Source organism: Mus caroli, chromosome 19 (assembly GCF_900094665.2).
Source record: "Mus caroli chromosome 19, CAROLI_EIJ_v1.1, whole genome shotgun sequence".
NCBI lineage: Eukaryota > Metazoa > Chordata > Mammalia > Rodentia > Muridae > Mus > Mus caroli.
In genome coordinates, this window is record NC_034588.1 from 17,859,707 (window position 1) to 17,931,795 (window position 72,089).

General features: G+C 38.3%; 1 protein-coding gene and 1 pseudogene across 1 annotated transcript; one reads left to right on the top strand and one right to left on the bottom strand.

Annotated features, from left to right (window-relative positions):
- Positions 1-338: 338 nt before the first annotated feature.
- On the bottom strand, positions 339-1,014 carry LOC110285201 (annotated as a pseudogene).
- An 11,378-nt stretch (positions 1,015-12,392) lies between these two features.
- On the top strand, positions 12,393-53,512 carry LOC110286084 (retinal dehydrogenase 1). Its single transcript, XM_021152543.2, has 13 exons — positions 12,393-12,523; positions 21,315-21,419; positions 27,921-28,061; positions 30,004-30,133; positions 31,636-31,697; positions 33,283-33,411; positions 34,622-34,735; positions 38,895-38,997; positions 40,487-40,671; positions 44,336-44,500; positions 46,643-46,800; positions 50,132-50,206; positions 52,943-53,512. The coding sequence occupies exons 1-13, from the start codon at positions 12,458-12,460 to the stop codon at positions 53,013-53,015; spliced, it is 1,506 nt and encodes a 501-aa protein (XP_021008202.1). The 5' UTR covers positions 12,393-12,457; the 3' UTR covers positions 53,016-53,512.
- Positions 53,513-72,089: the final 18,577 nt, after the last annotated feature.

The following is a 72,089-nucleotide window of genomic DNA, read 5'->3' on the forward strand; positions in this document are numbered from 1 at the left end:
AAGAAAGAAAGAAAGAAAGAAAGAAAGAAAGAAAGAAAGAAAGAAAGAAAGAAAGAAAGAAATTTAAAGAGCCAAAGAGTCAATTGAGTCAAAGCTGCCACAGATACCCCGTGGTCTAAGTGTGTCGCAGGCTTCCCTGAAACTTCAGTATACTCTATGTATAGTATTCTTTTTTTCTAGTGGCATCAGGTTCATTTTATGGGAACACAGAACTTAAGGCTTTCCAAAAGGCACTTGTTAGGCACAGAAGTAAAAGTAGCCACAGCTAAAGGTGATCTTGCTCCAGCTCCCAGGGCCACATCAGACGGAGAAATCAAAGATTACTTTCTAAGGCAGTCTTAAAGTCTGGCATTCAGGGTTGGGGGCACAGGACCCATCCATTTCTCTCCCAGGAGGTAAGCTAGCAACTCTATATGGTCAGATCCACATGAGGACGTGTAGGTTTTACCATCCACATGGGCAACCATGTGGGCAGCCCAAAGGCTCCATATTTGCAGGCTGTCTCAGCGGTCTCCCTGAGTTTGTTCTTTACCTGCTCTGCGGAGATCTTCTCCAGAAAGTGTTGGGCTTGCGCTGTGGATATCCCGGCCTTCTCTACTGCAGCCAGAATGTTCTGGGACTCCGTGATTCTCGAGACCAAACATGCATCCATAGCCCTCTGGACACCTTCCCCAGCATCTCTGGTTGCTCCACGCTCACAGCGGCGAGGAAACACGTGACATTTACACTTCCCTTCTTAACATTCTCACCAAAGAAATTCTTGAGTATGCTGATGAGAACCTGAAAGAGCTGCTTCAGGAGAGGAATCTCTTTGAATATGCACTGGCCTATTCGGGGAACCAGAGCTGGTGGTTGGTTTCCACTGTCTTTCACGATCCCAATGATTACAGCAGGCCGCAACTGCAGCTTGTATTCCAGAGGTGTTGGTATCTGCATAGGACCTCAAAGCCCAGCCAGGAGTATAGGGACAGCACCATCATACAACAGTTCCAGGATGCTCGGCACCCGCCCCATTCTACAGTGGAGAGAGACAGCGAACGTGAAGTCGTGGGCTGCTGAAGAGCTTCAGGATCAGGAGCAAGCCCAGTATACTATATAGTAACATGTTCAATACCAATACCAGTATATTAATTCAATTAATTTAATTCAGCTAATTTTTTTTTTGGTAGGAAGAAGTTTTACTGTTTTGGTACCCTGGGAATTTGAACTTAAAGTAGAGGTAACCCTCTTTCCCTCAAATAGACTTCCTTTGGGGTAAAGTAAGATATGTCTTCATCAATTTAAACCAGTATTTTTATCAAAATTATGCTAAATAATGAGAAAATTGTCCTGTGAGCATATTGACATTTGAATTGTCTTAAACATGAAGACTTTACCAGGTAAAGTAAAAGACCTAGTAAGTAAGCAGTTAGTATAAAAACATGGTTAGTTAGAGGATATCATGCAATCTTTGTTTGAGTTTCACTGTAATCAAGACCATCATTATATGGGAAATGTCCCAATGAAATTCCCAGTATCTCAAACAGTTTTTACATTTCCAAATCTGACAGGATTTTAAACCCATAAAGGAGAGATAATAAGTAGACATTTTAGCAGAGGGCTTTGAGTTTTGTTACTTGGGGTCCTTAGCTGTAACTGAAGATGAGGATGGCCCAGATTTTCCAAAGTCTACTTGGTCATATCCTCAGACATCAGCATGAGTTCAGAGTGATAAATACAGATGGAAGGTTCTACCTACTGAAGAGTCACAGCACAGAAGTTTCTTACAAGCACGTACTAGTGTTCTTTGCATGGGGTTCAAGAGGAAGCTTTGGCCTAATTTTCTTTTCTAATTGCAAAATCACCTGGTTTTAGTATTTATTCGTTTAGCTTTGTTGTTTATTGGGGGTGTTGTTTTATTGTCTGTTTGGTTTTTTTTTTGGTTGAGGTGTTGTTTGTCCATCTTCCCAGGAGCCCACTACAGAAATATCCTAGAACAATTCTGAATTTTTAATTATCACTTTTTCAATAATAAAAATAAGTGTTATCCTTATTTAAGTAATATTTTCTTTTAACAGAGAGTTTTCAACAGTACCTTGCTCAATTTTCCTAGCATACTCTGTAATTATACGAACATAAATAATTTTTTTTCTAAAAGGGGTGGATCTTAGATTTAGAAAAAACCAATCCAACTGTGTTTGGCTTAGGAAACAAACATTTATTTATTGGTGACTTTAAAAAGTATGCAATATTTGATTATTTAACCACCAATTCATAGAATTACAAGGTAGATTTTTAAATCAGAGCTCAATATTTGTCTGTTCATTTTGCTATAGCCATAAATCAGGATTTACTCATTCCTCTAGAGCAGCTTTGTCTAGAAGTAGATTAGACTTATATAGAGACTCACTATTGGACAACTTCCAGACAGTGAGAACATTTTGGAGCATTCAGTCCTAAATGAAATGTCTTCATTAAACCCCTTCCCTCGGGAGTTAAAGAATTCTATAGAAGAGAAGGCAGATAGACTGTTTAAGCCAGAAATGATTGCTGCCAAGGAAACCGTCTTCCAGACACAACAGGACTGGTGTACATATGCACTCACAGAGACTGTGGCAACATGTGCAGGGGGCCTATAGAGGTTCAAGCAAGATGGGGGTCCCAGTGCTTAGAGGGGCAGTGGACCTGAGCTCTCATCTCTATCAAGAAGCCATCACCAATTCACAACTGCCTGCAAAAGAAAAATTAATTTTCTACAATGGAGTCTCAAGGTATATACAAACCAGACTTCAGGACAGGCCCCACGTCTAGATGGCCACAGGACCCCCAGTGGAGGAGCTAGAGAAAATACCCAAGGAGCTAAAAGGGATCTGCAACCCTATAGATGGAACAACAATATGAATTAACCAGTACCCCCCAGAGCTCGTGTCTCTAGCTGCATATGTAGCAGAAGATGGTCTAGTCGGCCATCAGTGGAAAGAGAGGCCCATTGGTCATGCAAACTTTATATGCCTCAGTACAGGGGAACACCAGGGCCAAGAAGTGGGAGTGGGTGGGTGGGGGAGTGGGGGGGGGGGTATGGGAGACTTTTGGGATAGCACTGGAAATGTAAATGAAGAAAATACCTAATTAAAAAAGTATTATTTTAAAAAATTACCTTGATAGTACATTTGGAGATAATTTTCTCTCATATCATTTTTGGGGGCTTTCCCCCCCTACTACTATTCTGGTTTCTGATTTTGTATTTTTATGGGTTTTCCGCGTATGTGTGTGACTGTGTGTCTGTGTGTGTTTGTGTGTCTGTGTGTTTCTTGTGTTCTTATATCTTTTTTATTTTTTTATTTGCCTGTTTGTTTTCTAAAAGAAAGGGAAAGAAAATGCATGGAATTGCGGGGTGGAGGGGTGGGAGGGTATGAAGGTTTAGGAGGAAATGGAAGGAGAAAGTTGTGATCAGGATGTAATATACTAAAAATTTGTCAGTAAAAATATAATAAATATTTATTTACTAAAATAAGTTTAATGATTACTATTTAACCTTAAGAAATGCCCAAGTAGAAATATTTTTTTTTTCTAATAGAAAGCTCCTTACTGGTAAGGAGCTGGCAGCTTTAGCCAGTGGGAAATCATACAGCCCTTGCACCTGGATAAAAGCCAATCGCTGTGGCTTAAATGTCCATTTGGTGAAGAGATGAAACACTAAATCCTAGTTCTTCAAGGAACTTTTCTTTCTGCAAACATTGCTAAGATAGGATCAGTGCTTTAAGAGCCTTGTTGTAAACAGAGTTGGGCTTCAGTTCTACATCAGTGTGTTGAATTTTGGCCTTAGGAATTTTGAATAACCTTTCATTACATCCAACTCAGTCAATCCAGACCATCTTTCTTTCGGGTTTAACTTTTACAAATCTTCATATGACATATGTTAACCTTCTAGTTTTGTCCTTATCTGCTGTTTCCACTTTGAAACAATCATTTACTTTTAGGACAAAACTAAATTGCAACCTAAAGTCCTTTCTCATCCAGAAAACTTTTTCTCTTTTGTTCCCCTTCAAGCTTCTTTGCCAAATAAAATATATATCTATAGACATCTGTATTTCTTTTAATAATTTTGTGATTCATTTCTGTGTCATTTATTTTTACAAAATTTATAGAAACTTCTTTAATAAAATTGAGTATATTAGTATGCACATGCTGGAACATGGAAATACAAACAATACATGTTCATAGTCCTGAAGATAATTCTGCTTTCTCTTATCAAAAACGCTCCATTAACTACTCAATAACGACTTAAGTCTTACTATAATAGGCACTGAGGAAATACCTTTTTTTAAAGAAAAGCACTGATTTCTCATTTGAGTTCCACAAGGCGAGTGAAAGCTTGATGAAATCGGGAGTATCTGTCCATAGCTGCTACTGCTCCTAATTCTTTGGGTCATCTGTTTACTTCTGTAGTACACACAATAACCAATAACTGCTCAAATTGTCTCACCTTCAAAACTGATAGCATACCTATAAGCAATTGCCTCAAATATACTGAAAGGCACCGAGGAATCTAATTTATACTCTCAATGAAATGATACCGGCTAAGGTCAGTCGTTCACCTGCTGCTTTCTGTAACCCTCCATGCAGGCAACAATAATTTAGTTTGAAAATGACTTTTTACCTTCCTGTTCATTTGTCTTCAGTCACAAATTCTAGAATGAACATTTAAATGTCTATATTTCAGGCTTAACTAATATAAGGATCTTCAAAAACAGATTCTTTAAAAACAAACACAAACAAACACAAAACAGGTACAGGGACTACCAGTAGACAGACATTGATCTCTATATATTAATGCCATAATTATAAATTAAAAATCACTCTAAAATATGTATATTCACATTAATACACACATGTTAAATCAGGCAAAATGATAAAAATAATATTAATATAATAACAGTGAGGATAATGATAATAATCTTAGTAAAAATGAGTTAAAACAGAATATTAAAAATAAACTTACCGCAGGTTTGCAAGTCAATTACTTTGAGAAAATTCTGGATTTAAGATTAATGTTTTTCCCTATACTGCTTCAGTCACAAAATGACACTTTAAAACGGGTGATATACGGGCGTGGTGGCGTACGCCTTTAATCCCAGCACTTGGGAGGCAGAGGCAGGCGGATTTCTGAGTTCGAGGCCAGCCTGGTCTACAAAGTGAGTGCTAGGACAGCCAGGGCTACACAGAAAAACCCTGTCTCAAAAAACCAAAAAAAAAAAAAAAAAAAAAACGGGTGATATAAATTCAGCTATCTCTGATGAACATATCCAACACAATTACACTAAATCAGAATGTACCTGGTGGGAATATGATAAAACATTGCAGTCTTGGGCAGAGCATCATTTTAAAATGATACTAAATACCCTGAGTGGTTATTGTCAAACCAAGATATTTTATATTTTATGACTATTATGAAGGTGTATTTCCCTAATTTCTTTCTCAGTCCCTTTATCTTTTACGTAGAGGAAGGCTGCTGATTTGTTTGAGTTTTTTTATCCAGCCACTTTGCTGAGTTGTTTATCAGCTGTAGGAGTTCTCTGGTGGACTTTTTGGGGTTGCTTGTGTATACTATCATATCATCCACAAATAGTGATACCTTGACTTCTTCCTTTCCAATTCGTATCCCTTTGACCTCCTTCTGTTGTCTAATGGTTCTAAGCTAGAACTTCAAGTACTATATTGAATAAATAGGGAGAGAGTGGGCAGGCTTGTCTTGTGGATGGTTTTTAGTGGGGTTGCTTCAAGTTTCCCTCCATTTAATTCGATTCTGGCTACTAATTTGCTGTAAATTGCTTCAATTGTTTGGGTATGTGCCTTGAATTCCTGATCTTTCCAAGACTTTTAACATGAAGGAGTGTTATATTTTGTCAAAGGCTTTTTCAACATCTAATGAGATGATCACGTGGTTTTTTTCTTTGAGTTTGTTTAGATAGTGGATTATATTGATGGATTTCTGTATATTGAACCATCCCTGCACCTCTGGGATGAAGCCTACTTTATTATGGTGAATGATCATTTTGATGTGTTCTTGGATTTGGTTTGCAAGAATTTTATTGAGTATTTTTGCATCAATATTTATAAGGGAAACTGGTCTGAAATTTTCTTTCTTTGTTAGGTCTTTATGTGGTTTAGGTATCAGCCTAACTGTGTCTTCATTGAATGAACTAGATAGTGTTCCTTCTGTTTCTATTTTGTGGAATAGTTTGAGAAGTATTGGTATTAGGTCTTCTTTGAAGATCTAATATAATTCTGCACTAAAACCATCTGGTCCTGGGGATGTTTTGGTTGGGAGACTTTTAATGACTGCTTCTATTTCCTTAGGGGTTATGGGAATGTTTAGATTGTTTATCTGATCCTGATTTAACTTTGGTGCACGATATCTGTCTAGAAAATTATCCATTTCATCTAGATTTTCCAGTTTTGTTGAGTATAGGCTTTTGTAGTAGGATCTGCTGATTTTTTGAATTTCCTCAGTTTCTGTTGTTATGTCTCCTTTTTCATTCCTGTTTTTGTAAACTTGGATACTGTCGGTGTTAGTTAGTCTGGTTAACGGTTTGTCTATCTTGCTGATCGTCTCAAAGAACCAGCTTCTAGTTTTGTTGATTCTTTATATAGTTCTTTTTGTTTCTACTTGGTGGATTTCAGCCCCGAGTTTGATAGATGCCAGGGAAGTGAGAGGTTCTCAGGACTCAACAGGGATTATGTTAGCTGAAATACACAACAAAGGGCAGATACAACCTATAGAGACCACCTCCAGTAGATAGACACTGCCCCCAGTTGAGGAAAGAGGCTACCTACCCATTTCAAAATTTTTTAACCCAGAACTGTTCGTGTCTAAAGAAAATGCAGAGACAAAAAAATGGAGCAGAGACTCAAAGAAAATCCATCCAAAGACTGCCCCACCTAGGGATCCATCTGGTCTGCAGACAGCGAATTCCCACCCTTGCTGATGTTAAGAAGCACTTGCTGACATGACCCTTGTATAGCTGTCCCCTGAGAGGCTCTGCTAGCACCTGACTAATAGAGATACAGACAGTCACAGCCAAACATCTGACTGAGCCCAGGGACCCCAATGGAAGAGTTAGGGGAAGGACTGAAGGAGCCGAAGCAGATAGCAACCCCATAGGAAGAACAACAATATCAACTCTCCACACACACTCCTCCCCCCTCCCGCCCCCCCAGAGCTCCCAGGGACTAAACCATCAACCAAAGAATATACATGGATGGGTTCTGGCATCAATGGCACAAGAGGCCCTTGGTCCTGTGGAGGCCTGGTGCCCCAATGTAGGGAGATGATAGGGCAGTGAGGTGCAGGGGGGTGGCTGGCTGGAGGAGCACCCTCTTAGAGGCAAAGGGGAGGGGAAATTGGATGGCCGGGTTATGGAGTGAAGACTGGGAAGGAAGTCATTTAAGATGTAAATAAATAAAATAACCAATAAAAAAAGAAGAGATATGATAAGTAGAAAAAATCCTGAATGGTCATTTAGCCTGCACCTTTTTGTAAGAGTTCCTCTATTAGGAAGTGTGAAGCCGGAAGAACTTGAACCTGGGATTCTCTTTTCAAGCAGTAGAACATGAGAATAATCATACAACAAACAAACAAACAAACAAACGAGAATTGTGATAGATGTTCCTAACATACATGTATTTGATTGTTTTCATATAGTAACATTTTAAAGTGAGAGTATGTGGACCTAGAATCTGAGCAGATTGGCATTTTGTTTCTCCAGTCATATTGTTGTCTCCTGGCAAATACCACAGAACAAAAGTCAGTGCTCTGACTTTGTGAGTTCTCAGTGCTCGGCCTGGGAAACGTTACTTGACAGAAACACAAACTGTGTGCGCTATGCTTCCATTTTTTTTTTTTTTTTTTTTTTTGCAGAATAACTTATTGTCCATTTGTGAGTTTGAGGACAGAGTTCTCTATGAAAACAAACAAAAAATAAAACAATGTTCCTGTAATAAAATTAACCAACAAAGTAACCTATACCCTGTAATTCCCTGAAGCAAATATTTGGATATTTATTTCATTGATGACAAGTTCAAATAATCAGGGATTAAATAATTGGATGAATTTGAGGTTAGAGTACAGGTAAGTTGAAAGAATAGAAAATGGTTTGTGATCCCGAGTGAGGACCTAGCACATTGTGATGCTCTGACATGTTTCCAGGTGCAAGTGGTGGCTATCTTCTTTTTCCCTCTTATAGCTCCTTGTTGAGCTGTATTCTCGTGGATTTTAAACGTTCTGTAAATGGCACATTTAACTGCTAAGGGTTTGGCAAATCATAAAGGAGGGAAAGACCCCCATTCCTAATCATTTCTTGAAACTTCAATTCTGATTCAATGCTCTGTTTCCTGGACTTCTGTGCCTTGCCCAGTGAAAGACTCACTATTCCACTCCAATGGCTGAGCCAATGGTACTTAAGTTATGAGTGCAAAAGTGGAGAAGGAGAATTATTTCTAGTAAAATGATGACCATGTTTTAGGGTCTTTTACGCATTACCTAAATGTAGGAATCATGGGGCAGCTACAAATAAAGTATCCCCGAGCAGGTGACCTGCTCAGTGCGTCTAGTGTTTTTATTTTATTTTTCTCTCTACTATTATGAAACAAAGTGGAAAGTACAGATAAGTCACCGAGTATCGTGAGGGCAAAGTCATTTTTAAGCCCATGCCAGCCAAGTTCCAGGACAGGAGATGGCCTTAGGCCACAGATTTACCAAGAACTTCTTAAGCTTAAATAATTATGTTATAAAGTCTTTAATCCACAGTTAATTTTAGAGACCTTACTATCCTGTAAGTGCCCAGGTTGTATCAGATACTAGACTTATGTGCCATAAAATAACTTAGTCACAAGAAACAAAAAGGAAAGCGGTGATAAAATATGTGAGGAGCCAGAGAAATCACAGGCAGTGAAATATGGTAAAATAGAGAATAGTTGAGTGACCAGAAATTATCCCACAAATTCGTAAAGTTTGTTTAATATGTGCTTTTTACCATCAGCTTCTTCATGAAGCACAAGCAAGGGCTATTTTTTTTACAATTTATTTAAGCCTAAACCCTCCATATGACCAAGAGTTATATTATATTGGACAAAATTATAGTCTTGCAATGTAGAGGTAGATACACCACAGGGTTAACTTAACCGTGCTGAAGCCAGCAGGGGCTCAAGAGGTGGCACGTGGGACCCATGAACCATCCAGAGCGAAACTCTGAGTTCCAGTTAGCCATCCAGGATCTTAAAATCAGACATCCTGAAAAAGAAAAAAAAAGTCATCCTAGTCTTTCTGGGCTACTGCAACAAAATTCTAAAACCTATAAACAAGAAAAAACTCTTTCTCAAAGATATGGAGGCCAGAAGTCCTCCATTAGAGTTCAGCATTGTCAGGTGGTAGCAGACTCCAGACTTCAACTTGGATCTTCACATAAAAGAAACTGGCAGAAGAGGCTGGAACTGTGTGTCACTGGTAGAGTGCTTGTCTGGTGTGCAGGATGTTATGGGGTCACTCTCTAGTACCACAAATGGGCTTCCCCTTCACCACCCTCTTCATCCCAAAGACCCCATGTCCTCACTCCTTGCCACTGCCCGTGAAAGTTCAGCATGTGTGCTTTAGGGGATGCAACTATTTTGCCTGTTGCAGAAAATTTCATTTTGACTAGAAGTTAATTTTTGTTACTTAATCTTATTTTAATTTGAATTATTTATATGAGTAAGATGCTCGGCTACTCCTGTAAGGAAGAGATTTTATCTTGTCAGGCACTAATGGAGCCATGGGCAGAAGTGCAGTTTGATGAGAGTGGTTTTAGCAACAGCAGATGTTGTAGTCTCTGACTGTACTGGTGTAAGAACATACTTCACAGGCTAAAGAGATGGCTCATTGGCTAATAGTGCACACTCCTCTGGCAAAAGGGTACGATCTCTATGTGTAGCTTCCATGTCAGATGACCTACAACCACCAAGAGCTCTGACACTCTCTGCCTATATTCATGAGCATATACCTTCCTCTCACACTTGCACATATTGTTTTTAACCGAAAAATAAATCTAAAAGCAAGACAGCCATGGGAAAAGTTGGTGGCAATCATGTAACTATCATCTTAATATCTTTTTTTATCTTCTGTGTGTGTATGTGTGCATGTGTGTATATATATATATATAATTTAGCTTGTCACAGGAAAGAAAATGATGAAAGATTCTTTACTGAGGTCCCCATGTTAAATGACTAGCTCTGGCATATGATGGAAATACCCAACTCCGACTTCAGTCTGAAAGTAGGCATACTTGGTACCCATCATCTTACCAAAAGCTAGTTTTTCATCTGTAAGGGAAAGAGGAAAGAAACAGTTTTTTACTTGTGTAACCATTCCCGGAAACAAACTTTTCTAAAAAACTAAGCCTCAGAAATACATCTGTCAGGCTTGTGGTTTCAGGTAAGAAAAGATCAGCTCAGCCAACAAAGAAAATTTGAAGAAGGACTGGTGAACTGGTTGGGAAATTAAATGGGCAGGCATAGTAACTGTCTCGAAAGTTTCCTTTAGCTACATGCATAATGCTTTGTTTGAAGAGCACATTATTACATAATTATCCAAGAAAATCCAATGAATGATGTGCCCATTCAGAGAATAAGGTGGTATGTCAAGTATGTTGTGCAGCCTCTGTTTTTTTCCTTCTAGACATCAAATGAACCAGTTTTGAATCCACAAACAACTGTGACTCTGCAAAACACAGCTGTTTGGGAATTGGCCTGAGCACCACTCTGTGTTATGTAACAGCTGTTGAGAAATTACACATTTAACTCAAAAAATATCTATGAAAGAGAAAACAATTCTTTTTTTTTTTTTTCAAAAAACAAGGGGGGTGGGAGAGAGAGAGAGAGAAGCAGGCTATTCCAGGATAGCTGAATCAAGAAAAAACAGTCAATGTCATGGATCTGGCTTGCCTCCCATTTTTTACATATACAATTCCATTAAAATGAGAATTCATATACCTGTTGTCTATTGTTTATTTTAATTAATATAGAACACTTTCAAACAGGACTGATATGTCCCAGGAAGATGAAGATATTTCCCATCTGTTTCATAAGAAAAAGTTTTCTATTCTTCCCTGTTAAGATGCATAAAAGGTTAACCATAATTTCCATGTGTGTAACTACTTACTGGAATATCCCAAACTGAGTTGGACCCTATATGGGGATCATATTATCCATATCAATGAAGGTCTGGAAAAGAGGAATAACATCTTGGGGTACATTGCCTGAGGCGAATTTCCAGCCTTATCTTTCAAGGCCTGTGACCAAAGCTGTATTCCTCTCTGTATTTACAAATTGAGAAGCTCAGTCAAGGCAAAAAGAGAAACACACTTCCCAGGTCCCTGTTCCTCCCCTAGCTAAGTCCAAATGCAGGGGAGGTGGCAATTTCACTACAAAGAAGTTATCACTAATTCTTATAACCAGAGCATCCTAAGAATGTTATCTTGTTCCTTCCATATCTTGTGCTGGAGCTTCAACACAGAGACGCATTGTATTCAAAATGAAAATGCTACAGTTCAAATTTGTCCTTTCCAAGTTCCCAGATGAAAACATTCAGAATTTAAACTCTTAGGAGGTGATATTTACATTCTTTCCTTCGACACTGCTTAGAGTAATGATTCACAAGTGCACGCACTTCCCCAATCAGACATTACTTTCGCTTTAAATGAGTTTTCACAGATAACTTCGGTGTAATACTCTATGAGGGTCTGAGAGTGACAAGGAACTCTGACTGAAAAGTCCCACATCGTTTTCTGTTCCCACCAAAAAGTACAAAGACAATTTGAAGATTCTGATATAACATGAGTTTGGTGGAATTTTTTTTTTCTTTTAAGCTTGGGAGACCGAGTGTAGAAAAAGGGCATCTCTCCCTAACAGCACCCTGATCTGCTGGAATACGGATGGATTTGCTGGTATCCATGTTAGGCAGATTTGTGGTTCTCTGTTCCATATCTCTTCGTGAGAACAGAGGTCTCTTTAGACTCCTCTTCATTTCAATGCCTTTGTTCCGGAGTCTGTTAGAGAAGAAAAAGTTACACAGTAGCATAACAAAGCAGGAAAAGGGAATGGAAAAAAAATAATAACTGGCTTCCAGTGTCTGGAGCAGCTGCACACACACCCTTAGCACAGGTTTGGCTTGGTAAATTAATTCATCTGTAAATAGTGAGCAGTCTCCAGATAGAACTTCAGGGCTGGGGTGCAGGTTCCTTAAGGATTTACATTTAAAGGCAAAGGCTTTCAGCCCTAGGTGTTACAAGTGAGTGGTGCCCTTCATGCCCTGCCCTGAGTCTGCCCATCCAATCACATCCCGCTATGCAAATAACCCTTAGTGCATGCAGATAAAAAGGAGCAAGGGCTCTTTCAGAACCAATTTGCTGAGCCTGTCACCTGTGTTCCAGGAGCCAAACCAGCAATGTCTTCGCCTGCACAACCTGCAGTCCCTGCCCCACTGGCCGACTTGAAGATTCAACATACCAAGGTGAGTCACTAGTGAACAGGGCTTTCTCTGGGGGGCCTGGTTAAAACCCAGGTCAACTGAAACCTCTGGAACAGCTGTTTGCACACTTGAAGACAAAAGGCTTGCATAGTTAGTGGCCTGATTCAGGGGTGAGTTCTAAACCATATCGGACAATATCATACAAGCTTATCCCTTGACATATGTCCAGGAAAGGGTTTTTCTTCTGTATTCAAGGTTCTTGGGCCAGAGTGCAGTGAACCATAGAGAGCGGTTCTAATTACTCTGTGGAGTGGGCACTTATGGTAAGGCCCACAGGGAACTTACTGAAAGGAAACAGACTTGTAGGATTTTTTTTTCATTCCTTTATTCTCTCTCTCTCTCTTTCCTTCTTTCTTCCTTTCTTTCTTCCATCCTTCATTCCTTCCGTTTTTTTTTTTTTTTCTAAAGTAGAAATAGCACACTGAAACAGTATTACATGACCCTGTTTGATTACACAGGGTTAAGGCTGGAGGACATGACTCTGAGCATCCCATGGCAACTATTGCCAAAACCCCAAAATGTACTTGAGTTATTTGAGGTAGAAAGTACATTTATTTATCTCTCCAAGAAAGTTTGTTGCTATTGGAGAACACATGTGTTTGTTAGCTGATAAATATTTAGAGACCCAAGACTTGAAATTTTTCAGGCAGGGAGAGTCAGAAATGATCAGGCTGGGTTTGTCCTAAGATGCTCTCTGAATTTTTCTTCCTCTGGAGTTTCATGCCTAGTTTATCTAGTTTATCACACATCCTAGGGTTTGATATTTAAGTAGCTCTCTCTCTCTCTCTCTCTCTCTCTCTCTCTCTCTCTCTCACACACACACACACACACACATTAGAAAAACCTCTTGCCTCTTAAAGTTAGCTGGGTGGTATGATGCAAAGAGTAAAGTAAGAGATGAACTTTTCAATGCTGGGGAGAGCTATGTTGACTTCTATATTTGCTAATAAAAACCGAGAGTATTAACCTAGATGCTGAGGGACCAAATGCTGTCTCTTGTTCATTTATTGTCTTATGCACATACTTGTGTGGCTTTGAAACCCGGAAGCCTTTTGAGTTTTCCTAAGCACCTGAAGTGAAGGAGCTGCCTGGCTTATGGGCTCTTTCCTTGGGGGCAAGATCTGCAGAGAGGAGTGAACTTCGGTTCTGGCTGAGGAGCAGCTAGAAATACAGTAAGCCTTATTTCCCAAGTTTTGAGAAAAATGAAAATGCCTTTTGATTTAGATTTTCTTTTTCTTCTTTCTTTCCTTTTTCTCCCTCCCCCTCAAACTGGTAGCTGCAAACTGTAGGGAGTGCACATTCTCTCTCCAACAGCTCACAGATATAAAAAGTATGTGCAAACCAAATGTGAAACTCTCAGCATCACTTCTCATTTGGGAAAGATTCCTGTCAAAATCTATACAGCCAGTGTTTCCTGAAGATTGGAATTGTTGGCACTGGTTATATCATTACATTTTAATCACCAAGAAGATTTTCATTTAGATGATGCCAGCTGGAAATGGCTTTGGGTAGTTGGGATGCTCCACCATTCTTTACCTCAGTTGTATTTATTTGTATGTACGAATTTTACAAAGGTTTTGAGTTTGTGTGGATGTGGATCTCAAAGAAGTTTTTAAAGTTAACTATTTCCCCACTGGGTCAAATTTAATTTAATACTTATTAAGGAAGCATGCAAATGAAAGTTCTTGAAAAGGGGGGTGTTCCTTTAAGTCTCATATACAAACACAAGACCGGTAATCCCTTAACACAGACAGATGTTTGCAGATTGAAACCTCTTCAGTTTCAATGAATTAGATAATGGGCCCAAGTATTTCAGAGCCAAGAATGGATCTGTTTGGTGTTCACATACTTCTCTAGTTAATAATAAGCAGTGCTACATGGTGGACGCCAGTATTCCACCTATCTTCTATATACATCTGCTCTAGTCAGTAAGTACTATACTGTTTGATGTGCTGGCTACAGCATTTTCACACTTGGGAGGACACCAGTTATGTATGCAATTAAATCTCAATGGGGAGCTTTCTCTATGCCTGTGGCCACTCCTTTTACTGTGTCCCACTGAAGAGCAGTATTAGATTCATACTGCCTAGATGGAGTGAAAGCAATGGCTGCTAACTCCACTCCTGGTTGGAAACTTCAAAAGTCAGGGATTAAAAGTATATGTCACCTTGCCTCTTCTAACCACTGTCTCAATTTCTGTATTATTTTTCCTATTGATTTTTTTTATTTCATTATTGCAGAAATCAAGTTGGTGTTTCAGGGGATAGAGAAAAATAATAACTAAAATACAAAGATTATCAACTATAGTCAAATGTCTGCGTACTCTTATTCTTCAGAGTGCTTCTCTCCAACCAGAGAACTCATTGATGTATCTATTTAGGATTTGTTCTCTAGTTTAGTTCCTCTTTGATGCTGGAGATAAATTATCTTGTAAGGCAATGTAAAAGCCCCCATCACATCCCTGTCTTCATTACCCGCTCAGGAGTTCTGAGTAAATGGCACATGTTACCTCCATCCCTGCTAAGGAGCTTTTGCAAGAAGGGTTCTTCTGAAAGTTACAGGACTCCTTACTGACTCTATCATTTCCTCTATCATCTCTTCCAATTAATACAGGATAATGAGGAGTCCCATTTCCTGAGGAGGTACAAACTGTCTCCACATTTAATTGGCAAGAAGCAGTTGAGGCAGGCCCCAGCTCACAGGGAGTGTCTAGCATTAGCAATCCTGATCCTGTGTATTTCTTTGAAACCTTTCGAAGTTAGGTTTCCACAGGGTCAATCTCATCTCATTTTCTCATACTTCTTCTGTTAATCTGTCTTAGTAGCATTGCTCTACTCGACTACCAGGGTAAAGTTCCAAGGTTTACCCAGGTTTTCATGGTTCGAAGGTTTTTTTCCTCTTGTAGGATTTTTCTCACTCCAAGTTTTCTTTCTCATTCCACACACCTTGCTTTAAAAATAGATTATTAAGAAATCCAAGAAGATAAATGTTTCCACAAAGACTCAGATCCTTAATACTTAGAATAATTATTGAACTTAACTCCTTAATTTAAACATCTTTCATACACAGGAGACATTTACAGCTCCTAGTGATATTTCTTATTATGTAAATAATTACAACCAAAGAACTCTACAATATTTTCATTTATTGACTCACAGCAGCCTTATCGGAGCTCCGCTTTCTTTTAGATAGACAAGGGAAAGAAAGGGGCTGAGTAACGTAAACTTGCATAGCTTGAGGATGACTTTGAAGGCTGGCTGCCTGTCACCACGTGCTAACATGGCCCCTACCATGACTTAGGGACGTAGAATTCACATGCTGTGCAGTTGTCATTTTGGCTTTTATTTGCCCATTCCTGAATCCTGGAGGATGGTGAGTGAACTGTTCTGGATGCTTCTCTCAGGCCATGGGAAGATATTGGACACTAGTTTTGAGAGAAAGGAGAGAATAAGAAGGGCAGACACAATTTTGTTCACTAGACTGAAAAAAAAAACAAGAGAAATTATATTCTTAATGGATTTATAAGGCAGCAAACAAGCAGCTAGAATACATTAAATAGAAAATTCTGAAATATGCTTACAGGAAGAAAGCTGAAGGTATTTGTCAAAGGGATAGATGTGGGCTCTGAGGATGCCTTTTTGGGCCACATTGACTAATGGAATCTGGGGGAAGTCTTGAACATGCTTAAGGGAGGGCAGAACTACCTTTTGGACACCAGTTTTGAGAGAAAGGAGAGAATGGGGAGGGCAGACGCAGTTTTGCTCACTCGACTGAAAAAAAAAAAAAAACTGTGAGGAAGGAGTTGAGACACAGGTGCACGCTTTCCATGTGCACTGCATCAGTTCAAGTCCTGTGGGTTAAATTTTAGTTATAGCAGGAGATAAAGCTAACTGTGCCATGTCAGCCTTTATTTGGAGAAATCATTTCTAACTTCTAAGTAAAAAAACTATATTTATTTTCTCAAAGGTTGTAAACTGTTGAACAAATAGGTGAATTTCTGTGAGATGTAGCTGCTTAACGTACACAGACCTGAATTTGATTTCCAGAGTTCATACATATTTCATGACCTAACTTTGGCCAAGCTTCTAATCTATTTGTATTTAAGTTTTTCTGTCTGTGAATTAGCATGTAAGAAAGATACTACCTGGGAAAGTGGGTGTAAGAATTAACTCCCTCATTTGTGAAAAGCAGACAGTGTCTAACACTTGCCATGTGGTACTTTCCTGAACTATCCTTTCTGAGATGAATCCTAGAATCCTGAACTTGTTCAGCTTTCAAGGCTGGTAAAATCTGGACTTTATTACTTAAAACTGTGTGAAACTGACTTCAACTCTTTATCTCATTTGCTATTAATAAGTAACTAGTAGAAAAGAACTAGAAAATATTACCATAGTCCTATTTACAAACTCAGGAAGCTAAGCTCAGAGAACATGTTGACTTCTTCAAAGTTACCCAGCTCTCGTAGCATACAAAATCAGAGTATAAAAATGACAGATTATAGCATTTCGGGTGACAAGAGTTCTTTATGGCATCCTATTCTCACTGACTACTAATGATAGTGGCATTCCAGACTCTTTCAAGAATATCCCCTCAACACAAATCCTAAAGAAAATAGCAGAGACCCTTTGAAAGTTATCGTTTCCATTCCTTAAGGACTGCACGTTTACTTGGCTTTTCAAACATAGATGATAGCTATTGAATTTTTTCACTGACTCCTTTTCAGAATAAGAGGGCTATATGAGAAGCATTTAGAGAGTGTGAGGGACCCATTTGAAGAGTAGTCCAACTTGAGTCAATATCTCTGCTCTATACTGCTGTTTTCTTTAGAAGGAAGAGGACATAATACTATTAAAAAGAAAATATATACACAAGCTTTTTTAATACTTCTATAGATTAATTCTGATTCAGGACATATAAGATGTTCCGCTGTCATTTCGTCATCTATTGGACTTAGTGATAATGTACCTCAAGATAGATAGAAGTGCTTTTATTTGTCCTTGTCTGGCAAGGCTTTAATATAGGACAAATGACTATGCAGTTACTAGTTGAGGAGTAGTGTAAAGGAGACATATCACGAAGTCTACGTTTTTTTTTCCAATTCATTTTGGTTACTCTCATTTTGTTTCCGCATCCTGGACTGCAAATAGTATCCTACTATATATTATTTCCTGTTGCGTTCTCTTTCCCTTTTCAATTTTAATTCACAATATTTTGATTTGCTTCCTCAAGGCTTAAGCTTAAGAACAGTCATGAGAAGTCTAGCTATGATTATTTTTAATGTTTAAAACACCACTTGACATGTTCCATCTCCTAATATACTCCACCCTGTCTTTCATCTTCTTCTTTCAACCTTTTCCATAGTCTTGGCACCTTTTCAGTTGTTGAAGATGAGAAAACGTACACTTTATAGTATCTGTGGTTCCATGAGTGTTAGCACTGCCCCCTATCAGTCCCCAAACTGTGTCTCTGGCTTTCAGAGTTAGCAACACACACAGCTGTTCTGGTGAGAAATGACTTTAGCTTTTTTTACAGTAAGAATATCCTAAAACACTTTGTGCTTTGAAATTTTAATGTGTATACATTTTCAGCAACTATGAAACTATTGACTTGAATTATAAGGACCTTGAGCTGATAACTGGGTTGTGCAGAAATCATTTGAATTTAGGACATCTTGTTTGACAAAGTTAAGAACTGACAGGCTACCAAATTTTTTATCAACAGATAATAAGAGGAGTCATTTACTATGTCCATTAATAAACCTATTTTGATCTAAATCAGAAATATTTTGAAGAGATTTCTCATGTAGTAAAAATTGAAAATTTTATATGATATGAAGAAAAACAAGAATGTAGAAAATTTTTATTTAGAATTGTTTTTCATCAAATATATGAAGACTCAATAACTTTTGCACTGACCACTGAGCATGATCACTGATTTTTATAGCAATTACAAGCTGGGATGCTAAAATATGCCTGGAAAATAGGACAGAAGTATGCACATCATTTTTAATTTGATAAATGGAAAGTACAAAAGGCAGAAGTCAAATTTAAGCTCCCTACAAACTCTTACTGTTTTATGAGATGAAAACAAATACTAAAATAAAAATCTTTGATTTCTAAGATTGCAAATGATACCTTTAAAATTCCAGTGGTTTCTGTAACTTGGTGTTAATATCTATTGTACATAGTAGTCTAACGCACCCCAAGTGTATTTATAACTAGAACATAGTTAATGGTTGAGTGTGACAAAATATCTTATTTTAATAGTATCATCCCTGTACCCTAAATTGACAACAGCAAAAGGCAAATGGAATGTATTGTTCTCTCCATGAGAGAACATTTAATAGGCCTCAAATTGGTTTAATGATTAATAAACATTTGTTGCCCTAGATTATCCATTTAATAAAATTATAGGAAGGGTGGCTATTCAAATATATTTGCTCTTACAAATAGCTAGAAGGTAATAAAAACATAACTCTAAGAAACTTAAATAGGACAGAGAGAAAGACAGAGACAGCAAGAGAACAGAGTCAGACAGAGAAAAGAGAAATTAATTCGCTTTAACTAATAAATAAGAGGAAGGAAAGGATGTCATATGTTGAGTTCTGTCTTAATCCTGAAGTGTCTGATGGACAATGCATGTAATTTATTACTGTAAGACTACTGAGTCTTACCTCTTAGGCTATACTGTTTTTTGCTGTTCTGTAACCTTGTGCCTCATTGCTGGGTTGCTGAAGTAGCCTCTGGAGCAATTTTCTAGATCTGACTACTCCAGTTCATATCAACATTAGCTATTTGAATTATTTCCTAAAACAACCTTTTGGGTCTTCTCTCTGGGCATCAGAGTCTGCTAGATGCTGGCTTCATTTCTACTTGATTCTAGTGGAGCCCTTGCTGTGCTGTAAGTATCTTAAGATTGGCCCATGCTTTGTTCATAATTGGTCTATATTGTTCCAATCCCACACCCCTCTCTTTCACATGTCTTGCCACGAAATTTATTGATGAAAATACTACTTTGGTTATCTGACTCTTCAGTTTACTGGCTAATATTGATTAGAAATCCACTCTTTTAGAGTATGAAGCTCCAAGATCAAGGTACACTTAATATACTTTCCATTTTTCTCACAGCATTTTCCATTCGTATTTGGTCATTATTTTACAAAGTGATTTTCTGATCAAAGCTGTGACCATTTTTGCATGGCCAAGCCAAAGCAAGCCATGATCCTATAGTGACTGTAGCTTTATGAGACAACATGAAATTGTGCCTATGAATCAGTCATAGATCATAGAGGGGCTTTCTGGACCCTGAGCCTCTCTGGTAAACTACTGACTACTGATGGATTCTGGGGGTAGGAAGTAGGATCGTCATCATTTTTACTTGTATATCCATTGGTGACCCCACCAGGCTTCTAATGGATATTTCCAAATCCTTGGACACACAGTTGATCCTCATTAAATTCACATTTTAAATAAATAAACAATAAAATAGCGTGGAAGTCATGGATGTGAAAAAGGGTGCACAGAGAGCTTGAGAGAATAAATGGAGATGATAAAAGATTAGAGAAGTGAGCCATTGTGCTCATCAGGATACATTTTGTACTCATATAAAATTGCCAAGGGAAAAAACTTGATAAAAATTTTTAAGTGGTCATTCATGATTTGCTTATATAAAACTAAACAGTCACTGGATTCACAGTTGTCTCTAATATTAAAGATTAAATCTAAATCATGCAGAGCCCTGGGTACTCACAGCATGTTTCTCCAGTTTTCTAAAGCATACCAGATGAACTCCAATAATTCTAGTTTGACTCATTTCTCAGGCATCTACTGTGTTTAGGTTGAAGGAGCAGTGTTTAGTTTAGATGCATGATTCTTATGTCAAAATGACAAGAAATGTATTGTAGTGACTCTTGAACCAAAAAAGATCATGGGCCAGAAGTAACCCATGGCAGGCACTGAGAACTCAGTGAGTCAAGGATGTAAACCTAGACAGGAACTAGTTGGTTAGGTTAACAGCATAACAAAATGTGGGTAGCTTAGTGTTGAGTTATTTCTTAGTGAAAATAAGTGAAATTGTCAAAATAGGGCATGGAATTATGTCTATCTACATATTGAGGGATACTTGATCTCTTAGTTTACCCATCAAAAATCTGACATATAATGCAATTCCTATGGCAGAAATAAGGTAGAATTATTGAAAGTGAGTGAATTCTATGCTAATTTTAAGGCTAACTATAATGATTGGCTGGTTTTGACCTCACAGGTTGTGTATCTCTAACTTTCATACAGAGCAGAGCCTATTCATTTTGTAGTAGGAGGTTGGTGTGTTACTTTGGAACAAAAGAAATTTCATTCAGTTGGAGCAACTAGTGAACAGGTAATGAGGAGATGCTGATAAAACTAGATTGAAGTATTACAAGAAAATGCTGTGGGTCCAACTAAGAAACATATGAAGGAAAGGAAAACAGAAGGGAGCTTGGTAAGTAAGGCAGTGAATGGGGCAAGGGGGGGGTGTATGGGCTGAGCTCACGGACTGTGGGACCAAAGGTCAAGGTGAAAAAACACCTGGTACAGATTTTATTTTATTTTACTATGCACAAAGGAGTGCATATGTTTATTACATGATAAATACAACAAATGGTGGACATTTTGAGACAGGGCAAGACAAGCAATCTGTAAAAATAATATAGTACTTCAACACTACTTGAAAAAAAAAACCCTCAAACCTGTGCCATATTTAAGTGCTTTTCCTTGCTTTCTCTCTATCATCACAGATCTTCATAAACAATGAATGGCACAATTCAGTGAGTGGCAAGAAATTTCCAGTTCTTAACCCTGCAACTGAGGAGGTCATCTGCCATGTGGAAGAAGGGGACAAGGTAAGTTTTCCGACACCCACAAGAGTGTTTGTTTCTCACCGTTATGAGCTCACTCACTACGAGTTCAATGAAAGACATGAAAACATGGCTGCTTGGGTATTGGCTAAATGTTCTGTTGTCCAGCATTTTTCTTTTGTCAAGGACATGGCTCAATGTAAAAAGTACTTATTGAACAAGTCTGAGGGTCTGAGTTAGACCCTTACCACCCACAGAAAAGCCATTTATTTGTAATATCACTAGCTTATATGTAATAGTCAGCAAATATGGATTAGATGAAAATTCAATTTCTAGTTCAATTAATAACTTTCATTTTTAAATGGGGAGATTTCTTTCTAGATCCATCTAAAATATACTCAAAAATATTACACAAGTGAAATAATGAACATTTAAAATTACCAAGCTCTTTAGAAAGCACTGCAACTTATAGAATCACAAACTTTTTGAATTGATGGAATGTCTCATAGCATTTTTTATTTTGAATAGTCACAATTATAAATTATAGTACTATTTTATGTGACTAATTTGACAAAAATAAATAAATAAAATAATTTAAAAGGGTCAGAAAAAATGACAGAATTTGTAGCAAATGTCTATAAGCCCAGAGTGACGGAAGCGAAGATATCGGATACACCAGGCTTACTTACCAGCTGGTCTTGCTAAGTGGTGAGCAGCAGATTCAGTGGGACACAGTGTATCAAAGCATATAATAAAGAGATATTGAAGAGGACACCCAACATCCGCATCTAGATGTCACATGAATAGATACACAAGAATGCCAACACCCAAAGGTACTCAGAAGACAGGAATTATAAACTTAGTATTTATCAAACATGGCCAGTTCTAGTGATAGCATGATTCACCTCACGTTGGTTACACTGTAGCTAATAAAACAGAAAGGTTCCATTTTCTAGCTGAACTTACAGATGATAATAAAGTAGAGGAATAGCAAGGTTAAATACTTTACTCAAGTTGACAGTGTTAATAGCTCACAAAATCGGCACCACTATTATGATGAAGCTAAAGCCTGTGGCTGCAGAATTAGTGTTGTGGTGGGGATTAGTGTTTTCTAGTGTGTCACTATTTATTATAAAAATAATAGTGAAATGTCAAATGCTGAATAATAACAAGAACCAGAAAACCCTCAGAATCTTCATCTGAACACACATGTAATATATATATATATATATATATATATATATATATGCCTCCCAAGTCTATTTGAAAAATATTACTGCTCAGTAGCCACTGAGAAACATTAAGCTTTAAGTCTCTGTAACGTAAGATACAAAACGATGGAGTGAGCAAACCTGCGGATTATATGATTCCTGACACTGGACTCACTGGTAATCATGTGGCCTGCCTCTGTCCACACCTTATCAGCTCATTCCCTGTGAGCACAAATATTAAGGGATTTATGAAGCCACACAGCCATATTTCAGATAGCCATGGATCTTAGGTTTAGACTTTTGTAGGGTTTGTGGAGACAGAGGGTTCAGATTACAGTAATATGGTCACAAAGTTAAACCAGGACCTTCAAGGACAAGGTCTCAGAATGTAACATAGAACAAAAGATCAAGATATAAACAGAGAACAAGGATGGCCTTTGTGGGATGCTCTCTGAATCTGTTCTTCCCATGCACTAAAGACTTCAACCTGCCATCTCTTCCCTCCACTTCTCAGTGACTCAGGGGAAGTCCATTAAAAAGACCTTTATAATACTACACAACCTTTGTTTATGGCCTCATACTAGGCCACCTCATCAAAATGAGAATTTCAACTTCTGGCCAGTGTCCCACTTCTTCCCAGAAACAGCTTGATGGCTGTTCACTGCCTCAGTGCTTGTCCCCACTGTGGTGCTCGAAAATCGGTCCTGGCAAGCCACTCTGTAGTGAGAGTTCATGGGTTCCCCATTTGTATAATTCTCTTCTGTCGCCTATTTCATTTCACGTAAAATTAGGAAGTAGGAATTTCTTGGAGGGCTACATAAAACATCAGGTCACTGAGAACACCTTCATTTCCAGATCACTAATGTATCTACTTTTATAAAATCAGGTGCCGGTACACTAGGCATATCAAGGAAACATTTCTATTCCGGCAAGCTTTGAATTTTTATATAACCCATATGCCGTATATTGGGAATTTAGTATTTTTTCACAAAGTTATTGTCATAAGTAGAGATTCTGAGAATTGGTGGGCACAATAATTTCTAGAAAGCCTATAAAGCCCAGATTCTCTACCTTCCCAGAATACCTTTTCACATAAGAGTGAGCCTGGGAACTGGCATTCCAGAATATTTTTCAGTTACTGCTAAAGTCATTAGCTGAGGATGGAGTATCAAACAGAGTGCGAGAAACAATGATTATAAAACATAAAACAATTTGTGTTTTTTCCAAGGGTTTTCATTAACATTCAAATATGGGATGTATACTCTCAAAATTAGCACTCAGAAGGCAGAGGCTAGAGGATCTCTATGAGTTTGGGGTCAAGCCTGATCTACATAGTGAGCTTCAGAACATCCAGTACTGCATCAAGAGACCTCATCTCTCAAAATAAATAAGTAAATAAATAAATAAATAAATAAGCAAGCAAATAATAAACTAACAATTACATATACTTATGAGACAAAGCATAGTAATTCAATATATGTATACTATTTAAGATAATCAGATCAGGGTAATTACACTTCCGACTCCTCAGTCATTCTTCAGTTCTCTATGTTTGGAGCTATGACTAACAATCATTCGCACCCATTATTTACCTGTGATTGTTCTTCACATTATGCTCCTGTAACACAATGGTGTGCTTTTCTCCTTTGATATCTGTAGTTTGAATTTCACTCTGAGTTATCTCCAGAAAGAATGGCAAGAAACAGAAGAATAAGCCATACATACAGTAAGACATGCACATATATAAACTAAGAGCCCATCCACTGCCTATGCCTTCTCCGTGTAGATACAAGTTATACTCAAGGCTATGATCTGTAGATGCCAGTTAACGAAAGCTCTTGATGCTTTAATATTGAAACTTTGACTACTTAGCTCCTGTGGGCATCTTGTTTTTGTCAATAGGATTGCCTAGGTTCAGTAAAATCTTTGTGAGCCAGGCTGAGACTTTGCTGTGGTGGGCAGTGAGATCTACCTTCTTCCCAAGGTGCAGAAGGGAAAGCTGGTGACCAACCCAACAACCTTTCCCGTGAGCACTGTATTCTGTGCTTAGGGATAACTGCCCCTCCCACAGAAAAGATCAAAGAAACTAATTCAAGGCCAGCCAAGCTGCAAGTCATGTCACAGTGCCAGTCTGGTTGGCTGGACAAACGGTTCCTCTAAGGAAATTATCAGTGATAAGCAAGGGCTTGTTTCATGACCACATTCCTGTATCTGTATCCTGTTTTGGAATTATTTAACAACTTGCATTTTTAGAATAGTTGATGCTGAAGCAAGGTGAGGAATCTAATGTAGAGTGGCTAGCATGGCATAGTGGAAGGTCCTAACTTGGGAAAGTGCACAGTCACAAGAAACCAATTATGCTGAACTGACTTATTAGGTCACAGGCTAATGGTTGGTTTTGGACATTCCATTCACTACAGAATGGGGCTGCCAATGGGCCACATCCTGTCTTTCTTGGTATCACAAGGGTGGGGCAGGGGCCAGAGCAAAAGCACGTTAGAAAGTTAAGTGTGCCTATGAAGGGTGAAGGAAGGGTTTTCTTTTTCACTTCCTAAAGGAGCCACTGAGTAATTCTGGGGTGTGAGCTAATCAATAATTGGAGGGATAATAATACTAAATGGCCATTAAAGTAAGTGCTGGAGACAGGTGTGAAAGAAAACTGATCTGATTGCTAATTTTTTTCCATCTCTGATTGAAGTTAATATACAGGTATTCCAGGAAAGATGGAGGCACTTGGACCTTCACTAATTAGTCTTAGAGGCTCTCGCTTTCACAATCACACTGAAACTGCCTGTACACGCTCAGCCTTAAAATTGGAATATTTTACTTTCCCTAGACACCAGGATTTGATCATAGAAAATCCCAGTTAATATTGTTGTCTTAGTAATTTAAAAAAATCTTACAAATGCCAGTCCTTGAATTAAAATAAACTAAATGTCAACTATGAAATCATGAAAACCTATTTAAAACATTTTATATGATTAGTACATTGGTTAAGGCAAAGATTTTGTTACATAATGGAATCAGTTAAATATTATTATTATATAAATATTAGACATAAATTACATACAGCATAATGCATGCCTTTATATGATAATAACAACATGTTAGATTTATAAGAAAGCTAAAAATAACTAAATATGTGATGTATATTAAAAGAATTAAGAAGCCAGGCAGTGGTGACACATGTCTTTAATCCCAGCACTTGATAGGCTGAGGCAGACAGATTTCTGAAGCAAGAAGTCTTATAGTCTGTAATTCAGAGAAGAGTGACTCTGATACCCAAAGAAGCTTTGTTAGACTGTCTTGCTGAGATAGAAGCAGCTATGGAGGTCAGTCCTAGAATCAAAATTTGCCTCTGCTTTTTGCTGTGCTTCACAAGCATAAACTACTTACCTATAAAACAAGGTACCCAATGCTTAATTGTAATAGTAACAATGGGGCTATAAAGATCCTGCCTTTGTGCCTAGAGCCTAAAGGCCCTCTCTCTTAAATCACTTTATTGTAATGAAATCACAGAGAAAAACAGTGCACAGCTGGATTAAGTATGCCACTCAAATAAAAACTTGCCAGGTCCCAAACTATGCATCTCACTGAAGTTCCATATATTTAGAAGGGCCATTCTGAAGTCACAAACTTCCCTTGGGGTTTTACAGTTTCACAATCAACAGTATATTTTTTGTGGATTTATCCAATGCAAAAGACCATAACAGAGTTGAAACTAGAAAAAAAAAAAGTCAGCTGTTGTCCTTCATTATCCAAGTGTGCTTTTGCCTGGGATGCTGGTGGGGCTCTTCCTTAGCCACACAATACTATGACTGAGCCACCACAGCATACCGAATTCAACACATGAAACAACTCACTGTACCCAATCAATACTTGTTAAGGAAGATAGTCCCTTGCCCAGAAATCCTAACAGTCCTGCCTCTGACTCTGCCCAGGCATTGGCCACAGACAACTTCATTTACCAATCAAAACCAATTGCAGGTAGGGTTCCCTCAGTTTCTTCTGCAGATTCTCCTGCAATTTGGGGGACCAGATTAACATAATACAAGGGGCATTAGACCAAATCCACAACAAGAGTCAGCGTGCTAATTACTTTTCTTATCTACCATACAAAATAGCTGACCCTTGTTGTGAGTTATGCTGACCAAAGGATTTTCTGTGCAAGGGACTATCTTCCTTAACAAGTACTGGGTGCGGTGCGTTGTTTCAAGTGTTGAATTCAGTATGACCCAACAAGCAGCTGAAAGAATCAGATGCAGATATTTGTACCCAACCAATGGACAGAAGCCGCTGAACCCTGTTTTTGAATTAGGGAAGACTGAAAGAAGCTGAGGAGAAGGGGGATTCTGTAGGAGGACCAGCAGTCTCAATTAATCTGAACCCCTGAGATTAATCTCTCAAACACTGGACCACCAATCAGGCAGCATACACCAGCTGATATGAGGTTCCCCAACACACATACAGTAGAGGGCTTCTGGGTCTATGGCCATTCAGAGATGATGCACCTAACCCTCAAGAGACTGGAAGCCCCAGGAAGTTTAGAGGTCAGATGGTGTGGGTGTTGGGGACATCCACGTGGAGACAGGTGGGTGAGGAGGAAGTATGGGATGTGAAACATTTGGAGAGTGAATCAGTGTGGGGATCAATAAAATATGGAGTGTAAAAAATAAATCAATTAATAAAAGAAGATAAAAGAAAAGGGTGCAATTCCTCTTGATGGTCAAGGCAGGTGCTAGCATTCCTCCTGCTTCAGTGGACCAGAAATCACAGATCTCTGGACACTTGGATCCTGGTTATGACCCATGTGTCATGCTATGCCTAGATCTGCCTCTCAGTCCCTATGTCCATAAGGCTTTAAACCCCTCAAAACAGTGCTAACAGCTGTGTGACAACTGTTAAAACATTTCACATGCAAACTATGTAAATGATGAACCCTCATTTTTAATTGGGTACAATGTGAAAAGATACTTATTTGGGACTTTAGCTCTAATTTGGTAAGGAAGATAGTCGTCTTTATTCCTGAATCAAATGAGCTAATGTGTGTAGATTAACTAGAACATTATTTCAAATAAACAGTGTCCTGTTATAATAGGATAAAGTGACATCTATTAAAACATGGCATCTCTAGTCAATTAACTGGTTGATAGACAACTGGAGCTTGATCTAAATATTAATCAAGAGAAACTATTCCAACATAGTAGACTGTTAAGTGTGTAAATGTTCCGGACTTCTGTTTGTAAGAACTATCTCTAAGTTCATAAGGATGTGATGTTGTGCTTGCTCATCTAGTATTTTGAATATTCTGAATGGGCTGATCTGTGATATCCAGGCTGATGTTGACAAAGCTGTGAAGGCTGCAAGACAGGCTTTCCAGATTGGCTCCCCATGGCGCACCATGGATGCTTCAGAGAGGGGCCGCCTGCTGAACAAGCTGGCTGACTTAATGGAGAGAGATCGTCTGCTGCTAGCTGTGAGTACTAGCCAGTGCCAACAACAGATACTTAAGCGAACTCCCCAGAGCTCTCACTGCTTCAACTGTCCAGTCAGTCAGTTTGGTTAAGAGAACACACGGTCAACCATCTTGTGTTTTCGCTAGAACTTCTCAGAGTCCTTAGCATGGTAAATGTTCCTCTAGCAATCCCCTTGATTTCTCAGACTCACTAATCATAAAGTCTTTAGGGGAATATTTGTGAATCTCTTAAAAGTACCAAAATATTGCTCTAAAATAAATTGTATTATATTAAGCCAAAATATTTTTACGATGGCTCCTTCTCCTCCCAGATTTCTGTTCACAATATCGTGACAAAGTGATTTTTGTTGGTGTAAAAGAACTAACAAACAGAATGTAGGTTTAATGTTGAATAAAATCATACTTCTGTTTTAGATGCTATGCTTTTTTTTTCATTTCTGTGGATAGATATGTCAGTATGGACTACGGATGAGAACTTATTTTCTTGTCTTTTGAGTCCCTGCTTAATGAAGCCAACTGGAAACGGCATGGCCTCCAGTCAGGTTTCAAACTACATTTTGTTATCTTCATATTACTGAGAGCATTACCAATTATTTGTAAAGAATCATGCTTTTCTCAAATTTGCTGAATTGATCAAAATTGGGGGGAAAATACAATCAGTAGCTGTTGCAATAAAACCACAGCATCCTCTGTGTTATGTAGGAAGAAAGCAGAAAACATGGCTTCTCTCACTTCTCTGTGTATGAAACATGTTAACTGCCTCTGTCACCTTGAAAGGCTGAAGAGGATAAAAAACAGACCCAGAAAATTACATGGGTATAAATTCTGGGAGAGTGTACAATATAAACTGAAGAGATTGGGTGATCACCTCGGAGAATGTAGGATTCCAAGGAGACCTGTATAATCAGAATGAAAAGTGGAGGAAGGCAAGACATTACAAGGGCAGAATGTCTGGAACTTTAAAGTCTGGCTATTGAAATAGTTGTTACCATGTTGCCTACACATGAGGATTATCATTGAAAACCGCTGAGGAGAATTCGTGGAGAAAGTGGTAAGAGCTTCATTCGGATGAACAGATTTTTCTATCTTCGAGGAATCGGACAAGAATTGCTCAGGCGTTGAGAATTTGCCTACACTGAATTGTTTCTAGAGCTGGATGGCATGTGGGATCCTGTTATAACTCTTCTTATATGACAAGGAAATTCCGAGTCATATTCACAGCTATGTAACTGTGAAATTGTGTCTAGTGCTTTGACATTGCTTAGCTGGAAGGGACTCACAATGTGACAGAAAGAACACAAGGGTCAGCCAACCAGACTCTTACTACCTTCCCTACCAGGACCTTGATATGTTTTTAAAACAGGAGTTTAATCAAGATGATTTGAGATTCGTTATGATGACAAAGCTCTCTCTCATATTCAAATATTGACTACTGAAAATACTGACCATATATGTTTAATTTAATTTTTATTCTTATAACATTCCATAGACTTATAAAATAGATAATGATCATATTCATCCACAACTTCTTCTTACCAACTCCCTCTACTCCACCCCCCCATGCCACCTACTACTTCTTTCGCAGTCTCTCTTTACTCCTCTCAGTACACTTCTGACTCCAGTTATGCTGCTCATATATACATGAGTTTATGGTCATTCTTTTTATTTTAAATTATTTCTTGTGCATGGATGTTTGCCTTGCATGTGTGTCTACACACTATGTATGTGATCGCTGCTCTCAGAGGGCAGGAGGAGGCATAATACCACATGTAACTAGAGTTCTACATGATTGTAAGCTTCCATGCTGGGAAGTGAACTGGCTCTTATGGAACACCAACCCATCATCATAACCACTGAGCCATCTATGCCACTCCATGGAGCAGTTTTATTAATCTGATGTTCTGGTTGCAATTACTGACTGTGTTCTGTGTGGGTTTTTCAGACAATGGAGGCACTCAATGGTGGGAAAATCTTTGCCAATGCATACTTGATGGATTTAGGAGGCTGCATAAAAGCATTACAGTACTGTGCAGGCTGGGCTGACAAGATTCATGGTCAAACAATACCAAGTGGTAAGTATACTTGGAAAACTAATGGCAATTGTATCATAGGCCAGGCCACTATCACAATGATACTTTAAAATTCTGATGAAGATGTCAAACTGTAAGGCAAAAATTATTTTCTCCTTGATTTTGAATAAACTCCAAAGAAGGAACTTTTACTGAGAGTCATCATTTTCGAAGTTTAATCCACTAACTATGCTGAAAATAAAACTATGTAGTGTATAGACTGCATTAAAGTAAGACAATTATCATAGATTCAGTTAAAAATTCAAGTGAGGTGTCTAAGTGGTCAAACTGTACAAAGCTGCCTACTCAAATTAGTGATTTCTGCTTCATTTGCATAACATTGATGTCCTTCCTATAATATAGGGTTTTTTTTTTTTAACAAATGGTCCAGAAAGAGGCAAGTATGCTAATCTGTATCCTTTTAAACTCAGTGTATTGAGAACAAACTAATTTATATTAACATGTTTTAAAAACAACAAAGATGAGAGTATTTTTACTAGCTGAGTTAAGAAGTTTGCGTGGAAGTGATTGTGTAAGTATTACTCAGAACAGACACATGTAAAAGGTTTCAAGTGAAAGAAAATCAATTTGGGAATGGAGTAGAGGCTGAGTTTCACGTCTAAAACTGTAATGACTTTAGGAACTCAAAAAATCCACTTGCAGTTCTGTCCCTGATGGGCACTGCCAATCTAACTGGAGGATTCAATATGGAAGGTGGTCACCAGGAAGTTAGAAGATAAGGATGAGAACACACAGACACCATGAAGGGGGCTCTTTCTCCACTCTTAGGAAACTGTTTAAAGTGCCCGTGGTTTCTGACAGGAGCAGTACTTGCTATGGTAGCAGTAAGCTCCTGTGGAAGTCAGAACAAAACAAAACAGCAAAATCCCCAGGGTAACCACACGGCATTAGATTTGACCAAATCCAGGTGGGAAAGAACCACATTACTTCAAACATGTTTTGTTGTTGTTGTTGTTGTTGTTTGCTTATTTTTAATATGTTTCCCTTAGATTAAAAGACACTGCATTTGCATTCAATAGGTAGCAGTCGTAGCAGCAGCAACAACAGCAGTACACACACACAAACCCAACCATTTCAGGGCAGTAGAAACACTGCTTACATTTTTACTATTTTAAACCATTCACCATCTTCAAGGTTCATGATCCTAGGAAATTTGAGACACTGGAAACATTTGCACCTTACTGAGAGATGCTCTCATCTCCCAGTTCCTTTCTGTGCCACTCTATGAACTCAAGGCTGATGTAGAAGGCAGCCATTTTGAATATAAGGAATAATGAACTGCCTGTCAGATCTCCCTCCATCTTGCTACACATACCCCAGTTTTTAGAATGAAAATGCCATTTGAGGGCTCCATTGTTTACATTATTAGCCTTGTAAAATAGGATCTTTTGTTTCCCCTTTGCTGTCCCCTTTCACATCAACCTCATATTACCTTGCACAACCCATTTGCCTTTAATGAGTGGTGTGTTTGCTCTGTTTTCCAGATGGAGACTTTTTCACTTATACAAGACGTGAACCTATTGGAGTGTGTGGCCAAATCATCCCTGTAAGTTCTCTTTCATGACTCCCAATGGGGCAAAGAAAGGGCTAATTCCATTGATCTGATGATAAAGCACACTCCCACACAAGTGAAGCACATTTGATGGTTATGCATGAAGTAAATTCAACAAGCATGACTGCCTGAAGCTTATTGTCCTGTAACTGAGCTTCTTAGGTATGAGCTAGCTGGTCCTGAAACTCTTGGATGTACTGCTGTGCCCTTGGAAGGCATTTCAATGTTATCATATGACCTCTAAGTGTTGGCTGCATGGCTTGCTCTGGAAATTGTGCGATGCTCTGGTTTCATGAGCTGTGCCTTGTAAGTATATGGTAAAGGTTTATCATGGCTCATCTGTTCTGGGACTCCACTTCAGTGGGACACAGCAGGACTTACAACTTCCAGCACTCTGTCTCCTTGAAATGTCTCACCATGGATAGGAACTGCGGCAAGATTGCTAAAATATTAGAAAATGGCTTTTGACTTACGTAGAAGTAATGATCATCTGAAAAATTGGAAAAGTGTGTGACCTGCATTGTACCTTCGGAAATCAGGATTGGGGACGCAAAATTCTTCTGTCAGAAAATCAACTTCTGGATGGAACCAGAATGCCTCTAAACTTGACACACAGGACACTAACCATATACAGCTGATATAATTTAAAAGGCCAAATTAAAACATAATGAGGCATCCTACATTTTTTTGTGAAATGACAGTGACTCTTGTTTAGTGAGACTGAACATATCAATGTATTTAATAGAAGTGTTCTCTACTTCAAAGCCTAAAAAACTCAAGTCCATCTACATCATACTACCAGCGAGTAGCTTGAATAAATCTAAGCATTATCTTTAGCTGCTTTGTTCTGTTGCTCTGGGATCTAACCCTGGTCCTCACACAGGGCTGTGCTGTCCCCCAGCTTTCTTTCTCAATGGATTCAGAAGATATCCATTTAATGTAGCAAGGATTGTTTTCAGGACTCATGCTGGGTGAATGCATAAGCAGAGAAGTGGTCACATATCTCACTTCTTACAGCTGGCTAGAGGGTTTAATAAAGATCTGAACTCAAAGTACTCACCCTCTGGATGTGAACGTCCTTTGCCTTTAACATATCGTTTGTCCTGATCTGAACCTACCTCTCCATTGTGCAAAACAATTTCAACATATCCATGGCCTGGTTTCAGTCTCTAGACTCCAAAAAGTAAAAATCAAGTCTCCTGGCATTAAATATACTAAAAGGTATTATAATTAGGTAAATTCAAGAAAGGGACTCCAGGAAAATAGAGGGGAGATAATGTCAGATCATTTTAACATCTACTATGCTTATTTATATACAAAACTATAAAGTATTCTTCCTCGTAGAATAAGCATTCAAAATATCAGCACACAACTAAATTTAGGAGTGTTTTCCTGTCCCCTTCTATATGGTGAGTCCAGATCATGTGTTAGTTGCTTTTAACAGTGACTCTAAGTGAGATTTTTCAGATAAGTACTCAGAACTTAAAAGATTTTATTCAACATCTATCAAGGCAGGTTGTTCTAGAAACTGTGGTTTGAGACAATGTAAAGGGTCCGTTTTTTCAATTTTGCCTTCTAGTGGAATTTTCCAATGCTCATGTTCATTTGGAAGATAGGCCCTGCCCTTAGCTGTGGGAACACCGTGGTTGTCAAGCCAGCAGAGCAAACTCCTCTCACGGCTCTTCACCTGGCATCTTTAATAAAAGAGGTGAGTTTCCTGAGTTTAAACATGCAGGCAGATTCTGAGTCCCTGCTTTCCCTTACAGGCTGTGTTCATATGTACTGTGAGCTTCACTGTTCACACATGGCTCCTGCTCAGTCATGCAGATAAATGCAGCTGAGCTAAGGGCTGGGATGTTGTCGGTCAGCACGAATGTATCTCCACCTAAATAATGACAGGAAGCCAGACTCAGAGGCTTGCAACCAGTCACCCTGTAATCTGTCACTTACATTGTTCAAGTCTCGTGAACAGAATCCAGGAGGAAAGAAAATGTTCTTTCAAATGCTGAAGTACTTGTTTGACACTGCCACATTTATAACTGGCCTGGTTGCTTCTGTAAATTCTTTCATTTAGTTTAGTTTTAATATGGCTAAAGATTGGAGGCAACTGTGGTAATATACTTGTTTAAATATTGGGCCATAATATGCAAAGAATATAGCCAGTGTTCATATTCATCTTCATTATCTTTCCTGTTTAAAGTGCAGTCAACATGACACCTTTATATAATTAACCAAAATGTATGATTTCACCTCTTTAAAACACTACTGGTTTTCATCCTTAATATTACATCAAAAGTTCAACTTAGAATTTCAAAATGCAAAACAATATCTTTAAGATGTTTTTTATTTCAAGCTAAAATGGACAAAAAGTTTGTTAAAATGAGGCTTCTTTTATTCGAAAAGCATGGACTTTTAATGTGCCCATCAAGGCTCTGACATTGATGCTGTCGATAGGACACTTTATACTTTATAAAGAGGCTTTGCCTATGTGCTGTTTTACTGATCAAACAATCCCACTCGGGATTTGTAACTTAGCTGTTCTCATGAAAAGTCAACATTGGAAAACTGAAAACATGACCTCTAGGTTTCTAGCCTTGCTGATCTCACCAAATGATTTCTTTCTGTCTATGTAGTGCATTATACTTTTGTGGATCCTAGGAGTTCCCTCTTCTGACATTTGGCACAGCTAATCATTAGAACTATGATCCGATCCATTAATGGGGTTTGGGGTTTTGAAAGAAAAAAAATATCCCCTTTGAGTATGTCTTCATATAAACTAAGAAAGAGTCATAATAAAGAATAAATATGTAAGTGGAAATTTCTTGGAAGAAAAACTTGTAAGGTTAGACTAAGAACACAGCTTCAGTAACGTACCCAACTCTTATGAATTTAATTCTCCATCTGTTGGCTGCTTGTAGGCAGGTTTTCCTCCTGGCGTGGTGAACATTGTCCCTGGTTATGGGCCAACTGCAGGGGCAGCCATCTCCTCTCACATGGATGTCGACAAGGTGGCCTTCACTGGATCAACACAGGTAGGGCCAATCTATGAATGTCTCATCTCCTACGAGAGCAAACATCTTTTCTGCAGCTATTTCTCAGCCAATGCTTTTTAGAACAAAAGTTACTTTGATGATTTGTCACTTATTCAATTCTTGAAAATATGTTTATAAAGCACAGCTGGATGAATTTCGGATCAAAGAAGATACCTGTTGCTAATTCAGAAAGATTACAATGTTCAGTGTGTTTATTACTATATATCTCTTAGAAATTTAACCCCTGACTCTCTCAGACGACTGGTAATATGTATGATATAAATAATATAAATTAGAGCACAATGATTTACATGAATAAATGTAAATGCAGCCTCTAGATTTTGAAAATTAAATAGTAGAGTTTCACCCTTAGCGTTTTTCAGGGACTGTCTATCCAGCATATTCTGAAAAGCAGACAAATTCTGCTTCCTTCCATATTTCTGCTGGAGAGCCTCAGTTTTCAGTGTGTCTGGCTTCACTATGGATAAACACAAAGTGGAAAAATAGTCAACATCCCTATTAAGAAGAGGCAGGTGGAGGGTGAGCAAAAGGCTTGGAAGATAGAATTCTGTATATTTCATGAGTTTCTGTCATAAACCAAATCTATAACTTAATTCCATTTCCAGCAAAGCCATGTTTGAGACACCCTACTTGACTATCACGTTATTATTAGCTATTCAACCTGAAAAGAGACTGACTGCATGCCTCATTGACATGTGTGAAAAGTAAGCTGCCAATACCTGCAAGAAAGAAATAGGATTGAGAAGGTGGTCAGCTATGTACAGGAGACCAAGGAAAGGAAAGCTCACCTGAAGCTAGATGGGTGCTGGAGATTGATGGAGAGGCTGACAAGTGGTTTTAACTCCTGGAGGACTGAGAAGCAGGAAGACCATTCTCCATAGCAAGCTGGGGTTGATTTGATTTTTCTTAGTTAGTTGCTTCAGTATTTCATTAAACGCCACAGAGAATTGAACTGATAAAACATTAAATTCTCTTTTTATTCTATTTTGACCTTCTAAAGTATATTCTCTTTGTTTTTCATGGATAGTAGAAAGATAGTACAAGGTGGAAAAATCTCCAACTGAGATATGATTAAAAACAAAACCAACAAAAAGCAGCAACCCAAAAAAAAAATGCATTCAGCATTTCTCATGGAGGTAAAAGAAGATGGGAGGATGTCCATGACACACTGATAACTTCCATTATGATGGTGCTAAAGGTTGATATCATAGCAGGGAAAGGCAGACAGATAGAATCCTGGGCTTTCCCACCCTCTGCGACATTTCTGGGTCCAAAACCTATGTTCATTTCTCTAGTCCATCCTTCCTGAAGGCTTCTGGTCCTGATCCCAGCAGCAGTGCAAATGCTTAACTGTCTTGACTGACCCTGAGCTATGTAGCATTTTGAGACCACTTTAAATGACCCCTACCTCCGAATAAAACACATAAATAAGAAAACCACGCAACATATGGGTTCAAATTCCAATCTAAACCTTTAAGTCCTATACTTCTAAAATATTAATTGTCTTTGCCAAATTTTAATTTCTTTATCTGAAAAGCATAGGGACCCTAATATCTGTTTTACTCGGTTTTACACAGTACAGGTGAGAACTAGTAGAATAAGATATCTAGCAGCCCTCTGAGAGTCACTAAGTGGCCTTGGTTGCTACCTTTCACTTTCCCAGGATTGGGGTTATATGTGGACATCAGTTTCTCACACCTGACCCCCCACCCCGTGTCCCCACACTGCCTGGGTGCTCTTATCTGAAGTTCTCAGAAATCCTGAACTCAACAGTCTTTCTATCTGTGTTCCCGCTGTCTGAGACGCATAATCATGAGCATGTGTATCCTTGAGGAGTTATCTCACTCTCTTGCCTCAAGGCTAGTCTCAAGGCTCTTTTGTTCAAGGTTAGCCACAGAATGGTACGCAACTATTTCTAAATAGCAAAATGATAATAACCTGATTCCAGAAGCCCCAGTGAGGAAAAACGTAGCATTCATTCAGCACACATACTCTGGAAACTTATTTATACTTTTTTCTTAGCATCTGTTAACTGACTTATAGTAGAGATCCTGAACCATTTTTAACACACAGGCAAATGCATTTCTCACAGTTACAAGCCACACAGTTTGTAAGAAATATTTTCCAAACACTGGATATCTCTGCTTCACACGGAATGCAACAAGAAGATGAACAGTTCATATCTTTGCCTTTCTCGTAATCCTCTCTGGGAAACTCAGGTTTTATCTCTTCAAAGTAAGGGAATAGAATTACGGGATAAAACTTATGTGATTGGTTTCTGAGAAATTTCAAGCAAGCTTTAAATTGTCTGCTTGAATTTGAAATATATATACAATCTTTATTCCTCACTTATATTTCCTTTTTATTTTATTATACTGTTTATTTATTCATTTTATAATATACAAACATTTTATCTACATATATTACAGAAGAGAGTATTAAATCATATTATAGATTGTTGTTAGTCACCATATGGACTTCAACTGAAGACCTCTGGAAGAGCAGCCAGTGCTTTTATCCACTGAGCCGTCTCTCTAGCCCTTCACGTTCATATTTCTAACCAGCTTTTCTATTCATTCTTTTGTCATATGTAGATTTAGAAAATGTATTCTGGTCATACTCCATTAACCAAGACGAAAGTTACCTATGTTAGGAGAAGTTTTCTACTAAGCTGACTGGGGAACTCAAATGATAACATTAGTTATATAGAAAATAAAAATTTCTTAAAGGAAAATAATCACAAAGTCTGTACTCCAGAGTTTCAGCATGGTGCAACACACGACGACAACTTGGGAAGAGAAGCAGGAGGGTCACAAGGTTGAAACCAGACTGAGCTACATGGGGATTCACTCTCAAAAATATAAGACAGAACAGAAAAGAAGGAAGACGGTAACATGAAAGGCAGGCAGGGAAGGTGAACTTGAGGCAGGGCTTCTCCAGGACATTACTGTTTTTTTTATTTATTTCTATTCATCTACTATCAGGAGTTAAAGTTAGAATCGCAAAATTGTTAATAAAAGGGAAGCTTTAGTAAAATGATGACCTTTTCCATAATGCAGTGCAGAATAATATCAATAATAGCAATGTAGTATCAACATAGAAATTATCTCAACACTCTGATGCAAGAGAAACTTTTCATTAAAATCCAACATCTAGAATAGCACAAGAAACCCAGAGGATTAAAGACGCATAATATGATGTGTGCCTCTAGTCACCAAGGTAAAGATCTTTTCAATAGAATGTGGTCTTCGTGTACAAGTCATTATAAGAGCTGGATTTAGAGATGGAAAGCAAGAAGTGTCATTTAGAAAACAACCTTTAATTAAATGGATCCAGGTGCAGCCAGTAAAGTAAAATGAAGGCAATGTCTTGTTTTAGACGAAGGGACAAGAGTAAAGAAGTGACTCGAATGGCAGGATTCCAGCGAAGGGCAAGAGGAACACAGAGCTGAGAGTCAGTCTCTTTCTGTGCAGTGACAAGTGTAGGAGAAACAGAAGCACAGCACCAAGGAACTAAAAGGGAAAGGGCTCTTTCCCTCTTAGAGATCCACTAACAATGAGTGACCATACCATGATAAACACACAGAGAAGGAGAAAAGGACAGTCTGTTGGGAAAGTTTTTATAGATATGTAGGATCCCATTTGAGGAATTCTAGGTGTCCTTCTTTGGGAGACCAAGGAAAGAGAATCCTGTTCATTTATAGTCATCAGAGAAGAGTGCAAGAAAAATCTGTGCTAAAAGATGAGCCCAAACCAAGGAAGTACAGAGTTCTCTGAATGTCACTAGAAGGATGAGAAGTCAATACCTGAGGTGCCCATGGGTATTTCTGATCAAACACACAGAGAGGATATTTTGGTGAATATGAAAAATAATTCTCATCTGCCCTCTCATGCAAGTCAAGTCTCTAGGTAATTGTCTGCTCACCTGGCCATGGCCATTTTCTGATATGTCTCATGTTTGCATACTTGATGATGGAAGCTTTTACATCTGAGGGTGCCAGATCTTGAATAACACCGTTTAATGTTTCCTCCAAATGAAATGAAATGGTGGGGCACATGTTCTGTAAATTGAAAGTATGAAATGAATCTATCTACCTGAGAACATGCTAAGCCTCCTCCTTTGTGATGTTTGATTTCAGGTTGGCAAGTTAATCAAGGAAGCTGCAGGGAAAAGCAATCTGAAGAGAGTCACTCTGGAGCTTGGGGGAAAGAGCCCTTGCATTGTGTTTGCAGATGCTGACTGTGAGTACAGGTCCTTTGTTAGCATCTCATCATCTTCCTCCTGATGCCTGATCCTGTCACACAGTCACCTAGAGTCTTACAAATGACTTTCCTTCAAGGGGAAAAGGGTTAACTAGCAACTGTGGTAACTCTGGGAAGCTTTTAAATTGTCCCATAATGTAGATAAATTAAGCACAGATATGATTTTGTCCTGGGTTGGAATAGATGGTTACTTCCTGGTGTCAATCTGAGATCGTATCTGAGGTCTGCATCTAGAATATAGGATCTGTTTTTTGATATTTTATATGTTTGATTCTGTTGAATGCATGGGATACTTGAGACATTTGGAGCCAGAAACGAGTCTGGCTATCAGTAATTTCATATTTTCTTTCTCTCTTCACTTAGTATATGGGGATAGCCAGAAGAATATTGGACCTTCCTTAAATATTTTTTTTCATTTCTAACTTAACGTTAGTAAATTGAAATGTGTGAAATTGTCATTTGGATTTGACTGCCATCCATAATATTCCAAATCATTCTGGCATATAACAAGTGAAATCCCGAGTTACTTCCTAACCAGGCTGATCCCATGGAGATTCATGGTCCAGCACTCTTGTACCTCTTCCTTCAATACGATTTAGAAAAACAAATGATGCATGGAATTTGCTGTTGTCGCTCTTGTGATTCTTACACAGATTTTAGAACTTACTTTCTGTTTACCATTCAATACATGGCAAAGTCCCCAGTTTATCAATCTGGAAAATCTCCTCATTACAACTGAAGCCGTTATAATTGGCTCACAGATGACAGCCTATTTCTGCAATATTGAACAGAATCTTCCTCATTTATAAAACTCTCTCTCTGTCACACACACACACACACACACACACACACACACACACACACACTTTTCTTTTCACTAGAATCAACAATATTCCAATGAAAGCCATACACACACTGTACTGCATAAACTAATCAATGAGTTGGTAGGTATGTATAAGGTTCTCATGGTCTGTGATGATTCTAAGTACTAATGGGTTTCGCCGAGTATCTTCAGAAAGATAATTTTTTTCATTGATCGAAGTATATGAATGTTTTGAAATTATTTAGTCAATGAATAATGCAGGTTTCATTTTTTAATTCAGTTAAAACTTGATCCTTAGAAAGAATTATAAAGTTATTTGCATTGCTATTTGTTCTTATAACCAAATCTATGTTCTTAGTAAGGTCTATGTAAAAGCTGTACAAGCACCTCTTCCCAGATTCTTTTCATTTTTAATATTTCTTTGTAAATAAAAAGATCACTAAGATTATTTTGTCACCTGGCTTTTAAGACTCGGAATTATATTGAATCTGTGATTCTCCCTTTTGCCATATCACCATTTTTCATCTGAAAACAAATAGATTTTTAAATTTTACTTTGATTTAGACATGTGTGAGTATGCGCACATACATACATATGTGTGCTTTAGAAACTATCTCTTCTCTAATATAAGTGTTTTCTCTGCAGTGGACATTGCTGTTGAGTTTGCACACCATGGAGTGTTTTATCATCAAGGCCAATGTTGCGTTGCAGCATCCCGGATTTTTGTTGAGGAGTCAATTTATGATGAGTTTGTGAAAAGGAGTGTTGAGCGAGCTAAGAAATATGTTCTTGGAAACCCTCTGACCCCAGGAATAAATCAAGGCCCTCAGGCAAGTATACAACAATAAGACAATCATTTCCAATACAAGAATAAATAATCTTACTTAAAACTAGTAGTTAACTTTACTTCTTAGTTATGCATTTTGCAGAATGAATTCTTTATTATTGGGAATTATCTCTTTCATTAATGAGATATTTCTCAATAATAAAGAACTCATTCTCTTTTGTATTGACCAGACTGTTTATATGTCTAGATATAGTTTAGGAAGCATGAGGAGAATTAAACATGGAAAGGTCTGAGGAGGAGATGTTCCAGTGGATAAAGCACTGGACATGTAAGTGTGAAGTTCAGAGTTCAAATTCCAGAACTCTCATGAAAAAAATGAATGTGTGTGGTAGCCAATATTTAACCCCAAAGTTCAGGAGATAAGATAGGGATTTCCCAAGGCAAGGTAACTGGCAAGGGTAGTCAAACTCATAAGTTCTGGGTTCAGAGAGACAGTTTATTTAGATAAATGACAGGGGTAGAAAGTGATAGTAAAATACACCTAATGTCAGCCTCTGAATTCCATACACATTGCACTGTCGTGAACACCACATAGACAAAAGAAAAAAGAAAAATTAGACAATATTATCAATTGTTTGCTTTCTTCAATCTGTATGCTTTTGATTCCTATTACAATTCTTAGACCTCTTGGAAATCCATATATATTTCTCTCATTTCTCCTTTGTAATCAGTCTTCCACCTCAGCCATCATTCTATGAGTCTAAGCAGGAAAGCAGACCTGAGTGCTCAGCAGTGTCCTCATTCTCTCTGACATATGAGGTCATCAATGGTTCTTGCAAGTCCTGGTTATGGCACACTTCTGACAAGCTTCTCCCTTTAGTTATCAAAAGCTAGAGTTTCCCCAGGGGCTCTGGGTATTCTGTGTCATTAGATCTACTGTAAATATGAATGTCTTTGTCTTTCTCACTCAAGCCACATTTTCCTCTTACATAGCTTTTATTCATGGTCTGTTATAACCTGCTGTTCAAGATTTTGGTCCTGTGATTCTGAGTTCACTCCTAACTCTGGATCATGCTCTACAATAGTGATCCTCAACCTGAGGGCCTTCCCCACAGGAGATGTAGACTTTATCTGGAGATAGGTTAAGTTGTTATAACAAGATGGGGAACTGTGGGCCCATGTGGGTCTCTGGTAAGCAGAACAGACACTGCTGAACATTCCACAGTGAGCAGGAAAACATCCCAACAAAGACCTTACTGTCCCCAAGTGCTAGTAGAGCCACTACTGAGTGGGGTGCTCTAGGGACTGGACAATGACCTTGGCATCGTCACTCTTTCACATTAAATATGCTACAGTGTACCTCTTTATTTAGTTGGAACCAAACCTCATTGTTGAATTAGTTAATAAATATAAATCAAATTCAATTAGCAAAATTTTATGGGAAATTGCTACCAGCTATATCCTGAGAGAGGCCCTTGATTAAGCCCACATTCTAATTGACTACCACATGGCTTTACTTTGTGTCAGGGCATAGAGTTTAAAGAAAGTTTGTTCTGAATAAGAACAGGCAGGCAGGTTGGAACCTTAGTAGCAAAAGGTTGAGACACCAAGCTTTTCTTCTCTATCATTATGGTGGGGGTTTTCTCTGTCATTAAAAAGATATTATGAGAAGAGATACACATTAGCCAACCTTTGCCTAGTGCTTCACCCACTGCTGCATGAGTCACTGAAACGTTTGAAACTGAGTATGGGATTCATAACTATCCCAATAAAAAAAATAGTTATAGGGAAAATTAAAGTCAAATATATTTTAAGGGAAAACTTTACAATGGTCATTTTTCTCATTTTAAAGATGACAAACTTAAGGCATTTCAGTTTTAGAGATTATATTATATTATATTGTATATAATATTTATATATCTTATATGTAATATAGTATTATTTATATTGTGTTACATATGAATATTGATATACACATATTTTTTAACTTATAATGTTTATATTTGTCTTCATGGTCCCAAATACATACATAAAAGCTTAAACTGATCAGTATTTTCATTTGAAAAAAACTTCCCTCTGCTCAATTTCCTTGCCAATTAAATAGAGATAGTAGCATCACTCTGGAGAATTCCCTATATAGTGGTGTCAAATAAGCTCTGTGACACAATCAGCACATGATTACCTCAATGTGTTGTCATAAGTACCATTAAATGCTTCTATACATGATGACAATTATATAAAATAATAAATGATAATAATTCCATATGAAGTATAGACATTCCCGTCTTAAAAATAAGATATTTATATGTCTGTTCTCAATGTTCTTGTTGAGCACTAGTTTCTAAGTAAGGATATATGATTCCCATAGATGAACTTGTGTCTTTTTGGTTTATATGTTTTGATACATAAAATTAAAGGACTCAGAAAATTCACACACTTAACCAATCAAACCCTAAGTTTTAACACCATTATAATGGCATTGTGCATTTGTTATTTCATAGACTGTGTGTTCTGATAACTGATAACTGTTATTAGCCCCATAATCTAGCAGAGTATATCTCAGCCTTCTCTTTTTCTAAAGCAAATATTCAAGAACTAGATTCCCCAGAATATATTCTCTGTTCAAGGACAGAGAAGCACTCTGAGTTGGGAAATACATCTTTAGAAAAAAAGAATTGAAGAATAGTGATTTTGAGGACATATTTCATGATTTAAAGAATAAGACAGCAAAGATTGGGGAATGCCAGGGCCAAAAGAATGGGAATGGGTGGGTAGGGAAGTGGGGGGCACTATGGGGGACTTTTGGGATAGCATTGGAAAAGTAATTGAGGAAAATATGTAATAAAAATATTAAAAATCAAAAAAAAAAGAAAAAAAAAGACAGCAAAGATTTTCATGAACATAAATATTTTTGACTACATGCCAACTCCAGAATATCTTAGTTAGACATACATAACACTGCAACTTAACCTGGCTCTATTTAGTATGGAGTAATATCAGTGCCTTCATTTTTAAACCAATCCCTGGAATTCCACATTAGACTACAAATAAAAAGATTATCATTGAGGAATTGGGGAAAAATTCCGTTACAGAACAGAAAGATGATGATCATTTCTTGTTAGAAACTGAAATTCAACCTACTGAATTGAATGGAGCAAGACCCCCAAACAGTGATCATATGTGGTGTGAAAGGGCAAGCAATCCAGTAGACCTAAGAATGGGCAGATTCCATCTGTAAAGAATACAGATCTTCTACGGTCAAAAGCACATCCACAGGTCATACCCATTAGACCTGAAACAAAGTCCTCTTCCCCATCACTCCTTTATTTCAGTTAGGACTAAAGTTCCTGGCATATGTGCTCAATCATTAACACACTTCTTTGAAAGAGAATAAATGATCAATGACAGTTGTGTAAAAGCTCCATTTTGCCAATTTCTGAGTTTATGTAACTGTACTTAGTGTACAAATTGTTAAGCTTTCTTCTTAAAAATTAACAGGAAAAAAAACCACACACACACACACACACACACACACATACACACACACACACACACCCAACCAAGAATGATCAGAATAAGCTGAACCAGTGTCCAGTGATTCAAAATATCAGACTTAACAGAGTGTCCTGGAGGTTGGAAGCCTCATCTTCATTACGTGTTTATGGTTTTCATTTCTTTTCCTTTTCCCTGTGGTTTCTTTCAACTAGATTGACAAGGAACAACATGATAAAATACTCGATCTCATTGAGAGTGGGAAGAAAGAAGGAGCCAAACTGGAGTGTGGTGGAGGACGCTGGGGGAACAAAGGCTTCTTTGTGCAGCCCACAGTCTTCTCCAACGTGACTGATGAGATGCGCATTGCCAAAGAGGAGGTAATGTTTCCACATGGTTCTGTTTATGGGCCTGCCGTGTTCTCTCTGTGTTTGATCTATGTCCCTCTAAAAATCTTCAGCTCCTTGACCAACATTACCAGGAAACACTTGGTGACAAGGTCTTAACTTATTTGTGATCCAAGCTAAACAGTAAGGAATCCAAGTGTCCTGTAAAGAGTTTCTGACAAACACAAACAGAAGTGTACAACAGATTTTACAGGGGCTTTTTTCACAGTCTTAACAGAATAAAAAATGGCCTTTTCATTTATAAAAACAGGAATAAATGTACATATATTGTGTTACATAGACCAGAAACAGAACAACGTATACTGAATGACCTCATTTCTAAAAAGAACATAAAAAGCTCAAACTCCTATAGACAAACTGGACTGGCTTTGTAGGGGAAGTAAAGATAAGAGCTGGGGAGTGCAATCTAAGTAGTATTAATAAAGATGGTACCCAGAAAAACAACATATAACTAAAAGGAACTAGTTTTCAGTTACTATGGTAACTAATATACATCTTGATTCTGAAGACTTTTACTATATGCAGAGTTACGAGCACATGCCTTAGACAATAAAAGTGTTATGTGGAATACTGCATAAGAAGATACCATGACTCAACTACACAGATTCATATTTTCCTCATGCAGTGAATTTATACTCATGTTTTTGATATAGCAGAAGACCTAAGAGGTTATTTTCTTTACCTCCACAATGTCAACAAATAAAGAGACAGGGAGGTTATTCAGCTTTGCAAGGAAAGGAAATAAGTATAAAGAATAGAATTAAATATTATATGTGGATCATCCAACATACTTAGGTTGTCTACATTATTTCACTTCTCAACTACACTTGAATTTCTGTACCTCTTGGCTGATCCTTCTTTGATTAGAACTAGTGTTCTTGGAGACTATGATTAACATGCATAGGAAGAACAATAAAGCAAAAAATAACCTTCATTCAAGGAAATGTTTATTGTGCTTCTATAGTGTGTGCACTAGAATAATTCATTTGCCGCTTCAGAACAGGAGCCTACACCGCATCAGCTAAGTTGCTTCAACCCTGAGCAAATCCTCCACAACCCTGTTCTATCTGCTTCCCATTTCCAATGTTCACAGTGTTGTGCTTCCTAGTTATAGGGTCACGATGGAGTTTAGAACCAACCCCAGGATCTGCCCCCAGCCTGTAGGGAGTGGCCACTAACTGCCCCATACCACTCACATTGACTTGGAACCAGCAAACCATATGAGCTCTAGAGGTTTCTGCCAACCCATGGTCACATTTCTTGGGAAAATATACTAACATCCCAAGAAACCTCTGTTTCATTTAATTTTGATAAATATATTTCCAAAGGCACAGAAGGTTAATATCTATAAGTAAACCAACTTTTTTTCTTCTAAGGTATGGGGGTGAGATATAAAGCTGTATGGGAACTTTCCTGACTAGATTCCCACAGAAATAAAAGACTGGCTCATACTGGAATAATCAAGTTGTGGTAATTGTCACTGCCAAGGACCTCAGACATTGGTTAGTGGGGGGTGGTTCCCGACTTAGGATTCTAGTAAAGAGTCATTTTGTTTGGTAATGGTGTATAGAATGGGTGACAAAAGAAATAAATATCTGTGCTATGTTATACAATATTTATAATTATGAAATGATCCAAATACAGGAGAATGGCTGATATTTAAATCAATAATACACGTACATTTAAAGGGTAAACACTGCTCTCAATCTGTCTATTTGTTACTCTTAGAGCAAAGGATTACCTTCTTGGTCTTCCTGTCCTGTTGTGTATTGTCTTGCACAATGAAAACTAGGCTTAAAGTTTAAAATGATTCCAAATATATCATGAACTTAGTGATTTCGTGTTTGGTCTTTATATTTTGGGCAGCTATCTCACAGCATCTAAGGAAAAAAAAAAAAACACTGTCATAATGATTGGCATTTGCTCCACAGATAATGTCACTCATGATCCCAGGCTGTTTCCATGTTTACTGTGTGTGGCCATCTGTTTTGATTCTTACCAATAGGTCTAACATGAGGGACAATACCTTAGCCAGTGTACAATATGGTTTCTAGGGAAACATATGTAGTATATTTAAAATATACAGTTAACCCATTTTTGTGTCATTCTGTATAGATATTTGGACCAGTGCAACAAATCATGAAATTTAAGTCTGTAGATGACGTGATCAAGAGAGCAAACAATACTATGTATGGCCTAGCAGCAGGAGTCTTCACTAAAGACCTGGATAGGGCCATCACTGTGTCATCTGCTCTGCAGGCTGGGGTGGTGTGGTAAGTGCCGCTGCAGTAAGATGTGCCCTTCCGATATCAGCAGGTAGAGTTAACCTCCTCCAGAGTTGAATATTCATTTGAAAGTCTCTGACCTACTAGAAAAGTAATTGTCTAGATTTTTTAATGTCAAAATAATTTTATTTATTTTTGTCAAACTACTTGTCTAAAACAATTTACAAATGTGTATTTTGTGCACTGTTAGGATGTACAAGGTAATGTCAAGGTACTTAGCACTATTTTGAGCAATGATGGTAAAGGAAGAATTGTTTTCTTCCGGTTGAATCACGTTAGAGAAAGTGTTGGTGCCTCACGGATGCTGGATGTTATTATTGTTGATGTCGTTATCATCTTCTATAATGAACCTTAGACCTAGTAACTCTCACATTCTAGGCAAGTGCTTGGTCCTTCACCCCTATCTCAAGCTTTATTATATATTTAAAATGCTAGACTTGAACTGGTGCACATTAGTCTTGAACTTGTCATTTTCCTGCACCAGGCTCAAGAGTAGCTGGAACCCTAGGCAAGGTGCTTATAAAGCTTTGATATTAGAATCTTACTCCAGGATTTTCTTTTCTGTTAGAGATCTAAATTTTTTTTTTAGGAGAGCATAACAAATTTTGCAAAGCAATTTTCTCTCACCTTAGACTCAGTGTATTCTTTGATTTTATAATTTAACGTAGAAGAGTCTCGGGCTGTCCCTCTCAAAGTAAGGCTTTGTCTAGCCTATTCCATTCCTGGACTCTTTCCTCAGAAGCCCCTTGTCTCATCAAGCCTCCCTTCCCTCAGTCTCAGGTACAGTATAAGCTATTTTCATTCTCTCATCTAGTCCAGCTAAAGAAAGAGAGGCACAGAAAAGACCCTAAGGGACACAGTCAGGCGATTCTGGGTCCTTTGATAGCCTGAAATTTTTTTTTCCTCCTAACAAAGTGATGAGAGTCAACAGTTAGTTACTCATAATGTTTTGATGTATTTCCTATCGTCATCATTTAAGCTTACTTGAAATCTACTATTTATTAACCCAAACCTTATCTTTGATGAAGCCAGGAACTTGCTAAGGATACATAACTTAATTGAGACCATGTAATGAATAGCAGAGTGAGAGCCAGGCCTCCAACACACTTAGTAAGACCTCTTACATTCTTTCAGGCACACAAACATACACAATAAAAAAAAAATAAATGAATAAAATAATAAGTAAATAAATACAAAAATACACAAATACCTTTTACAAAAATAGGAGAGTGGAGCTGGAGAGTTGGCTCATCAGTTAAGAGAACTTGCTGCTCTTTGCAGAAGACCCAAACTCAGCTCCCAACACTCAGATTGGGCAACTCCCAACCACCTGGAACTGAAAACCTGGTGGCCTGATTCCAGGTGACCTGATGTAGATTTTTGGCTTCTGCAGGTATCTCCCACCCAAGTGATATATGGGCATACACCCAAAAGTAGTCACATGCATATAAACATAATAGGAATAGTCAACCAATAAAATTGATGAGTGTTCCATAATCTGAAGACTTCAAAACTGAACTTCAGATAAGGGATACTTAACCTGTACCACCTGAGAGCTTGCCTACATACTTAACCTGAATCACCTGAGAGCTTGCCTACATACTTAACCTGAATCACCTGAGAGCTTGCCTGCATCTAACCTGAATCTGGTGTAATGACTCAACTAGGAAGCCCTGGGTGAGCAATCGTAAAAACCTGCATTCATATCCCCTGCAGCCATGTGATGGCAACATTGGTGATGGCTATAACTTCATCACTAGAAAGACAGAGGCAAGGGTTTCCCAGTAATTTGCTGGCCAGCCTATCCAACTGAATTGGTAAATTTCAGTCTCAGTGGGAGACTGTGTCTTAGAAAATAAGATTGAGAGATGATCTGTCTTTTCTAGCGCAAGGCTCCTGATTTGTTATCCAAATACAAAGAGACACATATTCACATATGACAATGCCAAATAGAATCGATAGGATATATTTATTTAAAGGGAGGGTAGAAATCATATGACCAGAGTACTCAAATGATATTCTCAAAGAATTAAAATTCACTTAAAAATTAATTTGAAAGTTAAACTTGAATTTTGTGTTATCCATGACTATTGCACAAAGGTAAAAAAAACAAAACTTAATTAATAAAGGATTAAGGCTGAAATTGTGGAACACATCCAGTTTCCCTCTGGCCTTCAAGTACAACTGCATGCACAGGAAAACCTATACTTGCTTGCATTCCACAAGATCGGTAAATAAATGAGTTAACAAATAAATACACATAACATGATTTGAACACAGGGAATGCTACTCAAACATTTTAATAATAATATATCTGGGAAATGACTCCGGGCATATATCTTGTATAGTTGTTAAACTTCCATATAATGCTATACAATTAGAATTAAGCACAAGAGTTAAAAGTCTGCTGCATCTTGTTTTCATTATGGCTATTTTCTGATACTTATTGAAATTTTTATCATATATTTTATATGATTATTGACTAATATAGATCTTTCCTTTAATAACCATACTATTAAATTCAGATATGCTATATCACACATATCCATCACCTACAATTACTGAAGGCTTACTTACTGTATACCATGTACTTCAAATAGCATGTTTACTACATGATCTGATAGAGTTCAACAGCCCCATAAAATACCATTTTCTCTAATAATAAAATAATTGTTTGCAGCCTGGAAAACTGTACTGTAGTCAACATTCCCCTCTTGTCTTGATCTTCTGTTGAGCCTCTCTTTAATTCTATGCATCTTCTGTTGAGCCTCTCCTTAATTCTATGCACGTTTTAATAATATGTTTCTGTATAGAAACATTTAGTATTTTTTAAACTAATTAAAATTGCTAATTAGATCTAATTTCTGCCAACAATTTTGTGTGAGCAATATATCGACCAATGAAGGAAAGGAGTGGACTGTGTATTATTGTTCTCATTGCAACTGCTAAAGAATATTGATTTTAGCCTGGTAAATACATAAGCATTACCAAGCTGCCTACTGAAGGACAGCAGACAAACCCCAGCCTCCAGAAAAATAAACACTTCTTGACATGGCACACCCCCTCTGTTGTGATTCAGACACACCTTGCTTTATGATTGTTCACACTTGTACTGGTACCATTGATCTATTTCCAGGTAGTATGTGTGTTTGCTTTCTGCACTGTAAGCCACAGCACTGTCCCCTCCCCCATCCCAATTAGTATATTATATTGAATGCTGGAGTTTTTAAAAAAGATCTCTGATTCTTTTTAGACCCAGTCTCAGAATTGTGAGATAAGTAAAGTGTTATTTACAAAGTCTTTCCCTTCTTTGTTTAAGGGTTAACTGCTATATGATGTTGTCAGCCCAGTGCCCCTTCGGTGGATTCAAGATGTCTGGAAATGGAAGAGAACTGTGAGTAAAGCTTCATATTACCAACATGTTTTTATAAAAAAGATTGCCACTACCAGAAGAATGCTCCATTTTCAATACCTTAAGTAAAGTATGCCTATGAGCTTCCTTTGACTTTTCTTACTACATAATAACATTTTAAATTTAAAAGTAGCCCTAACAGAAGGAATATACTTTATTAAGATGTTACTGTCCATAAAGGACCATGCTAACCACCTTACCTTGGTAGCTAATTGTTGTCTGCTTTTAGGATTGCCTATGACATAAGGGACTAGAACCCACTTGGGAAACATATTCAGAAAGTAAAGGGATAAACTGATAATCTAGAGATTCATTTACATAAATATAGAAACATTTTAGGCATTTTAATATAGCACTTAAATAAATTAAGGTTGCCTTATCCCAAATTAATAGGTTTCTGTTAAAACTACCAAAAAACTGGTGTAGGTATTAAACAAAGCACTTGCTGTAAAATGTCTCCAGAGAATTACTGAAGTGACCAACTCTAATACACCATAAGAATTAGATTGTACTAAAGTTGGAATTAACCTTAGTATTTGGGAGAGAGAGGAAGGAAGATTTCTGTGATTTCAAAGCCATCATGGCCTCTTTAGTGAGTTCAGGACATCCAGAATGACATAGTGAGTTAATATACAGACCCCACCCCCCAGGATTACACAGTGAAACCCTGTTTCTAAAAAGCCCAATAGAATTAAATCAGATTGGAAAAGGGCCTCCAAAATTAAGGATATGAAGTTCCCAATGTGTTCAGTGGTGCCCAAGCCTTAAATTCTGAATCTGTGATCAGTGCTGATACTGGAACAGGTTAAGTGGTCAAAATGGAGCTCTTCGGAATCCTACTCAGTTCTCAGTTGATAACTTAATAACATTTGGAAATGTTCCAATTTCAATTACTCTCTGTATTTCACATGGGTATCTTTTCTTCAGCCAAAAACAAAAAAAAGAAGCAAAATCAAAAACAAAAACAAAAAACAAAACAACAGTGAAAATAAAAAAAAAACAACAAAACAAGGAGCTATTCTTAGACATTGTGTTTTAAATGTCTCATCTAAGACAAGGACTAGAATGAATTTTTATTTGGTTGACTGTAATTACCAGTTTCAGCAGCTTCCCTGAGAACTTGTTAATTTCTAGCCACAGAAGGGAAGGTAGGCGTGGCTTGCTCCTCCTTCTCACATATTATGTGGTCTGTGATGAGACGTGTGAGCAGCACGCAAACGTTTCGGTGGAAATGCAGTCACAGACTGCATCCAGGGCTGCTTCATGAGAGTCTGCAGCACGGGAGGAAAGTCCAGTTGATTTGGTGATGAAAACTCAAAAGCATGGAGCTTTCTAATAAGGTGTGGAGTTCCTGAACTAGTGAGCAGTGTAAGCAGATGTTCCTGTGATTTGTCTCAGAAACTGTAAATGCCCAAGATCCCAGAGACTGTCAGCCTTGATGAGATTGTAACTACACGTGATTCTCCAGCGAATGTCCTTGTCACTCTAACTACAGTGGAAAGCAACTTGGCCAAGACCAGAGCTTAATTTTTCTAACTCTCTGAGGAAAAAAAAAAAAACACTTCTTAAAATACTATCTTTTAATAAAATTTAGAGCTGAGTTGAAACCTATTAATTACTGTGAGAAGCATTTTCATTGAATTGTTCAAGATGAATTTTCAACTTTAATTACCCACAAAATAATCAATATGAGTAGAGTTGTTTGTAGGGAGAATATGACATTTTCTACATACACTGGAGAAGAGCATCCGGAGCACCTTTGCTAAAGAAGACCAAAATCTTGCTCCTCTGCAAATATGTGTGCACATACATGTTGAGAACAGTCCTATGTGTATGTAATTTTATGTACTCACAAAAACAATGCAGAGTATAATGAGTGTGATCCTACTCATTAGATCATCCACCATGTGGAAAGAAACAATTTCCACAATTGGTGTGGGACAAACCCCTGATTGTATATACAGATGGGCTTTACTCAGCTGCTGTTCACTTGCAGTTGACTTGGAGATTTCCTAAGTGTGTTATAGCAAATTGCTAACTAGAGAAAGTCAATCTCTGCTAAACACCCCCCTCAAACTCAAATCAGAACAATCTTTAGGTTCTCTCCTCCTTAAAATTATATATAATGAATCCCAGAGATAGAAAAATCCACCACGAAAGATTAGGTGGTTCTTTTGCCCAGAATCAAAAGATCCTGCTAAAACTCTAGCTTTGGAACGCCCTGAATGAACGAGGATTGTGCCCATTCTCTACCTGCTTAGCACTACCACTTCTGTGACAGGCGGATGGTAAACGCAGGCTCCAGTGAAGCTGGTGGTTTATCCTGTTGCTCTCCAGTGGCCATACAGTGCAATATGACCCGCACCTCCCTTAGTTATAGGTCTGATAAAATCACATAAGGTTGAGTTATGATTTGGGTTATTAGTAATATTGTCAAATAGAGTGATATAAATAATAGATATTTTCTGTGAAAATGAATAGGATGCATAATCACTTAAAATCAAATATATGTTTTTAGAATATTGTTGTCCACTGGCAAGTGTAGGTTTGGCCATAAAGCTAGCAACTATATGAAGTAGCATGTTTTCAGGAAATATTTTTCTGTGTACCTGGTCAGATAAGCAAAGAAAACGTGCATCAATCAAATCATTAGGGACTATATTTGACTTACAATGCTGTGTGCAATCATATTTATCAGCAATTTTCTTCCCCCTTTAGGGGTGAACATGGTCTTTATGAATACACTGAGCTCAAGACAGTCGCAATGAAGATATCTCAGAAGAACTCCTAAAGACGCCAGCAGAGTAAAGAGAAACTCTCAGCAGTGGCTACACATCTCCTATAGTAACCAGCATAGTCATGTTTTATTATAATTTCTTCTTCAGTTGATTTCTTAAGCAAAAGGAATTCATCAGTGTTACTGTCACTCATAGAAAACATGTGGCTTAATCCAACAGATTCATTCACCTTCTAATATGTGACCCCAGTTCTTATCCAAGAATAAAGGGATAGATATAAGCGCAAGCTCTCTGTAACTCCATCATGACCAGGTGCTTTCCATTGTAGCTACTTCTATAACATACTCATTTGGTGAGGAGGACTAGTTGTGACTTAAGCTCTGTCCCTCAGTGACTCCTTGAAGTACTCACCACGCATAAGGACTGCAGAGTCAGCTGCTCTGTTCCCCAGGTGTTGTGAAATATTTTCTAGAATGTCATGCATGCTTGTCAAATGAAATACCTAGCTGTAATTAGAATGCAAAGCTTAATAAAGGCACCCTTGCATGATTTTGTTGGTCTATAATTATTTGGGAATCAACTAGGATTATGGCAATAAACTTTACTGATCAGTCAAAAGCCCTATTAAATTCAGTGAATGAATGCATTTCAAAAAAAAAATCTTATCTACTCCTCCTCAATGGGGTTGGAAAAATATACATTTAGAGTGATCTTTGAAGTGATTGGTACAAGTTTGAGTAACATAAGCATTACTGGATGCCTTCAGGGTTCTGAGAAGATGTGCTAGACACTATCACCCTTAATAATTGTTATCTCAAGGTGGTTCCTTTCTGGAAAACAAGCACATATTTGTAGGAGGGGGAGTTGCTTCCCTGATTGGTTCTTGATTTGGTCAATAAAGAAGGCAGAAGCCAATTTCTTGGCAAGAGCGAAAAGCAAACGCAGGGAGAGAAGAGGGGGCTCTTTGAGCCAGGCTTTGAAATGAATAGGACACAACAGCCATGTAAGGTCTTAGGACAACCAGAACCAGCAGCCTCTACCACCAACAGATGACTGATATAGGACAGCTGATAAGTTTAGGGCTAGCGATTTTCTTGCCCAGCAACTATGATATCTGGTTTCTTTATTGACCAAATCAAGAGCCAATTAGGGAAACAACACCTCCCCTTACACATACTCTCTGGTATGCCAAAAAGAATGAAGTAAAATGCATGATGGAAACGAGGCTTTTTGAAAACCTGTGTTTGGTAATGTGGGAAGAGATAGAAATGAAGTTCAAGGGAACCGGGAATAACTTCCTGAAGGAATAAACTAGATATGAACCTTAACAATAAGCCATACAGTTTTCAGTGCATAAAAAGAAAGAAATTTCATTTTGTTAGGACTATTCATTGGAAACAGAATGAAAACGTTGTGTACACGCTAGTCTTCTGTCCTTACAAGCTGCATACTGAACATGTGTAAATACAGGGAAATCCTCCTACTAGGTTTGGATTTATCATGACATTTTCCCAAATTTATTTTAGCAACGAGCCTTCTTTCTGTGTGCCTCATTTAACAGCAATGCACACACAGAAGGCCTTTTTGGAAGATGCTGTTCCTGCAATGGTCACAGTAGTGCTGGAGGAGGTGGAGGGTGCTCTGAAGATCAAAGAATCCTCTGGGGTGATGTCCCCTGTGTAAAACTCACAGCCCATGTCCCCATTGTGTCCTCCAGGTGGACCTTCTCATTCTGGCCTGGGCTCCCATGGGGAAAGCAAGGTGGGCTTAAATAAAAACAAAGAGATATCTGTGTGTTGACATATGTATTCTAAAATGTTCTTAGTCTGTTGACTTAAAATTTAAGGTTAGAAGTCTCTAGACCAGCACTTTCCAGATTCTGATTAGAAGTAAAACAGCTTATCATTGCCATACAGCAGAGACCCTGACAGTGATGCTGTGACACTTGAAGAGCTACCCTCACATAACACTATGAGAATCAACAAAAGCCCATGACTCCAGAGGCCTGAAGCAATTTGCAACTCCAATTTTGAGATCCTCAGACTTATATACACTTAACAGTTTTACCATCGTTAAAATTATACTGTAAGATTGGCAACATATTTACTGCTATTTTGCAATCTGGAGAAATTGCAGTCTTGAGAAAACTGAAATACATTTTGATCACTAAAGCAAAATAACTAGAAATGCAAAGGATGTTTTCATTTTCCTAAATGGAAAACAATTCTATTTTCTCAAGATGTGTTTGAGGCCTATGTCAGTATATCAGCAGGCAGACGTGTGAATACTGTGGCAATGTACCTCACCAGACACTTCTCATATAGCACAGAGAAGGTTGAGCATAGAATAAGACAAAAGCCAGAAGCAGGTTTCAATATTTGAAAATTAAACCTTCCTTATATAAATAAGATATTACAGGATTAAACAAAATCTTGCTGCTTTGTACTGGCTTCTCCTAAGTGTCTGGACTTTGTGTGCCATTAATTGTATGAAGACTACGCCAGCAATAATTCTTAAAATCTTGAAAAGTTACAGGTTTTCTTATTAACTCATGTGTGAGCAATTTTATAAAGGATTTAGCTGTGCTGTTATAAACATGACCTTGTCATCCACAGTGCCCATGCAACGAAGAGATTTTCATCTCCACACATACCAAACTAAGAGGCAAAAAACGAAATTTACTATCGAGGTAGCGGGAATGTCAGACCTCACATACAGGTTATTACATGCTTAGTCCTGGAGACATGTTTCCTCTTTTCCTTGTTGTGTTAAGGTAGTGAACTTATTATTTCTTAATATCAACATAAAACAGAACTGACTTAATGTCAAGATCTTAGCTGCTTTTCCCTATAATTCAGAAAAAAAAAATAAAGCCTTTCTAAAAAGGCAATATGTTTCTCCTCCCCATATTCTCTGCCTATTTTAATCTCATGAATCTGATAGCCTATTTCTCAAGGTGTCAGCCATTCCAAAGCAGTTCTAAAGCAAGGCTCTGAACCAGTTCTTCAATTCTGGTGTATCCTAGAGGGAAGTGGATCTCAGCCATAGTCATGTAGGAATTTACAATCACTGGACACTAGGATTTCTCAGCCCATGTAGTACCAACACCAAGGCAAGAGTAGAGCTCTGAACCTCTGCTCTGTGTGTTTCAACATTTTCTGAGAATGTGCCACATGAGTCTGATTTTCACAGAAGGCTGAATGGTGTCACCCAAGAAGTGTAAGAATTTTTGTTTGACTTCATTTTGGGATGTTATTTACTCGAAGATTCGTCAGCCTTGAGGAAATATTGAAAGGCACAGTACTGACTTAAGCTAGTAACTAATATTAAACTTATTTTTAAACAATTTCAAGCTTGTAAAGGAGAGACCAGGGTGGTGAAACAAGAACGCTTCTGCACCATTTTAAGTTTTTAAGTCTTGTCCAATCCCAGTCTCCATACAGAGACATATTTCCATTTAGGAACATTTTGTAGCTACCAGAAATTTAGCTCAAATTGCCACTTTGGTCCCCAAAGTATAACTGTTCTTTCACTAAATCACAACAGAATTATCTTACACTGAAATAACTGGACAATAATGGAGTACTAGCATCTAATACCCAGGCCTTCACCAAATTTGCATACTTATTCATCAAACCTTTATGAAAGACACATAATAGAGACTATTCATTGCATTTATCTACCATGGGTTACTTTGGTTTCGCTCTGCATTCTTGATAGGAACACAACTACAAAGCATACTTAATTCAGCCAGAAGTTGAGTAACTCAGAAGCTACTAAGAGAGAAAAGGCAAAGGTGATGGATGGTTTGAAGGGGAAAGCTATGTAAATTAAATGTTTGATTATTTGCTCTAATACAGACAACAAAATTCACATTAAAATGAAAAACATGTTTTTTTTCATGGACTATTGTAGAGAAAGCTATATTCCTTAGAGGACATCAGTGTCTGCACTTTGTATGTTCATGATAGAAGTCTCTCTTATTTTATTTTTTACCTTACTTATTTGAACTGTCCTTAGACCAGGAAACTAGTGATGAAGGACACAGCTCTCATCTCAAATGAACAAAAGAGATGGTACATTTTTGGACTGAATGTCCATGACTGTTGCACAGGAACACCAGATCAGTTCCCCACATAATATGCTTTAATAAGATAAAAATTTCATGAGCTTATTTATTGTAGCAAAAGAACAAAGGCAGTCACAAAAACCACCCTTTTCAAACATACTGATGGGTACAAAACGTAGGTTGGTTATCAAAAGTGGGGCAAGCTCTGCAATAGGTCTCTGATGCTGTCTGCCTTTCTATTTATCTCTTTGGTTAGTGAACACTGAAAGTCTATTCTATTATTATTATTATTATTATTTTTATTATTGGTTATTTTATTTATTTACATTTCAAATGTTATCTCACTTCCTAGTTTCCCCTCCACAAGTCCCCTACCCCATCTCCCCTCCCCCCTTCTTCCATGCAGGAGCCCACCCCACCCCCCACTCTCCCACTCCTACCTCACCACCCTAGCATTCCTGTGTGCTGGGGCATTGAGTCTCTACAGGACCAAGGTCTTCCCCTCTCATTGATGTCCAATAAGGCCATCCTCTGCTACATATGCAGCTGTTGCTATGGGTCCCTCCATGTGTACTCTTTGGTTGCTGGTTTAGTCCATGGGAGGTCTGGAGAGTCTGGCTGGTTGATATGTTGTTCTTGCTTTGGGGTTGCAAACCACTTCAGCTCCTTCAGTATTTCCCCTAACTCCTCCACTGGACTCCCCATGCTCAGTCTTAAGGTTGGCTGTGAGCATCTGTATTAGTCAGGCTCTGGCACAGCTTCTGAGGAGACAGCCATGCCAGGTTCCTGTCAGCAAGCACTTCTTGGCATTAGCAATAGTGTCTGGGTTTGGTGTCTGCAGAGGGGATGGATCCCTAGGTGGGACAGTCTCGGGATGCCCTTTTCTTTAGTCTCTGCTCCACTCTTTGTCCCTGCATTTCCTTTAGAGAGGAACAACTCTGTGTTTATATTTTTGAGATGGGTGGGTGGCCCCATCTCTTCAATCGGGGGCTGTGTCTACCTTCTAGATATGTCAGCCCAGGCGACTATACCCAAGAAAACTCTCAATTACCATAGATGGAGAAACCAAAATATTCTGTGACAAAACCAAATTTAAACAGTATCTTTCCATAAATCCAGTTCTACAAGGGATAATAGATGGAAAACTCCAACACAAGATGGGAAACTTCACCCCAGAAAAAGCAAGAAAGTAATCTTCTTACAACAAACCCAAATAAAGAGAGCCACACAAAAGTAATTCTACCTCTAACAACAAAAATAACAGGAAATGACAATCACTGGTTTTTAATATCTCTTAACATCAATGGACTCAATTCCCCAATTAAAAAAAAAAAAGAAGACTAACAGACTGGATATATAAACAGAACATAGGATTTTGCTGCATACAAGAAACATACATCAATGACAAAGACAGACAGTACCTCAGAATAAAAGGCTGGAAAAAATTTCCAAGTAAATGGTCCCAAGAAACAAGCTGGAATAACCATTCTAATATCAAATAAAATTGACTTTCAATGAAAAGTTATCAAAAAAGATGAAGAAGGAAACTTTATATTAATCAAAGGAAAAATCTACCAAAATAAACTCTTAATTCTGACTATTTATTCCCCAATTGCCAGGGCACCTACATTTGTAAAAGTAACTTTAGTAAAGCTCAACGCACACACTGAACCTCACACAATAATATTGGGAGATTCTCACCAATGGACAGATCATGGAAACAGAAACTAAACAGAGACACATGAAAACAACAAAAGTTATGAACCAAATGGATTTAACAGATACCTATAGAACATTTCTCCCTAAAACAAAAGAAGGCCTGTTCTTACATTCCAAAGGACTTAGCCAATGTTTACCAGAATGTTAGGTCATTTTCAGAGGAGGGCAAAATTGACTATTGGGCCTAAAGATGTTCCCAGATAATTTGTCTATGGACTTGCAACATTCCAATCTCTCAATATTGCTGACATTTTAATCAATCAGTCTTTACCATGGATTCTTTTCAGGAATTCTCCAGGTCACTGACTTTCTGGTGACATGATGAGATGCTGTCACTTAGACATAGGGAAATTTTATTGTCCTTTCAGAGTGAAGTTATAGACCAGGATAGTTGTTGATAGTCAGGAGGATCTTAGAGCCTAACTGCATGATTTAAATGAACTCTTCTGAACTCATTGAACATGGGATTAAAGAAACATTTTTCCACATTGATAAGCTAAATTCTATGTTTTATTAAAATGGATTATTGATAACTATGCACTTGGATTATTCTAGTAAATGAGATAGCTTTTGCACAGCAAGAACTTCAGATTACAAATGCTTAATGATTTTTAGTGTATACACTGATATACTTAATAAAAATCTAGACCTAATAATTACTCAACAAAAACAATAGTTACTCAGAGATGGCAAGCCTCCTCATAATCTTGGCATTGTATCTTTTTTTAAAAACTTGCTCATTTCTCAGCCTTTAAGTTGTTAGGCAAATTCAACTAAATCTCACTAGAATTGTACTTTATTTCTAAGTTCTTTTCTATTGACTTTTTTCTTAATTATTGTCCTCTGATAAAAGGTAAGATTAACTATCAAAGAAAGAACAGGGTGGAGAGGAATGTGAGCCCCAAAGTTGGCTGGGCACACTGTGTTCTAATAAGAGAACAGACACTGCCTTTCATCACAGTCATGGAGATTAATCTTTAAGCTAATAGAGACAAGAGGAGGAAGTGAACAGTCAAAGAGGAGGCTGGTTTCAAGTGCAACTAGCCACAGCAGCGATGCTAGTCACCTGTTGTTTAATTCAGACACTCAGACACATTAATTCAATGGTGGACAATTAGAGGACTGAAAGACAGATGGCTTATCATTTCTGCCCACTAGGACATAATCACTCACTCATGGAACCCTGTATGGCAGGCCTGGAAAGGAGCCTGATGTTCCTGTAACCAGTAACTTTCCTTTACAGAATCATGGATAAGTCAAGAAACATGCAAGTTACCAAAGTATGTGGGGCAAAATTTGATAAGACACCTGTTGGCTCTATTAGTCTCTTTGTCCCATGGATCCCTCTAAATACTTGAATAAATATGCAGCATCCATCTACATTTTATTTGTTTGTATTTTATTTTTATATTTTACTCATTTGTCTAGGAAAGGAAAAAGTTCTATAATGCTCACCTTTTTGTTTTACCTCAATGTATTTATTAATTATCACTTAATGATTTGTGCCTTAAAAAAGAAAAGCTTAAGTATAAACATTAGTCCATAAGTAATGCAATAAATTCCCAAATATTTTCATGGCACTTCTCCTAATTTAGTTACAAAAATTAAAGACACCATTCAATTTATTACATGGTTAATAATGAGTCAAAATAGAAGAAATCCTGAGCATTGCAGTAAAATGTTATCCCATGTGAGCTGGATAGCAAGTAACACTCAGTGGTTCTTCGCTTTGCACAATAATGAAAGACCCTGCATATACAAAGCTTTTTTCAGTCTATTAGAGAAGAACATAAGAACATGTATATTAAACTGTTTAATCATAGACAGGAAAACACAAAGTATCCTGTGCTTGCTAGTATAACAATTTACAACACTTCTCATGGAAGAAAACAGGCTGTTTTGTTGTGGGGTTTTTTGTTGTTGTTGATTCTATGGGAGATGAATCATAGCTGGCTTTGTATGCTGAGTATAATCCAAGCATGGGCAGCAGGTAAGACAGGAAGCAAGCTCTACCCAGGAAGTGAGGAATAAAGGTACATTTTATACAATAATTAACGTCCTATGCTTCTGGCCTTCAATGCTAGGTGGTCAGTTTGGGAAGACCAAAGAAGTCTTGTCTTCAAACCTAAATCATAAAGTTTAAAAACTGAGGGGGCAAAGGGTACTTTAAAATTAATGGAAATGTGTTGAAGTCAAATTTTATGATATTAATGAGCTCATGTAATGTAGATTAATGTGCATTTATCTTAAACAATAGAGGGACTACCACATCACATTATCTAGTTACCTCATGTGTAACAACTTACAAAACTCTGGCAGAATTTTTAAGTGAGACAGTGAAGTCCTCAAAGCCTAAGAGCGGAACAGCCCTAGTACAACATGGGTCCCTAGTGTTGGTTTTCAGGGACTCATCCTGTCCCTCATCCTCATATCCGAATGAGGACAGCAAAAGTAACCTTGTTTTGCGCTTGCAGTAAAGTTTCCTGAAAAGCCACTGGGTTTCTTTATGTCACAGAAATAAGTACTTTTTTGTATTGAGATATGTAATAGATTATATATGCTTGGCCCAGAGAATGGCACTATTAGGAGGTATGGCCCTGTTGGAGTAGGTGTGTCACTGTGGGTGTGAGCTATAAGACCCTCACCATAGCTGTCTAAAAGTCAGTCTTACACTAGCAGTCTTCAGATGAAGATGTAGAACTCTCAGCTCTGCCTGCACTATGCCTGCCTGGATGCTGCCCTCATCCTGCCTTGTTGAATATGGGCTGAATCTCCGAATCTGTGAGCCAACCCCAATTAAATGTTATTTTATAAGAACGGCATTGGTCATGGTGTCTGTTCACAGCAGTAAACACCTAACTAAGATAAGATCCAAGTCTTTCAAGCAGATATGCTTAATTATTAATGATCTCGAGTGGTAAAAAGATATTGAAGTACTGGCCACCATGGCAGGCAACTCTGGAGAAGTATGAAAGAAAGTTTTCAGCTTTCTCTAGTGCCACTTTCCATAAAGGACCCCAGTGAGATAGCCACTATCTCTCTTGTCATAGGCCTGAAGAGCCAAAGAATCCCTGTGTCCCTCATTTTATCACTGATCCCCAAGCCCAAGTGCCCAAGTCTTTCAAAGGCCAAAGAAGTGGCTATGGTGATTGCTATGATTTTCCAAAATTATTAGATTCCTCTGTGATGACTTCCCAAAGTAAAACTATTTTATTTTCTTGCATCTCCTTCTACAAAAAGGAGAATGCTATTTTTTAAGCAAAGAAACTTGAATAAAAATGTAAAGAGGATATGATAAAGTCCTTAGGGTTAATAATAATTTATTAATACAACAATTATGACTAATAGGCAAAATCAATGAAGGTTTTGGAAAAGTAAGGAATCAGGCACCAGACATTTGCATGCAGGTACTGAAAGGGGAGTAAGAAATGGAATCAATCAGGTATAGTGACAGCACTTTCCATCATTCATTTATTTAACATAAAGTGAGCCCATTTGGGAAATGCTTTCTGCAACCATGTTGGTGAGAATTTATGTGTGCAACTTCTGGCATTTCAAGGAGACACAATCTCTCAGGAAACTTTCTCTTCCTTTGACACTTACAATCTTTCCTCTCCCTCTTCTTTAATGATCCCTCAGCCTTAGGTTTGAGAGTTGTTTTGTAGATGAATCAGTTATGAATGGGCTCCACAATTCTTCATTTTGATCAGTTATGGTTGTCCATAATGCTCTCCACCTGTTGCAAAGAAAAGTCTCCTTGATGACAGTTGAGAATTACTCTTATCTGTGGGTATAAGGATAAACATTAAGAATGCAGTTAGAGACTGCTCTGGTTTAGTGGTTGTACATTCTCCTCCAAGATCCGTGACTTCACTAAGCCCTGGGAATTTGGCTAGATTTCCACTACCAGGTATTGCTGTTCAAACCTTAAGTCTTGCTGTTCAAACCTTAAGTCCGATTAGAAATCTGTTGATTACTGCCAAGGTGTACATGTCACTAAGGCACACTTAAGATTATGGTGCCAGGCAGGGAATTCTTAATGTCTGAGAGATACAGTGGCTTATCCAAGTTCACACAGGAATGGAGCAACAGGCAAAGGTTATGTTGAAATCTAATTGTATCACCTCAGGCTGCTAGGAGTATTCTTACACCTCCCATGTGACCATGTCTAGAAAAGAATGGTTCATGTCAAGCAACAGAAACTAGGGAGACTGCAGAAAGGAGAACACAGCTTTGCTCAGAGGCAAGTGGAAGGTGAGGCTTTAAAGGAGGAGTTTATGGGAAAGTAGCAGGTAATGCCACACCCAGGCTGCTATGAAGGGTGTGTCCCTCATTTCCAAAGGGGTGGCCAATTTGTATGTACTCTACTTACCATTCATACACTCATGCTTTGTCCTTCTAATGCTTGGGTTCCTCCCATATTAATACTAAACACAGCTCAGAGAAGGATAAGAAGAGACAGCACAGGAATTAAAGGGATAAGATGGGGAGGACAGCCTGTGTTGTTAGGTTCTGTCTTTGTGCATGAACCTAGTCTTGGGTACCCTTGCATCAAATGGATGAACTAAGGCATCACAAGCACACATAGTGAGGGGATAGAATGCCACATGGATTTCTGAGCCACATAAACAAACATTGGGATTTAAAAGAAAACACATTATTATTGATCGAAGAGTGCTTCCCCAATTAAGATTTAACAACTCTCATGTGGGTCCCTTAACAAGTAAAACTAGGCTGTCTCTGACTGTTGTGGATGTTTGGATCCCTTTCCCATAGCTCTGCTGCATAGACTGGACTCAGTGGAAAAGGATGAGCTTAGTCCTGCTGTGACTTTAAGGTACCAGGGTCGGAGGGTACGCATGGAGGGGCCTCCCTTTTTCTGAGGAATGAGAGGGAGGAGTGAGGGGAGTGGGTTCAAGAGTGGGACTGGGAGGAGTGGAGGGAAGGGCCTGTAAAGTGAATAAATATAAAGATTTATAACTCTGAACAGCCTGGAGGGAAGGGTTGCAACCTGGCAGACCAGGGAACAGTTAGCAGAGAAGCATGCCTCAACCAGCCTCCTTCAGAAAAGACTGGAGAGAGATAACAATATTTACTTATGAGCCACCTGGGAAAGGAATACATGTTCCAAAGGTCAGAAAGAAAGCAACAGGCAGAACTGCTTTGTCACTGAGGTAGGGGGAGGGACAGTGTGCAGAGATTCCTGACCTCTGAGTGGGGCAATAGGTGAAAAGTGACTGGGAAAGACCAGTGAGGATAGCAGGTCACCCTCTGCTGTGAGACAATAGTCACTTTTTCTTACTTTGCTGTTTTGAGTCCAATTTGATAGGGAACAAAATACTAGGTGTGATTTTTCACATAGATTAATGATGAAAATTAAGTGAGCAGTTTTGAAACAGCCAATGTACCATGCCTTTATGTCTAAGGTCTTTTAGAAGCCGCACAGTGTAAGCAGCTGTGACATCATGGGGTCCAGCATTTACCAGAGATGCACTGAAATCACTTGTTCAAGTCTTTCATTTGAGTTAAACTCCCAGAGCATTTTGCCTATGACAGGCTGTTTGTCATAGTGAGAGGTTAGAATAAACTGACTGTGAAGTTTAATGCCTCCCGCCAGAAATTGACAAGCTGTCTATGAAAGCTTAAGTTTATGAATGGGAAGACTGTTCATGTACATTTAGTTCAAAGCTATCATTGTACAGATATAGAGGCTCTTAGAAGATATGTAGACTGCTTGTTGTTATTTATCTATATTGCATCTATATTGTATTAACCATTATAAATAATCAAGATAGGATTTCAAGTGTGGCAGAAGATGTGTCCAAATCTCTCTCTCCCTCTCTCTCTCTCTCTCACACACACACACACACACACACACACACACACACACACACACATTTGAGTCCACACACAAAATGCCAATTTCTATAAAGGACTTGAAAACTGGTCTATTATATTATCTACAGGGTAAAGCTATATAAAATGGGTGACACCTGAAAGTTATGAAAATTGCTATCTACTAATTTCATTCACAGAGACGAAAATGGTCTTTATACTCAAAATTTAATATAATATTTAGATTTCAACTGCCATATTTTTTTACATAACGACACACCTTTCATCAAGGGAATAACTATTTGTCAAGTTCAAATAGGAGCTTAAGTCAAGTAAAGACAGAGAAACTCAGCTAAACTCATCAGTTAAATCTGGCATTTTCTTCTCTTTCTCTTTCCCTGACTACACCTTTATCTCTCCCCAGTTGACTGAGCCTTTCTCTCTTTTTTTTTCCTTTCATTTTTAGTTTGAAATCTGATGGAGAGATAGCCTTTGTGGAGGTTGGAGAAATAGTTTGTAGTTGTAAAATTCTCAGAAGGCTGAAGCTGTTGTGATCTGGCTTTCTGTGCTTTGAGTTCTACTGAGTGTACTTTTTTTTTTCTTCCGACATTTCCAGTTTGGGGGTTCATGGTGCTCAGTTTCAAATGTCACCTTGACATACCTTAGATTTACCTGGAAAAAAATCTTAATGAGGAATTATCTATATGAGAATATCATGGTTTGAAATATTAGCCTATGGATTATATATAAATCCCTGGTGTTCAGCTTATGGTACTGTTTAAGGATGCTTCTGGACCTTGGTGATAGAATAAGGGCACTGTTACTGGAACAAGTAGCCAGCCTTCATTCTGCTCCGTTTCTCTGACTCCTCATTTGCAAACCAGTAAAGAACCACCTCCTTATGCTCTCATCCACAGAGTGAGCAGATGCCACTGTCACAGATTCCCAGACATACTGGGCTAGAATCTCCTGATGGATCCTTTTCTAATTTTTATTATTTATTTTTTTGTTGTCTCCATCTAGCCCCTTTGGCTTTCTAACATAAACTATTGACTGGCCAAGGAATATCCTAGACATCCAGCTCTATGAGCTAAGTAACTATCAGACTCCCAGTCTCTCTGATAAGCAAACATCCCTTGTTGATTGCCCAGGCTCTATCCTGTAGGTGATTCTCATAAATCCTTTCATAAGATCTTTGACCCTTGGTCCTCATGGACACTGGGCTTATCATTACAGACTCTAACTTACAGATCAGAGTTCAGTGCTCTGAGAAACGTGTTGTCTAATCTATGTGGTAGAATTACAGGGACTTTGCCTTCTTCTTGTTTGTATCTCTGAGGTTCTCAGTCAGTGAGGTGACCAAGAGAAAAATGTTCTCACTCCACTTGGGCTTCCATTGCTAAGCTGTATTGTTTGTTACATTAGGTATATTTGTGAGGTTTGACTTAGGATATTTTCCATTTTCAATGGTTTATCAATGTGTAACAGTATAATACATCGAAGAGGGCCATATTTAATCCACGTTGTTTCATCTGCAGCTTGGGCAATTACAGTTGCCCCTTAAATTGAATTCCTTTGAAGTCTCTGGGGATGTGCCATTGAAGCAGATCCTGGGATCCCGGACCCTTTCCACTGCCTTTTTGCTTCCTGACTACTATGCAGTGAACAGGCCTCTTCAACCATGTCTTCCCACCATGCTGTTCTGAACTATCATATACATAGCAACAGGGTCCACTAGCCACAAACTACCACCTTAGAACTGAGAGCTGAACAAACTTTTCCTTTTTTAATACGGGCCTTTTAATGTAGAAATGGAAAGCTAACATGAGATTTCCCTCATCTATATGCTTTTAATTAAATGTAACTAACTTTTAATGTACAGTGTTTATTTCAGTGTTAGATACAGGAGGGTAAAGATTTTTTGATCCTTTGCATTTCTCACACCTCAAAGAGTTCTATTTTTGTGGAAGAAAACACAAAATTATGAAGGGAGGTATTAGGAGAAGGAAGGAAGAGAGGGAGGGAAAGAGGCATGGAAGAGAAGAGTGGGAAGAGAGGCAAACAGTGAAGAGTGAAAGAAAGGAATGCTAATACGCAGTCTGGGTGACCTGTTCCTGTAAGCTCAGTAAGTATAATTGTCCATTCTTTAATATGTAGTGAACCCTAAACTCCTGCTGTGAGGAAACCATCCTTTTCCTTTAGAGAATTATTTTGTCCCCATATTGGGGCATAGAACTCAAGGCAACCTAGATTTCATCCTAAGTGAGATCTTTTCTCCCTTCCCATCTCTCTGACATTCACACACCCAATCAAGAAATATTCTTTCTCAATGTTTGGGCAGTCTCATCTATGAATTACCAAAGTGGAAGGGGCAAGAGATGACAGTAATCCTTTTGGCGCATTTCCTTTGTCAAATACAAAGGTACAAATACTTCTGAATCTTTAATTACTTTTAAGTCTGGCCCAGAAACCCAAGGGATAGGAATGATAGCCTATTCCTGTCAGAGTACCTGCTGGCACAAGAGGGAGGACCCATGCCTTCATATCAGAAACATCATCTCAGGCTTTGGGAACATCTTAAATGTTTCTTTGACCCCCCCAATGTGTCTTATTTTCTTTTGCTTGGCTTTTTGTCACTGTGCTTCATTTCTGATAAAAAGACATAGGACAAGAGAGTAGAACAAGATAGAGAACTACATTCTTGACATTTGCCACTGAAATTTCAAAGTTGCAATAATAACAGTGAATATTCATTAAATCCTGACCAATCCAGCACAGATTTGCTTAATCTTTTCAGTATGGTACAAGGATAAAATTGGTTCCCTTGTTCATAGAAGACCTTGGATGAGGATTTGGTAGAATGGGAAGCTGCCCACTATAACAGATGTTCTGACTTCTGGAAGCGGGAAACAAAACCAGTCACTTTGATGACATGTGAAACCTTTTATAATATCCAAAAGATAGAGGACTAGTGATAAATTCAAGACAGAATTTAAGCTTAAGTCCTTCTAACTGCAAAGCACGTGCTCTGACCTTTGTACTACACGCATTCCGTACTTCCTTAGTACAACTGTGCTGAGCGTGTGCTGTGTGTTCAGAGTGGTCTCTCTACACACATAGTTCTCCAGGACAGGTTCAGCCCTTTACTGTGGAGTCCTTCAAAGAATATTTTAAAACAATACTTTGCACATGCTTTCTTTATATTTGGATTGAACACTGCAGGCAGGGCAACAGAATGATGGGAGGATAGTTGGAAAACTGAACTAGAAAACAAAATAAGGTCACACCCTTGCACAACATGGGCTGAGTAGCAAAGGCATCTACTAGCTTGTAGAGGTGACACTTCAGGCAATGTGAGTCCTTGCCAAAGCAGAGGCTGGGCATGGCAGGATGTTTATCAGTGTCTCTGATTTCTAGCCACTGCATGCTCATACTACTTATAAGCTACTATGACAACCAAACTGTCTCTAGGCACTGATGGGTAAAGTCACCACCAGTTGAGCATAAGTGTCTACAGGCATAGTTCAGCAAAGTGGAGCAAACAAGCAAACAGACTATTAATGATGGGATATGACTTTTTTTTATCTTTTTCTTATTTTTAGTTGGATATTTTATATATTTATATTTCAAATGTTATCCAGTTTCCCCTCTGGAACTGCCCTCTCCCATCCCTCGCCCCTGCTTCTGTGAGGATGCTCCCCCTCTTACCCACTCCCACCTCACTGCCCTGGCAGGCATTCTCCTACATTGGTGAATCAAGAATTCAAGGGCCAGCCGGGCGTGGTGGCGCACGCCTTTAATCCCAGCACTCGAGAGGCAGAGGCAGGCGGATTTCTGAGTTCGAGGCCAGCCTGGTCTACAAAGTGAGTGCCAGGACAGCCAGGGCTACACAGAGAAACCCTGTCTCGAAAAACCAAAAAAAAAAAAAAAAAAAAAAAGAATTCAAGGGCCAAGGGCTCCTCCTACTATTGATGCCAGACAATGTCATCTTCTGCTACATATGCAACTGGAGCCATTGGTCCCTCCATGGGTAACTTTGGTTGTGGATTAGTCCCTGGGAGCCCTGTGGGGGATGGGGGCATCTGGCTGGTTGATACTATTGTTCTTCCTATGGGGTTGCAAACCCCTTCAGCTCCTTCAGTTCTTTCTCTAACTCCTCCATTGGGGACCCTGTGCTAAGTCCAATTGTTGGCTTCAAGCACCCATCTCTGTATTTGTCAGGCTCTGGCAGAACCTCTCAGGAGACAGCTATATCAGGCTCCTGTCTGAAAGCACCTCTTTGTATCTGCAATAGTGTCTAGGTTTGGTAGCTGTATATGGGATGGATCCACAAGTAGGGCAGTCTCTGAATGGCCTTTCCTTCAGTCTCCGATCCACACTTTGTCCCCATATTTACTTTAGACAGGAGCCCTTCCAGATTAAGAATTTGGAAAGGAGTGGTTGGCCCCAGTGCCCATCCAGAGACCTTGCATAACCTCTGGTTATGTTGTCTTCAGGTTCTCCCTCTCCTTTGTTGGGCATTTCAGCTAATCTCATCCCTGTGGCTTCTGGGATCCTCTTGCTTTCATGGCATCTGGGACTTGCTGGTGGCAACCCCCAGTTCCCCATTCCCCCATTACTACACACCTCTGTTCAAATTCCTGACCCTCAGTATATCATCCCTATCTCCTCTCATTCCTGATCTGCGCCTGCTTTTTCCCCTCCCTCTCCCCTTCCTCTCTTCCTTCCAAGTCCATCCCACCCTCTACCTCTCATGAGTATTTTGCTCCTCCTTCTAAGAAGGACTGAAGAATCCACATGTTGGTCTTTCTTCTTTCTGAGCTTCATATGGGATGTGAATTGTATCTTAGGTATTCTGAGCTTTGGGGCTAATATCTACTTATCAGTAAGTGCATACTACGTGTGTTGTTTTGTGGATAGGGAATATATTTTCTAGTTCCATTTGTTTGCCCAAGAATTTCATGAAGCCATTGTTTTTAATAGCTGAGTAGTCCTCCATTGTGTAAATGAACCTCAGATTCTGTATCCATTCCTCTGTCGAAGGTCATCTGGGTTCTTTTCCAGCTTCTAGCTATCATAAATAAGGCTGCTATGAACATAGTGGAGCATGTGTCCTTGTGATATGTTGGAGCATCTTTTGAGTATATGCACAGTAGTAGTATAGCTGGGTCCTCAGGTAGGACTGTGTTCAGTTTTCTGAGGAACCACCAGACTGATTTCAGAGGGGTTGTACCAGCTTGCAATCCCACCAACAATGGAAGAGTGTTCCTCTTTCTCCAAATGCTTGCCAGCATCTGCTTTCACCTGAGTTTTTCATCTTAGCCATTCTGACTGATATGAGATGGAGTCTCAGGGTTGTTTTGAATTGGATTTCCCTGATGACTAAGTATGTTGAACATTTCTTTATGTGCTTCTCAACCATTCGATGTTCCTCAGTTGAGAATTCTTTGTTTTAGTTCTGCACCCCATTTTAAATAGGGTTAGTTAGTTCTGGAAGCCTAACTTCTTGAGTTCCTTGTATATATTGGTTATTAGCTCTCTATCAGATGTAGGATTGGTAAAGATCTTTTACCAATATGTTGGTTGCTGTTTTGTCCTATTGACAATGTCTTTTGCCTTACAAAAAGCTTTGCAATTTTATGAGGTTTGTCAATTGTTGATCTTGGACCATAATCCATTGGTGTTCTGTTAAGGAAAATTTCCCCTGTACCCATGTGCTGGAGGCTCTCCCCCACTTTCTCTTCTATTAGTTTCAGTGTATCTGGTTTTATATGGAGATCCTTGGACCATTTTGGACTTGAGCTTTGTATAAGGAGATAAGAATGGATCAGTGTTCATTCTTCTACATGCTGACCTCCATATGAAGCAGCACAATTTGTTGAAAATGCTGTCTTTTTGCCACTGGATGGTTTTAGCGCCTTTGTCAAAGATCAAGTGACCATAGGTGTGTGGGTTCATTTCTGGTCTTCAGTTCTATTTCATTGATCAACCTCCCTGACTCTGTACAAATATCATGCAGTTTTTATCACTATTGCTCTGTAATACAGGTTGAGTTCAGGGATGGTGATTCCCCCAGAAGTTCTTTTATTGTTGAGGATATCATTTGCTATCCTGGGTTTTTTGTTATTCCAAATGGATTTGCAAATTGCTCATTCTAATTCCGTGAAGAATTGAGTGGGAATTTTCATGGGGATTGCATTGAATCTGTAGGTTGCTTTCAGTAAGATGGCCAGTTTTACTATATTAATCCTGCCAATCCATGAGCATGGGAGATCTTTCCATCTTCTGAGATATTCTTTGATTTCTTTCTTCAGGGACTTGAAGTTCTTGTCATACAGATCTTTCACTTGCTTGGTTAGTGTCACACCAAGGTATTATATATTGTTTGTGACTATTCTGAAGGGTGTCATTTCTCTAATTTCTTCTTGGCCCTTTATTCTTCGAGTAGAGGAAGGCTACTGATTTGTTTGAGTTAGTTTTATATCCAGTCACTTTGCTGAAGTTGTTTTATCAGGTTTAGGAGTTCTCTGGTGGAATCTTTGGGGTTACTTAAGTGTACTAATATATCATCTTCAAATAGTGATATTTCAATTTCTTCCTTTCCAATTTGTATCCCCTTAACCCCCTTTTGTTGTCTAATTGCTATGACTAGCACTTCAAGTATTATATTGAATAGGTAGGGAGAGAGTGGTCAGCCTTGTCTTGTCCCTGATTTTAGTGGGATTGCTTCAAGTTTCTCTCCATTTAGTTTAATGTTGGCTATTGGTTTGCTCTGTATTGCTTTTTTAAAATATATTGCTTATATTTATTTGTTTAGGTATGGGCCTTGAATTCTTGATCTTTCCAAGACTTTTACCATGAAGGGGTGTTGAATTTTGTCAAATGTTTTCTCAGTATCTAATGAGATGATCATGTGGGTATTTTTTTTTATTTTAGTTTGTTTATATAGTGAATTACGTTGATGGATTTCTGTGTACTGAACCATCCCTGCATTCCTGGGATGAACTATGCTTGATCATGGTGAATGATAATTTTGATGTGTTGTTGGATTGTTTGCAAGAATTTTATTGAATATTTTTGCATTGATATTCATAAGGGAAATTGATCTGAAGTTCTCTTTCTTTGTAGGGTCTTTGTATGGTTTAGGTATAAGCACAATTATGGCTTCATAGAATGAATCAGGTAGTGTTCCTTTTGTTACTATTTTGTGGAATAATTTGAAGAGTATTGGTATTATGTCTTCTTTGAAGGTCTTATAGAATTCTAAACTAAACCCATCTGGTCCTGGTGCTTTTTTTGATTGGGACACTTTTAATGACCACTTCTATTTCTTTAGGTGTTATGGGACTGGTTAGATGGTTTATCTGATCCTGATTTAACTTTGGTACTTGATATCTGTGTAGAAAAATGTCCATTTCATCCAGATTTTCCAGTTTTGTTGAGTATAGGCTTTTGTAGTTTTTTATTAATTTCCTTAGTTTCTGTTGTTATATCTCCCTTTTCA

What these genes read in the sequence shown, in the direction of transcription:
- LOC110286084 (XM_021152543.2), top strand. Translation starts at nt 12,458, where the DNA reads ATGTCTTCGCCTGCACAACCTGCAGTCCCTGCCCCACTGGCCGACTTG. An exon ending in TGTGTGGCCAAATCATCCCT is followed by an intron (nt 31,698 to 33,282) that starts GTAAGTTCTCTT and finishes TTTGCCTTCTAG; the next exon opens with TGGAATTTTCCAATGCTCAT. An exon ending in TCTGGAAATGGAAGAGAACT is followed by an intron (nt 50,207 to 52,942) that starts GTGAGTAAAGCT and finishes TTCCCCCTTTAG; the next exon opens with GGGTGAACATGGTCTTTATG.